General features: G+C 37.7%; 2 protein-coding genes across 3 annotated transcripts; one reads left to right on the plus strand and one right to left on the minus strand.

Moving 5' to 3' along the window:
* The first annotated feature begins 20684 nt into the window (after positions 1–20684).
* Positions 20685–32327, plus strand: CTSO (cathepsin O). Of its 2 annotated transcripts, XM_053460376.1 has the most exons (8): positions 20685–21035; positions 22679–22793; positions 22954–23093; positions 23788–23955; positions 26435–26556; positions 29716–29879; positions 31471–31563; positions 32116–32327. In XM_053460376.1, exons 1-8 carry the CDS (start codon positions 20745–20747, stop codon positions 32148–32150), a joined length of 1128 nt encoding a protein of 375 aa, XP_053316351.1. In that variant the 5' UTR covers positions 20685–20744; the 3' UTR covers positions 32151–32327. The 2 variants fall into 2 exon arrangements, with proteins under 2 accessions (XP_053316351.1, XP_053316357.1); XM_053460382.1 differs by lacking the exons at positions 31471–31563; positions 32116–32327 and adding an exon at positions 30075–30313.
* Positions 32328–36554: 4227 nt separating this feature from the next.
* Positions 36555–45368, minus strand: TDO2 (tryptophan 2,3-dioxygenase). The gene is made up of 12 exons (XM_053460367.1): positions 45258–45368; positions 45008–45113; positions 42955–43045; positions 42209–42279; positions 41127–41254; positions 40561–40747; positions 40218–40325; positions 40013–40124; positions 38902–38959; positions 38071–38150; positions 37228–37318; positions 36555–36988 (listed from the first exon to the last, which is right to left on the minus strand). The coding sequence occupies exons 1-12, from the start codon at positions 45290–45292 to the stop codon at positions 36832–36834; spliced, it is 1224 nt and encodes a 407-aa protein (XP_053316342.1). The 5' UTR covers positions 45293–45368; the 3' UTR covers positions 36555–36831.
* Between the last annotated feature and the right edge of the window lie 6279 nt (positions 45369–51647).

A 51647-nucleotide genomic window follows, 5' to 3' on the forward strand; every position in this document is an offset into this window, starting at 1 on the left:
GCCATCATTCAAAAATGCACAACAGAGGTGAAGGTATTAGGGAAGTAAGACTTAAACAGATGTTGAGCCATTCTTAAAACACATAGAAATCGAAACAAGAGGGTGAATTCACAAAATATTACAATTTAAACCCAGTAAAACAATGTTAAAATGCAGTTACGATAATATTCCTAGCAGCCATGGTTTCAACAAGAATAAGCGAGCTGCAGGCTTTTTCTATCCAGGAGCCTTTCTTGACATTCCATGACGATAAAATGACTCTTTGACTACCTCTGTATTTTTTTATCTAAAGTGGTGTCCTCCTTTCACACAGCTCAAGAGATTATCCTTCCTACCCCTTTTAAATCTCCTGAGAACAATAAAGAAAGCAAACCTCACACTCTTATAATATACTGTACGATGAATTTATATAAACATTAGCTGAAGATGAAGACATACATTTGCTTGCAGCCAAGTATATGTTAATTTAGTTAGATGCAGAAGATGGCAATACAAAACTGTTCTTTACCTCCCCTTTCTCACTATGATCTAATCCTTTTTTTCACAATCTCTTATCTTTCTCCCTATGCTTTTTTCCTTTTTAAATCCTGTGGAGCGGAAGGTCTGTTCCTTCAGACCTCAGCTTCAGTGGTGTCCCCTCGCTATGTGCAAGGCTTCCTTGCTGAGTGCCAGGATATGATGGCATGTCCTGGTACATACCATTAATTGCCGGCACAGTGTTAGAGAGTGCTGCACCTGACAACTGCAGCTGACGATTTCCTGCGACACTGAATGTACCAGGACAAGCCCCCAAATCACGGGAGACAGTTGGCAGCTATGAGACTGATGATGGTCATTAAATTCAACTTATAGCAAACTCTAGTATAATTTTTGACAAGTGCACCAGTCCCCAACATTTGGGTTTAGGTGATCTTTTGGAGGTCAATGATCATAACCCTTAATATGGTTATGATAGCATTTATATGCTTTTAGTTTCGAAGATCACTAAAAGTTAAAAAAGTGTTAGAATGATTAACTACTAATGCAGGAATGCCATGCCAACATTTTGTAGTGTCAGTATTAGCATTTTGGGCATAATGAGAACCCAAAGTCTCTAGGGCACAATGCCTTGATCCTGGTCTTGTATCCATGGCTGGATTAACATTTTAGATGCGCTATACACAAATGACACTGATCACTCCTCAAAAATAATTTAAACATTACATACCTTCCTGGGAGAGAGAGATGATAGAGCTATTAAACTGCTATAGAAATAATTATATGTAAACACATGATGGAGCCAAGTAAATCAGAGCAACTAAATTATCTTGTTAAACATGATCAATGTGATTAATAATGTTATGGGAATTGAATACAGCAGGATAAATTCAACTGCAGCAGGATGAACTTATTAGTGCACGGATAAAGGCAATGCAAGTTTCCATGGAAACCAAATGATTTGTCAGCAAGTTCATATTATATAATGTTTACAGAAATATTCGATTTTGGGCAAATCTGCTTACTACTGCAAATGTGCTAAATATATTACTATATCATCTATTCTACCAAATGCTTAAAACATAGTATAGAGCTTCAGAATGTTGTTCTAGAAATATGCTTCTCTTGGGACTGTCACCTTACAGTTGTCATTAATGATGCTACTGTATAAGTTTACTAGGTGCCTATAACATATGGTACCCCATCACTAGAAGGAGGGGAGAAGCCATCGCTGGATTATAAGCCACACTCAGTGGTGTAATTACCTTTTGGGCTGCACGACCGAGGCCAGCGCTCCCAGTCCCCTCCCCCTCCACGGTCAGTGTCTCCAGCTCAATAAAGGAATAGAGCAACAGGAAATGATGTCATATCCAAGCACTCTGTATCTTATAGCTGCGCAGATTCTTTTAATAAAGTACATGGAGGCTGTACTAAGCCAGCCAAATGTCCATAGTGTAAAAGAGGCCTTGTATCCAGCCCATTGTGTGACAGAACACTGAGGGGCTTGATCGCCTGAGAGGGTGATCTGTAACCCACTTTTGTATTATGGGGACTGCCGCTTCCCTGGACCTGCCGCCCTAGACCTGGGCCCAGTTGGCCTAGGACGGGTTACATGCCTGGTCATCATCAAAAAAATGTGCCGTTCTTATTATGTCTACTTCTCACCAAGTTCACCTGATTACTTATCTATGTAAAAACCTTTCTGACATTACATTCCCCGGCTTTCCTGAAGTGTGAGATCACCACTGGAAGTGACAGTCAAGTCAAATTGGTAACTTCCTGCACCAGTTTACCAAAATACCAAACATAAAGAACAGTAGTCATATTAATATATGGCTAGCACCTAAATGATAAATAAATACCATCTGTATGACAAGCTTGCCTATTGCATGAGTAAATATGAAATTAAACATGTTAAAATGATTCTGTTTGTATTCATGGCGTAACCAAGCACATACAAATATTAAGGTGCTGCCCCACATGGTTTGCAGAACTTAGCTGAAAATAATGTTTTGTTTATGTTGAGCAGCACCTTTAAATGTAAGTCTGATTTCAGGGAAATTGATTATGCTTCACCCATATTTATTCATTTTTTGGTATATTAGCCAAACAACAACACTGCAGTTCATGCAAATTTCCCTAAGCTTGTATGCAAACTCAGATCATGATTCTTCTGTAAGCTGTACGTTTTATTATTTATATTTCCTTTACTAACTTAATGAAATTTGGACAAATGAAAGGATAAAGCAATAATATTTAACACGGCTCTTCATAATCACCAACAATTATTATGGGAGGAGAAAAAACTCACTCAGCATAACATTTGTAATTGCAGGTTCATTGCCTGCTTTAATTACTCTCATTTAGGGATTGTAATTTTCAGCACAAATTTTTATGATTTTATTTGGTTACATAATTCTGTTAGTTAATCTAACATATTCATAGTGTAGATATTGTATGTCACACTATGCAAATATTTGTGCAGTGTTCTAGCATGATCAAATGGCAGGTAGCTTTGCGAACTCCATCCATCCAACACTGAAGACAAGCGACTGTGGATCATAGAACATGAGATGGAGTGTTGTCCAAAAGAATCATCAGAATGGTGTTATAAAGCCAAGTCTTAAGTCTAATTAAGGATTAACTGAACTGATGTGACTCGACATAAGTCACATGCATTTGCCTGCTACAACATGCAAAGATACTTGTAAAATAATATGCCATTGATATGAGTGCCTGCAATTTATTTTTTAAATTACAATTTGTATGCTCTTGAAAGCAACATAAACAAACAATAAAAAATGTTTCACATAAAAATAAGGAATGCCCACAATAACGATGGCCCACAGGATCCTCTGTTAACTAAGCAGGGGTGTTGAGTGTTCCCCTCTTCCTCCACCACATGTGCAGGAGGGCTTAATGATTTAGCTTCAAATACCATACAACCTATCTTGGCCCCTATTCTGTGTCCTGAAGGATAGGAGGTGTAACGGGTTTTTGGGTAGACCCACCAATATCTCTGTGGTCATTTATCCCAGTTACCTCTTTGTGCTCTGCAGGCCAATCCTGAGCCTCCGCTACCTGGGAGTTGGGATACATAACTGTGGCAGTGCCTCCACCCAACGGAGCATCCAGGGTATGGATATGAGCTCCCGCTGGGAACATAGCCGAGTGATTAATAAAACTGACACAGGGCTAACTTAAAATTAACTTTGTATTGCACAGCAAAACACTATGCATAAATGCAACAGAAAAACATGAAATATATTAGAATAAAATATACAGAAATGAAATATACAATACAAGGTTCACCCACCCACAACAATCACTGCGGCCCACCCTAATCTTCGCCCTAGTGGCCGCTGGGTACCTTTAGTTGGTGCACATAACACAGTTGGGGCCCATGAGTAACTTACTCCACAGTATGGGTTGAATTGTGTTGGAGACTTCAGTATGTCAGTGGGACTGGAGATCAAAAGCTTTATTGGTGTGTGGCTGAATTCAGGGTGCCCTGTTGTGGAGACAGGGGGAGAGGTTTTAGGCTTACCACTCTACCACCTGCAATCAGGGCAGTTCAGCCTTTAACTTCTTCACTGCCAACTCTGCTGCAAACAGCTCTGTATGTCTGTCTGCTGGAAGATTCTGTCAGGGTGCTGCAACTCTCCTCTGAGCATGGATTTCAAGCAGGCCTCTGGTCCTAGGCCTCTCTCACTCTCCTTCTCTCTCAGCAAGGGTCCTTCACCTCTGGCATCCAACTCTCAACTCCCTTCTCCATGTGCTTTGCAGTTCGCCATCTGCTGGTCACTCCATAAGAACTGCAGGTGAGTCAGTGACACAGCAGCAGTCACTAAAATCCCTTGAGGGGTTACAGAGGGTTAGAGATAAAAAAAAATACTTACAAAGTTTTGTGGTGTCCACACCATGCCTCACCCATCATCTAGACTGTGGAACGGAGGGTGCAGGTGCAAATTAAAATGAAATGGTTAAATAATCCCTGCCTACCCCTGCCCCGAACAGCTCTAAACTCTGGACAAGGGCCATCCAAAGTACTGTTGGGTCTCAGGATGGTGGGCAATAAAAATCCACTTTGTGAGATTAAGATGTTTGCAGCCCTGGATCACATGTACAAAAGGGGTTCTTCTTTTTCTGCAGCCAACTATTTTTCACATCAACACAAATAAAACAAAAAAAGTTTATTGCAGATTCCTCTACATTCCTTCGTGACGCCACACTCTGTTCTTATTTATATAATATTAATAATGTTTTAATATAATGTAGGAGACAATGTAATATTACCATATCACACAGGGATGGGGAAAATTGGCAGCTAAGCTCCGAAACTGACCTAGAGTTGCTATCAGTCATCGAGCCCTGCAACTCTTCTCGCCAATGAGTAGATGGACACTGGGAGAAAGGAGCTGGCTCTGCAGTGGATTAGTCGAGTATTACTTTGTTGTAGAGGTGGCGCCTCTCTGCTAGTGTACCTGACAGTCCCTCATATTAATCCAAAACGTAAAGGCAGCACAGCAATTACTCCATGTGCCCCTTGGCCAGTCCCTGTAAATCTGTCATTAATTAAAAATATGGCTTCCAAGTCCGAGAGGACACCAACGATGATGACAGGAGCTCAATTCTAACATAAGTTTAGTCATATAAAATATAATGCATACTATGGTCCAAACGTGTGATACAAAAGAGTGAATAGAATGATTAAAACCTCGATAAAATATCTTAATAAGACTGGTCAGAACTGTAAAAAAGTAGAAATTTTTTTATTTAAGAATCTCATCACAGTGTATGCCAGACAAAATGAACTCTCTAACTTTCTTGATCACTTTTCATTTGGACTATAAATCTCAACCACAATATGTCATGCGTTATTTGTCAACAATATAGAAAAAGATTGATAGAATGCCTCTCTTCTTGTTATCATGCATGAAACCAATTTAAATTACTATAAATACAGCAAACAGGTGCAGAGGTAAAAATAAGACTGAGGTCATTGTGCCAACTGTTAGAAACAACACCATTATTTATTCATTCCTTCCATTGGCCACAAAACAAGCTCATATAGACTGCCATTTTTAAAGTTTGATGCTTTCATTGCAGAAGAATATTGCTTACTATTCTTCATCTACATATTATAAAATAATTAAAACGCCAAGCCTGTTTTGGTTTTAAAGTTGCTTTTCCACTTATTATGCTGAATTTAACAAATTTGGAAAAAAAAAAATTCAGTTAACAAATGCAGCAGCACTTCTATATTAAAGTTCTTGTTCAACGCCCTTCCCAGACTTTTAAATATGTAAAATTACAGAATACAGATCTTCAATTAATGGTTTTTTTTCAACAAAATCGGCATATCCCTGCTCACCTTTTATTCAAGTATATTTCTTTATTCACAATATCTCCTGTAAGTAAATACCAGAAGGGAAGATATAAATGAGAGAATGTATCCGTTCCTGAAATAGTGACTGAAAATTAATTCATATACAGACTATATATAGACTATACACACACATACTAATATATATATATATATATAGTGATACAGGAACCCCATACTAAAGAACCCTTGGAAGCATTATGACTGTGTGCGGGAGCCTGAGACTGTTTATGTAACCCTAATGTAGGTTTATTACTATGATTATGAATTATTTATAAATGAAATTAACAGTATTGCCATCTAAATGTATGATCTGGCACACGACCCGTGAACTATGTCTAAACTGTTTTGTACTAATAACCCTGAAATTTATTCATGAGGTTTTATTGATTTATGTTTTTCAGACTTATGAATTACTCATGAAGAAAACCTAGGAGTAATGAGATTCCTCTGAAGCACTTTCTCACCAACTTTGTATAAAAAAAATGTTCCTGATGCATTTCATCACAGTGTTTGTGATTAAAAAAATTAATCAGTCATAAAATGTAAACCAGTGAACCACATTAGTTGTATTATACTATAAAATGTGCATTAATTATCAGAGGAAAATAACTTTTGGTAAACCAAATACAATTGCAAAACTATTCTCACCTACTCTGTGTAGTCAAGTGTAGAACTTATAAATGAATGCTGAAACAAATTTTGAAAATGAACTTGCAGTGAAAGTTACCCAATAGGAGCCCACCAGGTGCAATGGTTCATTGCCAGGCATGAATGTTATAGCTCATTTTTCCAGGTAGAGAGAAGCTGATTTTTCTCTTTTTTTTGCATAGCCCATAAACTTGTCCTGTATCATGAATAGAGGGACTATGAGGAAATAGATCATGCAAATTTTCCAGGTATGCAAATAAGAGTCCAACAGCAGCGCTACACCAGTATATGCACACATCTAGCAGCATGCTATGGGACTGAATTTCTCAAGAAATTGTACCGTTTTGATGAATTTATCCCACGGAGTAAAAAGCTGATAAAGCAGCAGCACCATCAGTAGTAGGGCAGTGGGTAGCCCTGGCGGATAGACACATCTGCCCACTAGGTACAGGACTGAACTTCCCCCAAAATTAGAAAAAAAGCCAACAAGAACTGACCACCCCAGTGTAAGAAGGGAGATAGAGAAGCAGAAACAGCAGCAGTAGTAAGGCATGTGATGTGGGCAGGCACTTGCAGATAGGCACATGCAGCACCTTTGGTGCACGACTGAATTTCCCCAATACTAGAAAAAAGAAAAAGAATCGATACCCTGGAGTAAGCCAGAAAATCGAGCAGCAGAAGCAACAGAGGCTGTGCACAGGGCAGGCACGGGCAGACAGATATATCCAGCTACTTAGTACAAGATGGATTATCCCCAATAATCAGCTCACTTACTTGTGACACAATTTTTTTCAGTGTGCCAACCTCCTACCCTTATGGCACACTTTACTATTTCACTGTATACCAGGCGAGGTGGTACTAGTGTTTTTTCATGAGCGTATTAGTGGTGGTGGAAGTGGTAACGCCATTTCATATAGGGAAACCATTGTCATAGCTACGCTGATTCTGCAGCGTGAAAGGAACAATATATTTAACAGAAGATGTATTTCTTGACTCTTCCTCTAGCTCATAATCTAAATCCGGGTCATCGTCAGCAACATTGTCGATGACTTGTCCTTTTCCAAGCTGGTCCAGTTAAAGGCATAACCAACATCCAAACAATCCAGGGATCAAGTTATGCAATAGAAGCACAATAGATTTTAACCTAAAACACCTATAACATATTTACAGTGAACCATTCACTGTGGGATCTGTAAATAAATCCCAAGGAAAATGTATTTTTTGGAGATTTACCATCTGTACAAATGGTATGAATTCTGGATACGTTTTTAATTATTTTAAATATCATCTTTTATTTTTAGTCAGCATAAATAGCTTACAAACTAACACTACATATTTTAAAAAAAAAATAGCCCGCTTCACATCTTTAGGTTTCCATAACAACAGAATCCTTTTATACGTTTCAGTAGCGGTACAGCTGAATTTGGATAATTTAAAAAGTGAGTTCTCAGGAGAACACAATTCAGAATAACAAATGTAATGATTTTCAGTGGGAACTGAGATAATATTGCACACAAATTGAAATAAAATGTATGAAAACCATGAAATGCATATTTTCATATGCTTGTCTACAGGGTCTGTCCAAGACATTGTGCTGCCTGGGTCCAAGCATGAATTGCTGCCCCCAGGGGAGGGCTGGCATCCTAAGGCCTGGGGGGGCAAGTCAAGTCAAGTGGCCCATTGTGCCACCGAATCAGCCCATCTTTTCCTTATTTTCTAACGCATATTGATTATAAAACTACAAATATGATTCAAATGTGGTTTAACATAAGTAAATTTAATAGCAACAAAGGATGGTAAAAAAAGCAAAACCTAATGTCCCCCTGATGCTCAGCCAGTTAAATGCCCCCCAGGATACTGGCTGAGAATTATGGGACGTATAGTACACAGCAGCAGGGAAAGTGTTTTTAAGGCTAATATGAGTACCCTACCAGGATCAAGTGGGCCCATACACTCTCAAATATTAATTCCCTGGAAGAGCTGATTGGGGACAGAGCTGACACTGGGGAGCTGAATGTGGACAGTAATGACATGGGGGGCTGAAAGGGGACAGAGGTGACACTGGGAGGGGCTGATTGGGGACAGAGGTGACACTGGGGAGCTGAATGGGGACAGCAATGACATGGGGGGCTTAAAGGGGACAGAGGAGGCACTGGAGAGCTGAATGGGGACAGTAATGACATGGGGGCTGAATGGGGACAGAGGTGACAGTGGGGAGCTGAATGGGGATAGTAATGACACTGGGAGGGGCTGATTGTGGACAGAGGTGACACCAGGAGGGTATGATTGGGGACACAGGTAACACTGGGGAGCTGAATGTGGACAGCAATGGCATGGGGGGGCTGAAAGGGGACAGAGGTGACACTGGAAGGGTCTGATTGGGGACAGAGGTGACACTGGGAGGGGCTGATTGGGGACAGAGATGACATGGGGGGGCTGAAAGGGGACAGAGGTGACACTGGGAGGGGCTGACTGGGGACAGAGGTGACACTGGAGAGCTGAATGGGGACAGTAATGACATGGGGGGGCTGATTGGGGACAGAGGTGACACTGGTTGGGGCTGATGGGGGACAGCAATGACATGGGGAGCTGAAAGGGGACAGAGGTGACACTGGGAGGGGCTGATTGGGGACGGAGGTGACACTACCGTTTTTTTTTGTTTAGTTTTTTTTAACGAATACAAAAAAATAATATATAATTTGTACAAAAATAGATTGGTTTAATAACCTTGTACTTCTTCCACTTCAGAAGTACAGACCTCCGTCCCCTGGTAGCTGCAGACCGCCGTTTTCTACGTCGTGTCACTGACATCCGGTGCTCCAGCAGTCTGAGTGCAAGGGGGCGGAGCTTTCACCCCTGACGCTGCTCCCATCACTATGCGGCCAATCTAATCTAAACGGCCGATGTGTGCTGCTAATGCCGCCGGCCGGAGCTTCTTTAATACTTTTTTTTTTTTAAATTTATTATGGCAAGCCAATCCGTTTAGATTAGATTGGCCGCATAGTGACAGGAGCAGCGTGAGGGGTGAAAGCTCCGTGCGAGGGGGCGGAGCTTTCAACCCTCACGCTGGCATTGCTCCCATCACTAGGCGGCCATCGCACACGGCCGCTGGGTGCTGATGCTGCTGGCCGGCGCTGCTTTAATACCTTTTTTGAAATTTAATATGGAAAATATGATTCAAATGTGGTTTAACATAAGTAAATTTAATAGCAACAAAGGATGGTAAAAAAAAGCAAAACCTAATGTCCCCCTGATGCTCAGCCAGTTAAATGCCCCCCAGGATACTGGCTGAGAATTATGGGACGTATAGTACACAGCAGCAGGGAAAGTGTTTTTAAGGCTAATATGAGTACCCTACCAGGATCAAGTGGGCCCATACACTCTCAAATATTAATTCCCTGGAAGAGCTGATTGGGGACAGAGCTGACACTGGGGAGCTGAATGTGGACAGTAATGACATGGGGGGCTGAAAGGGGACAGAGGTGACACTGGGAGGGGCTGATTGGGGACAGAGGTGACACTGGGGAGCTGAATGGGGACAGCAATGACATGGGGGGCTTAAAGGGGACAGAGGAGGCACCGGATCGGCTTGCCATAGTAAGTAAAAGAAAAAAAAAAAGGTTTATAGTAGCATCGGCCAGCGGACGTTTAGATTAGATTTTGGGCGGCCTGGGGGCAATTGCCCCCCTGCCCCCCAGCCCAGCCCGCCCCTGGCTGCCCCCCACATATACCAGAACCATATTAATGCTCTCTTACACTCACATGATCCAAGCACATGACAGCTTGTGGGTCCTGCTGGTATAATTTCAAACATTATAATGCTTAACCATAAAATAAATAATAACGGATTGGATTTGTAAAAGGCCACAGCTTTATTTAAGAACAAAGCACTGTGACGCGTAAAATCTTCATTAAAACTTCACACGTACAATAAACTTCAAACATACAAAAAAGTGAAACTCTGTAACCTCCATGACTTAGGGTCCCTCCACCCCGATTATCATACTTCACCCCATGGAGGCTACAACCACACCCTTTTACAACAAACTGATTTACCAACAGTTCCACCTCCCTCCGGGAACTGAACCAAACTTTTGCCGCGTACCCCTACCACGAGCCGTAATCTGCACTAGAAGGTGGCATAAGCACGACGACCTCATCTTTCCTTTGGGACCGTGCCTGTGGGAGAAGGCCCACACAATTTCCCACAAACCTTGGTTCTCATACCTCAGATGATAAACCACCAAAACTTCAACCAAGTACCAGGAATAAATATCCTAAAACACCGAACTGGAACCTCAGTTCCCCGCAAAACAAATCTCCAGGAACATTATCCGTGTCAGAACGCCAAACATCACAAAACATAGGGAGGGTGGGAGGGAATAGAAAAGAAAGGCCACGACCCCTAGCCTTCCTTATAAAGCCCCCTAGACTCCACACCCCTAAAATTACCTAACTCCCTACCATAGGTCAGGCATGACCCTTACATGATCAAGGCTAGATCCTGCGGCCCCTCCTATTATTTTTTGTATACGGGGCCTACTTTCTCACTCACTCAATGTCTTCCTACCTTCACTGTGTTTTCTCAGTGTCCCTGTCTACTTTTCCACAGCTCCAGTTCTTCTCTTAGACAAACATAGACAAACAAAAAACAACAGACTTACCCAAACAAAGACGTGCTCTCACACTTAAATACTTTACAAACACACTAATGTACCCAGAGACACATGTTCCATATGAACATACCCAGACACACATAAACAAAAATACCAATGAGACATGTTCACACACTAATATACCCAGACACACACACACTTTTAGTAAAATATCCTGAAACAAACTTTTACTAACATGCCCAGACACAATCACATTTCCAGACACACACACGCTAAGATACCCTGACACATGTTCACAGACTTAATTACCCAGACACGCACTAATACACCCTAAAACACATGTTCACAAACTGACATACCCACACACTTTTACTTACATACCAAGACACAAACGCTAACATGCACAGACACACACCTTCACTAAAATACCCACAGACGCACTAACATACCCAAAGACACATCTTCCTACAGTGACATACCCAAACACACCTTCACTAACATACCCAGACACCCACACTAACATACTCCCCACGAAAATATTCCCATAATAACTGTCACATCCCCGGGTCCCACTACTGTCAGCTGGCCAGCTGCCAGCCGGCGTGGGGTCCCAAAGAGATCTGTACTTACCCATCTTCCGTGGACTGTAGGATCCCTCAGGACAATCACCGGGGGAGTGGCTCTGTCGCGTGGCTGGAGGCGTGGTTCTGATGGGTGCCTGGAGGTGAGGCTGTGACGTTTGCCTGGAGCGGGGCTTGGGCATGAGCCGGATTTAAAAATCCAGAAATGATCTCTGCTGGCACCATGTTGTGGTCCTTTGTTGTGAGCTGCATTCAGCATAATGCTTGCCTGACCATCCCTTTTCCTAGCGAATTTGTGCTTCTACCTGTCCTCCACATGTACCAGTTTGGCTTGTCTGACTACCCAACCTGTGTGCTATCCCTTGGCGTGTACGACTGCCTGCTACATGTAACCACCCGCTATTCTGACCTACCAGAACTTCCGCGGTCAGTGCCTCTGGTGTGGCCGGACGTAACACTCACACAGCCAGACACACAGACTAACATGCCCAAAGACACAGATTCACTAAAATACCTGCACACGCTAACATACCCACACACAAACATACTCAAAGATACATGTTCACACACTGACATACCCAGACACACACATTAAGTTACCCAGACTCAAGCTTACACACACACTGGCATACACAGACACACAAACTAACATTCCTTAACAGACACGCATACCCAGACACTAACATAAACATTTTTTTTATTTATATGCAAGATACATAGTTGTAGGCCCCAGGAGTTAAGCTATACACCACATAATAATATATGAAAATACAACCAATGCTTTATTTATGTACGTTTATCAAGAGAAAATTCTCAAAAACTACATTTTGCTTTCCATATTGTTCTCTTAGGTAAATAGAGGTTATGACATAAAAGTCTTCTTATTTTTGATCAAGCTCAAGGAGAAATACGTTGATAGAAGATAAGTAGGTTGAAAAGTTTTGAAAACCATGTTAAAATGATAGGTATGATTTTTTAACACCATTAACATCATCAATTCAACCCGAAACCTTCATAATCTCTTATTCTGTTGGATTATATCCTAACATTTCTGTGAATAAAGTTATTTGTTCTGCGGATTCAATATCCTAATTAGCATTCCAAGATGAATAAAGTAATTATCTCAAGAAACAATGTTACCAGCACTTAGACGTTCTCTGGACATTAATGTGTGCCTGCCAATTATCCATGTTGTACTAGAATAATACATTGTGATGTTCTTTGAGCAGTTTTTAAATTTCAGTAATACTTCCATGGAATTAATATTTCTAGACAATTATGGTTGGTTTGTGGTATCTACGGATAATGCAATTTGTTTCCTCAATGCTAAAGTCAGATGTTCTGCCAACTGCTAAATCATTAAAAATCTACCTATGGCTGTCAGTAAACAAATTTCACAAAAAACATTAAATGCATAATATAATTTGATATGATAATGCAATATATTTGATGTTACTTCTTACCATTTAATCACTATGGAGCTGTTTTATCCTTAATGTATATCTCTCACATTCTCAAATTCTATATTTTCTTGTTCATTATATAATATTTTTTATATCTGTGTAGTGGCTTTCATAAATTAAATAAACACTGGAAAATGTGATGACTATTCTTTATCATTGACTAAAGGCAGATTAACAATATGGAAAAAGGTTCAGAAGTTGTTTCTCACATCCTGTCACATGACAGGATCAGCCAGTAAGAACTAAGAAGTGTTTTCACATGTTACAGTCAGTAAGAAAGAAAGGATTTCTGCTTATAAGGATAAGGGCAAATTTGATAAAGATGATATCTTTATTGGCTGTCCGCAAATTTCGGACACAGAGAGAAAGGAAGGTATAGGAATCCAAACGCATGACAAACTTTGACACCCTTAATTCAGGTCTAAATCGTGATAAAGAATTTATGTCACACTATCGCCATATTCAATCTTACACAGAGACCCATAGTCTGTGGCTGTGTACAACGCCAAAAGAGACTGCTGGGGACAAATGCTTTATATCACACCAACATACAAACAGTACATTCCCATTTCCTTTTAACATCACAGGAATATAATCTCGATTCCCAATATCTACACCTTACTGTGACTGTCTGCATGTTTCTGTATAAATGTATGAGTGTATAAATGTATGAGCAGAAGCTTACACTCTATTATATGTCAACTCTACTAACTTTGCTTTCTCTCTTTATATGGCTAACACGATGCAACTAGGGCTGTAATAGCTAATCGATAAAATCGATAATCAATAATGAAAATCGTTGCCAACGATTTGTTTAAAATATAAGATGAGGGTTTTTTCAGAGCAAATGCCCTTCATTTTATAATCTGACCTCAAATAGAGGTTGGATAATAACACTAAGATCCAGATCCCTGCAGCGCTGCAAGGGACCCGTGATCCTCCTCTCTGACAGATGGTGGGCGTCTGTGCGAAGCAGAGTGTCATATTTGGGGGAGGCATAAGGCATATCAGGAGGGCAGAGTGGCATATAGGGCCTATAAGGCATATCAAGGGGGCACAGTCGCATATAGGGGGTATAAGGCATATTTGGGGGCACAGTGGCATATCAGGGGGTATAAATCATATCTGGGAGGGCAGAGTGGCATATCTGGAGGTATATATATATATATATATATATTGTAGGGGACAGCTCACGCATGGGGCGGCAATGACAGTTTCACACAGGTTTCAAACGTAAAAGCGCGTTTATTTAGATGTTGTAGTCACAGAGCACCTTGTAAACAAAACAAACTATAAGCCTGTCCGGCTCTAACTAAACAGCAGGATACCTCTCTAGCAGCCTAAGGTCTGACGCAAAGCAAAGTAAAGTAAAGTAACCAGTTTTGTATGGGGGTAAAGCTTCATACCTGGTGGGCTGCAGCGCTGGCTGTAGCTGCTCCTTCATTCAGGTTCTCCCTACCCCTGCAAACCTAACAGCCCTCTCTTTTAAGGCTTCCTCCCCAGTAACGAGCTTAGGAAGCCTCACCTGAGAGCACCTGGGTTTGCTACCATGCCTGGCTGAGGTAACCAGGTGAGATATATATCCCATCAACCACTCTCCCATACACTTTACCACAATATATATATATATATATATATATATATATATATATATATATATATATATATATATATATATATATATATATATATAAACCTACTATTCTACCGTACAATTTAAACACACATATAAAAACTTATTACACGGACCAAAAAAAACAGAGTTTTAATCAACACATTAAATAATGCTAAGATGTTTTAACACTTTATGAGCTAAACCCTAATTATAAAAAAAAATGAGTTGGTTGTCACTTTAATCTTTGCAGAATAATATTAACAGTTAAAGTAATAGGCTCTTGCTACTTCTTTAGTAGTTGCAAACACTTATTAGAAAAGGGTTCATGGTACAGAATGTAGAACAGATGCACTGCATTCTGTAGGCACACGGCACAGGCCAGTGTGATTTATAGCTGTAGCAACCTAGCCCACATAAATTAATACAACACTTCATTTTAAGTTACCTTTTAGTTTCGACTTTTCCTTTTAGAATGCAAGTGGCTAGGGCCCACCACAAGTACTACCTCTGCGTTACATATTATTTAAACAATGATAGAATGTTTGGTTCTTAATATATTAAATATATTATTAAATATTATTAAAGAATATGTAACAGTGATGATTTAGCTTCATGAATAACATTTATTTCCATTACTAAAACATACTGACATTTTATCGTTCTCTTACATTATGTATACACAACTAATTTAAAGAAAGGGAAAACCAAATATAAATTCTAGAATAACAAAGCCACCAAAGAATTATTACAATTTAACCATTAACAGTTCATAAATAAAATAAGACCTTTGGCCAATCGGGAGGATTCTACAGGATCAATAAAACAATTCTCTATGTAATAGTAAAGCACTACATTTTAGAGCAAACTAATGGACTCAAAGAAATGAAACTAACTGTAATAATTTAAATAATAATTTAAAGCAATGTGTGGAGTTACCGCTATTACTGAACCTTATTCGTATCCACACACTGTCTTCAATGTACCGCCTGGCACACCTGTCACATTTGTCTCATTGTAATGAATAACAGTAAAAGTTATATTTTAGTTTTGTTTTGATACATTTTCTGTAAGTGTCTAGCTAGACCCACTTTGTAAGACGGCATTCGTGTTATCTGGCAAATATCAAGACTTTTATGGGTTCCAAAAATAAAATGCTTGTTATCCATGACATCTTGGTGGTGCCAGCAACTATTTGATAACTTTTTTTAAAATAGCATAAAAAGCTTTGTAGCTGCTGTTTCATAATAAGAATTGTTGGTTTGATCACTGTTGAGTCAAACTCCGCACTATTAAAGACTCCATTATCATATTTTCTGTGTGTGTGTCTAATACTAAACATGCCATGTACAGCTCATTTCTAATGTTTATTGCTCAACTACCTATAAGCATATTTCTATGTTATGGCATCATGAGCAATAAACTTTCCTTATAATTAATCTAGTTAAATTAATCCCTTGTATTATATTATTACCTCGATGTCTTTAAATGTAATCCATCACTTACTCCACTAAACATTTATATTCAAAATATATAGTATGTGCCCAAACAGAATACAAATAAAGTATGTAGGTGTAATTTTTGATGTATATATAAATATGTCAGTATAGAAAAATATAAAGTGACTTAGGTGCCTGCTCCCAACAAAAAAAGAAATGCAAACACTAGGTATACCACCAGAAAAACCCATTTACTAGAGCCACCGCAATACGGGCTCTAGTATATGAAAGTGTTGTAGATCTCAGCCCTAGTACATTTACATACATTTTTGTTACATGTCTTATTTTGCGGTCTTCAGTATTTTTGAAAACATCATTTGATAAGTATATTCCCTAATTGTATTTATTTCTACTGCACAACACATTATTATACTGCATAAATATGTCCGTAATCAATAATCACATGAAGAATAGCAGTTGTTCTGATATGGAAGTGTATAAGGGGACATTGCTATTAAGTTTACATGCAGTGATGTAATCAGTAATGTTATTCATGATACCAATGATTAGGGTAACCAGATGGCTCGTTTTACCAGGGACAAGTAAAAAAAATCACCATGAAAAGCTCCACTGATATTGACGCAGCCACATAGGCTATATTTTTCACATGTATAAGAAGAAAATGGGTGTCCCTATAATACAGAAAAATCATAGCCAAGATATAGGAGCCATTACACAGGGCCGGCCCGACAATTGAGCCGAGTGGGGCAACCGCTCCAGACGACACTTTTGAAGGGGTGGCACTTTGCCGCCCCAAGCCCTTTTTTTTTTTTTTTTTTTAAAGCCGAGAAGAGAGAGAGAGAGAGTGGTTTTATCTTACCAAGTTGTCAGTACCCGCTCGGCGCCCCCTCTCTCTCCTCTGCGAGCCCTCTAGCTCGGTCTCGGTGCCGGCTTGTAATGTTGAGCGCCGGAAGATGACGTCATTTGCAGCGCTCAGCATTACAAGCCGGCACCGAGACCGAGCAGGGAGACTCACCGCAGGACATCTGAAAGGTAAGTAAGGAGGGGAGGGTAGATAATAGGGGGGGCGGCAGGGAGAGGAAGGGTAGATAATAGGGGGGGGGTAGATAATGGGGGGGCGGCAGGGAGAGGAAGGGTAGATAATGGGGGGGCGGCAGGGAGAGGAAGGGTAGATAATGGGGGGGCAGCAGGGAGAGGAAGGGTAGATAATGGGGGGGGCGCATTTTAAACTTCGCCCCAGGCGGCATTTTGTCTTGGGCCGGCCCTGCCAATACATGTACTTAATAAACTCTTGTAACTTTTCTATAACTCGTCAGAGGTTAAGTTATAATATAAGGACATTTTATCTTTACAGAGTGGGTGGTTGATATGTGGAACAGCCTCTCAGCAGAGTTTGTAGAGGTGAATACAGCTAGGAAAATAAAGAAAGAATGGTTGAGACATATGGCTATCCCTAATCTAAGACAACACCAGAGACTTATTAAGGTTTGAGTCTCTACATCAAGAAACAATGGGCAGACTTTGTGTGCCGAACGGTTTTTCTGTGTTGGATAGATGGATTTACTGACATGATGCCATATTTAATTTGATGTACTGTACATAACCAAGAACAGTTCTACTTAAACAGTGTGTGGATTTATTCACAGCTGTTCGCTCATTATGCTAAGCCTTTCTTTGAAATAATTTAACAATTGCACAATGTTTGAAATCAACTTATAATGTTATGAATATATTCATAAAGCTATTCCATGTGATAAACAGATCAAGGTGTTCAATGTATTTGTTTTTAAAATGAATTACTGTTTAATTATTCTTTGTAATTGAAACACTAAAACACATAATTAAGATGGCAGTTTTACAGTCACAGTTGAAGCACATATATATTTGTTGCTTATTTACACTAAACACACCAGATCAAATAAAGTATTTAAAATGGCAATATTTTATCTCCCTTTGATCCAATATACTTCCTTTATCTTTAAACCTAGAGGCTGCCATTATTGTCAGTTGTGTGATATTTTGGGTGGCTTTCCCTGCTTGAACATGACACTGAGCTTATTATGTACTGACTTGTAGTGCTTATGAAGACTGTTCCGCCATAGACTTTCATTTGTCAGACTGTCTGGCTTGGTGAGACTGGGCCAATCAATTGTTTACCCCAGTTAACCAGAAGGCAAGATAACTCAGCTAGAACACATACTATTATGGAGGATATATTATGGAGAACATAAATACAATGAAGAGTTTGAACAAACATAATTTAAATGATGATAGTTTGTGTAGGCCTGATAACCACAGAAGCTTTTAGCAGCAGATGCCATAGTGCCAGCCAGCTTCATGGATGGAGCCAACGTGTGCACCAAAATGTCTTGGAAGTCCTCTATAACTTGGCATGCGTTACTACTCTGTAATAGTTAAAGCTGGTGAAGTAGAGTCAGCCAAAAAGGAGTAAGAGACAATCCAAATCCTAGCTCCTGCAGTTATTGTGTTGGGCAAGTTTTATTTTTCTAAGACACAGACTCCATGTGCTTGCCAAAAACTGATAGCAAGTGTCTGAAAAAGGTTTGTCAAAGGGGTGTCACATTTGGCTGCCCTTAATGTTTGTTTATTGTAATGATATGACAAGTTTATATACTTTAAAAATGTAAATACATGGTGTATGGATGAACATTTACAGGAAATTGCTGCCCAACTTTGATATAGGATGTTTTGTTTCAAAGAATGATTTCTCTTTTACTTAAATAAAATGGTGCGAAACACGCTGTTCTTGTTTACTGTTCAGCACATTCATTGTTACAGTTTGTATTATATTAATTTGGTGTTTTATATTGTAATCATGTATTTCTTGTGTCATATAAAAAAAACACTGTTTTAATACAGACTTAAAATGCCCATCCATGCTCCCAATATCATGATACGCAGTCCTTTGCTGCCATCATATGGATATTTGTTCACTAAATGAAATTTTTTCCCGGATCATTTTTGGTCCATTTGCACGAGTCTTAAAATCACTCAGTTTTTCCCCACAACAATCAAAGTAGCATCAAAGTTGCATAAGACAAAATTAACCCAGATAATTCTGCATGATATTGATATCCATACCTAGTGGACATCGAAATCCAAGTATTTAAACTATTTAAATATAGCTGTGGCATTTATCACCTATTCAAGGTATACTACTCAGTCCACGCATTTTTCATCTCCCAGTGGTTTATAGCTTCTTACTGACATGGAGGGTTAGTGTCGCTATATCAGAAAATGCTTTAAGAACAGAAATGAGACCATTTTACCCTCTGCTTTCAGATACTGTGCAGGTTAGGTCAAGGTGTGTGTGTGTGGGGGGGGGGGTGTTAAATACAGCCCAAATAAAACATTGCTCAAGACAGGTAGTGGAATATAATATAAATTATATAAACCATTTAATGAATAGTTGTTGGACATAAAGCCATCTAATAGCTTCTCGCAAGGCATGCCTTGTTAGTTGAACCTCATTATAACTTTACAATACTGTCAGGGCTGATTTACTACACACAAACACTTACATATATATTTTCACTTTATATTTGTAGCTGCCAACTGTTCCCACATAACCTGTTCTGCTAGTGCCACTAACTTGCTTCAAGGAAGAAAACAGCATGACCACTTTCACCCTCCAAGCCATTTTTTATTGCCTTTTTTTCTATTATTGTTTTTTGTTTTTTTTTTTTACCTTTTTCTCAATTGTTGGGAATAGAAGTGTTTCCCCAGCTTGTTTCAGGAGATGGGTCAGAACTGTTAGATACTTGCCTGGTTGTAGAGGGTGTCTCAAGGCATTGTCTCCATAAATGTCAGTTTCAGTGTACAAGATGTAGTTACTAGTAGGATATCTCAGGGATTGGTAATATTGTTCAGACCATGGGGTGATTTATGAAACCAGAAAGAAAATGATTCTGGCTATAAAAATGTTACTAAAATATATAAAGTATGTTATAAAAGGAGAGAAACATTTGGGCAGGATGTATTGCATTTTATGATTCACACTTGGAGACAATGTATCACTAGTTATGCCAGACACTTTTCATACAAAATTATTTATTCATAAATATTATATTTATATAAAATATAAATAGCAATAATTTTTCAATTAAGAAAAAAATCTAGTAGGATGTAGCCCAAATCAATAAAATAAAAAAAAAAATCGGCAAAAATAATATTTACTTGTTACAATAATATTGAATAGTCACAATATTGTAATTAAGCATTCAGTGTTTTCTTGATGATATTAGAGGCACCTGAATCATTGAGCTTTCCTTCTGTACAATAATCTGACAGTATGGTGTAATAATAATATTATACCTGACAGTATATTCCCACGAGACATGAAAGTGAAACCCGAATGCCCGAATCCCCGAATCTCGCGGTATCTCCAGCTGTCATCCCCATCCACTTCCTCATATGCCGTTTCCCTGTGTGTGCTGCAGGAGCAGGTTAACCATGTACTCACCACGAAGCTGCTAACATGCCAGCTTTCTGTTGCATGGTTTGGTGCTTTCCACTACTGTGTTTTCCTATAGCGATAGCCGACCCTGTGCCTGATGAGCAGTCCCGTCTCAGTCCGTGCAGTGGCAGCTCCAGTAGTTCTTGCAGGCACCGTGCACTCCATGCAAGTAGCACAGATGGACAGCTACTCCACTATGCCAACAACACCCACATAGAAGAGGACAACAACTTCTTCTGGTTCATCAAGAAATACCACAGGAAATACCAACCTGGGAGCCAGATATTTCAGGAGAAATACCAACTATACTTGGTAGCTGACCTAAAGTTTTTACAACATTCTTGTCTTGATGTTTTCTGGCGATCTCTGGTTTTCTTTTGGTTGTTTGAGAATTACAACACAAAAACAAGTGTTTGGAATGGAAATGAGTACTAATCTTAATTTATCGCATAACCTATACATAGTAATTGTTCCAGTTAAATGCAGCTAGGATAAAAGTATCAATGGGACTCTCCAGTGAGGAAGCCACATGTTGTTTACTTGGCTTCTGGAACCATGTTATAGTATGTTATAGCTTTTTGCAGTTAGTGAAGTAACCACACGGGGGCGATATATAACTATCCATCATTGTTAAACTCGTGTATGAGTTCTGACTGAACGTGTTACACATGAATGACCCATTAGGGGAAATTATTTATTTATTTATTTATTTAGATTTACTTTATAGACTTAAAGTTGAAAGTTATGCTGTCTGAAGCCTGACGTGTTAAGGTTTTATCATTTAAATCCACAACACTGACATGTGTGATGGGATCAATAAGGATTTGACTATTGTATATATTGAATATGAGTACAACTATACTGTACCCTCCTTACACATGTTCAGTAAAAACGGATTTGATCTACCAAGAGAAGAACATAAGTTGCTGAAATATATATAAAATTGATTGGAGAATCCTTGGAATTATTTTCAAAACAAGCAGTTTATTAAAGAAATCATTACATTCATCAGAAAGCAAGAATGCACAGCAACAAGCTTACAAAGAGCTTTTGCCAAATTATAGACATCTTCTCATTTACTTATTCATAGGACAATTGAATATGCTTGCCACAATTAGACTTACAAATCATAAGAATGGTTGTAAGGGAAAACCAAAAAGTAAAAAAAAAAAACTAGTAGTATAGCATAATCAAATTATCAAACTCACCGAAATTGTTCAACAATCCACTGGTGAACATGGGTGGTGGGAACTACACCAGAGCAAAAGTGGTAATTCATATTTATATAATGATGATGCTTTTTTCATCATCACTTGCAAATAAGCTTAAAGATTGTCCTTGGTTGTGGTGGTAATCATTCGTTTTTTTAACTTGGTTCTGGAACTACTCTATCAAAATAATCTCCAATGTGAGTTGCATCCAATAACTAACTGTAGTGTCACAGGTTACATACCCTAAAATAGAACCAATCCCTGTTTCCATTTTAATTATGAGCATTTCATTCAAGTTTTGACATAAAACAGATCTTCCACATTTGCTAAATCCTACATTATACTGCTCTTTACTGAGTAAACCTTTGCAATGCTGATTAAAAAAAGCCATAAATATTTATTGAAAGCTGATCTTATATGTATATCATGAAAGCGGCCGTGTTTTCCTAATTCACATTTGGCTTAATCAGAAATGACTAGATCACACTAGCTTTGCCACAAAGAGATCCCAGCTCCCATGAGGTTAACCAAAAAGCACAATTTAATGTGTTTACTTGTGCAAAATGCTGTGTCAGCAACAGTTCCGCTTAAAATAAAATTAACCTTCGCCAGCAAATTCTGTTCTAAATATATCTATCAAATATAAGTGAAAATAGCAGCTTTTATATTTCATTATAAAACAAATGTGTGCTTCACTAAACATATGTATGTGCCTAAAATCATTTTTGCTCCTTTTTCTTTCAGAAAAGCTTAGAAAGACACAAGTATCTGAACAGTTTTGCTTACTCTTCAAGTACGTCCATGGACGCACATTATGGAATTAATCAGTTTTCGGACTTACCAGTTGACGAGTTCATTAGTAAGTTATATAATAAAATATCCTTTGTATGCAGGTATATTTGCTTATTATTTATTGTCTGGCTGTTACGTTTCCCAATAACTATTAGTATTAATTGTTATTAAATAGTACTGGCATTAATTCTAGGTTAAGTAGGAAACTTTTTTATCTTTCTATTTAGGTACTTATTTGAAAAGCTACCCAAGGAGGTATCAGACTTACGTTAAGACTATTAAGTCTTCTACATCAGAAGGTTCCTTACCATTGAGGTTTGACTGGAGAGACAAAAATGTTGTTATGAGAGTGAAGAATCAAATGAATGTAAGTTTCATAAGTAATACAACTTTTACAAAAAATAATGCTTTACAGCTTTGAAGTACCTGCAATTTCATATAATAGTATTTGATCAGCCTCAAGATAATTGTTTGATATATGTTCTTCAGTTAATATTTTATGCTGGATGAGAGAAACACTGAAACGCATAGCAAGTATGAGAGAGCAGGACCATGGTGGCCAGATAAAATCATGGTAGTATAAAATCTGTCTGATATAAATGTATTAATACTATTGTATTATAGAAAAATAGGTAAGAAATGTGTGTAGTTTGTGACACAAAAACTACACAGCACTTAGTCAATCCAATGGTCAGAATGCTGGCAATTATATAATTAGCAAAACATAGAAACAAATGTAATACATTTTAAGTATGATGTGATATATTTATATATTTATCCAAGACCATCAAATAAAATCTGAAATGTTAGAAACAAGAGTTGTACAGCAGGTGACAGCAGAGAATCAGAGACCTAAACTCATGCTGTAACACATTCTTCTGTTTAAAGGCAAACTGCTACTTTTTATCAGTTGATTTTTCTGAGCCTTATCTGTTAACGTAGACTTTATCTTAAAGAAGATCTCAAGCATTTTGGTTTATGTATGCTTAGATGACAAAACTATGCCGAAATCCATCCCGTCGGATGACTGTAGTTTATTTTTGTATTGGTTTTTGTTTCAGTGTGGCGCCTGTTGGGCCTTTAGTGTAGTCGGGGCAGTGGAATCTGCTTATGCAATCAAAGGACATCAACCTTTGGAACTCAGTGTACAGCAGGTCATTGACTGTTCCTATATGGACGGAGGCTGCAACGGTGGATCTACTGTCAGTGCTTTAAAATGGTTAAACCAGGTTGTGTTTCTTTTGCTATTTCATTCGTATAAATGTATACATACACATGCATATATTGTATATATACAAGATCGAATGTATGTATATTTGTAGAAGCTAGAAAACTAGACAAAGGAATTTAACAAAGTACAGGTTACTGGCATTTTCCTTTGAAAGGACATTCCCTGAATTTTGAGGAAGAGGTTCAGGCAGAGGTGATGATCATCAATATAATAAAGAATTCCAAGAATCTTTATCCTAAGAGTATATACAGTATATATACAGTAAGGCTTGTGTTCTTCACATTCAGCAAGTTCTGTGTTGGTATACCAATTGTAATTGTGCATACTCATATACATACAAATGGCATATAAACAATTGGTAATTGTGTAACATCATTACCACAAACTTCTAAAAATAAAGGATGTATATCTGGCTGTCTTATAGATTTTCAGAACAATTTCACACTGTTAACATAATATCTTTGGCCTTAAATTTAACATCATTTGCTGCAAGAGATTCACAATTTCATAAATGGATGGTCAATTGACATAAGGACTTCGAATAAATACCAGAATCTTAAACCTTTATATAAACACGTTAGGCTTGCTTTTCAACTTGATTTGAAATATACAGTATGTGTGTAAAAATATACAAACAAATCATCATCATTGACACGCAAACCATAGCATAATGAGGTCAAACATCTTAAATGGTAGCTTGTCATGACAAAATCTAAACATCTGCAATTATAATTATTATTATTATCATTAATAATCTTTCATCATTGGAAGGCAATATACAGTCATGTGAAAAAGAAAGTATACCGTCTATAGTTTTACATATCAGTACAATCATTTGTTCCTTAGTAGGTCTAAAAATTAGGTTAATACAACCTCAGATGAACAACACATGGAATATTACACTGTGTCATGATTTATTCAACAAAAGTAAAGCCAAAATGGAGAAGCCATGTATGGAAAAATGAAGTACACATTATGATTCAACAGTTTGTAGAATCACCTTTAGCGGCAATAACTTGAAGTAATTGTTTTCCGTATGACTCGCACGTTCATAGATGTTTGTCGGCATTTGTTAATGCCTAGCTTTCTTAAGGTTCTGTCATAGCATTTCAGTCGGGTTGTGGTCTGGACTTGGACTGGACCATTGCAACACTTTTTTTCCCACCCATTCTGTTGTAGATTTGATGGTGTGCTTTGGGTCATTGTCCTGGTGAATGACCCAGTTTTGTCCAAGCTTTAGCTCTAGAATATATTGGTATACAGAAGAGTTCATGGTTGACTCAATGTTTGCAAGGTTTCCAGGTCCTGTGGCTGCCAAACAAACCCAAGTCATCGCCCCTCCACCACGGTGCTTGACAGTTGGTATGAGGTGTGTGTGCTGATATGCTGTGTTTGGTTTTTGCCAAGCGTGGCACTGTGTATTATGGCCAAGAATCTCCACTTTGGTCTTGTCTGTCCAAAGGACATTGTTCCAGAAGTCTTGTGGTTTGTTCAAATGCATTTTTGCAAACCTAAGCCGTGATGCCATATTCTTTTTAGAGCGGCAACCCTTCCAAAAAAACATATTTGTTCAGTCTTTTGTAAACTGTACTGTCATGAACTGTAACATTTAACATGCTAACTGAGGCCTGTAGAGTCTGAGATGTAACTCTTGTTTTTTTTGTAATTTCTCTGAGCATTGCATGGTCTCACCTTGGGGTGAATTTGCTGAGACATCCACTCATGTTTTCCACTTTTGAATAATCTTTCTCACTGTAGAATGATGGCTTTAAAATTGTTTGGAAATGGCCTTATAACCCTTCCCAGAATGATGGGCAGCAAACATTGTTTCTCTAAGATCATTGATGTCTTTCCTCCTTGGAATTGTGTTAACATACACCTGAATGCTCCAGACAACCAAACTGCAAAAATTTCAGCTTTTATAGAGGTTGTCACACTTGCTGATGATCAATATATCAAGGGGGTTTGATTAGCAGCACCTGTCCGCTACTTAGCATCTTAATTCCTATGGAAGCAGTAAGGGTGTACTTAGTTTTTTCACACATGGCTTCTTCATTTTGGCTTTATGTTTGTTGAATAAATCATGACATGTCATGTGTTGCTGTTCATCTGAGGTTGTATTTACCACATTTTTAGACCTGCTAAGGAACAGATGATATGTTATGTCATTATATGTAAAAGCATAGAATTCAAAGAAGCCCTATATTTTTTATGATTACATATTGGTATAGAGTTTACTGCTACCTGGTAAGTGGGTTTATTACATGAAAGTCAGAGATGATGTACAAAAATAGATGTAAAAATTCAGGAGAAATAGTTAGGTCCTCAGGAGATATGAACCCCAAAGTAATGATCGGGCTACAGAAAGTTTTTTTATTTTTTTTATTTTTTTATTATTGCAAGCTTCAAATAGAAGATGCACTAAACTCCTGATTCCAAAAACCAAAACATTTGTTGCTTGTTCTGTGTTACCTTAGACCCAGACAAAACTAGTGCACGCATCAGAATATGCGTTCAAGGCAAAAGATGGATTCTGTCATTATTTTCCCTGCACTGAATTTGGAGTTTCAATAAAAGGATATGAAGCATATGACTTCAGGTAAATATTTTGATATATTATATGCACTATATTAATGTAAATGTGTGGTTAGGGATATGGTTATTCTATTTTATTCTGTGGACTATAGTGTAGAAAATTAATAGTAAACTGTACTTTATAGGCTTTTTTGTAAATGCTATAAAATGACTACATTTTTGTTTGCACACAAGTGTAAAATTGTACATTAAATGTATTTTATGAAATTGGTTGCAAAGCTTTTACAGCGAATTAGTTTATGTCTTATAAAAATTACTACAAATATACCAGTTTGAAATGAGAGGATTAGTTTAAAATTGGTCTTATCGTCATAACAACAAATAGAATGCCCTTGATGACTGTACCATTCCATTTATTGCTGTGTTGATAACCACACTTTCTAAACTTAACACCAGAATCCCTCTTTTTTACACATGACCCTAGTGGTGTTTCTAGAGTTAAATTATACCCCTGGCATTCACCAGTGCTCTGAGCAACTTTTAACAAACTATTATATGTTTTTCCCTTATTTGTTATTTTTAACTCATTTACAGTTGTATTGAGATTGTGCCACCAAAAGCCCAGAACATCCCGAAACTAGTGCCGGATATGATTTAGGGTTTGGGAATTGAAACTGGCCTTGGCACCTCAAGGGCTTCACAGGAGAGTGGCTGCCTGCTGAATACATGCAGAGATGCAAACTTCAGCTGCCTACAGTTTTATATTGTGCAGCCGCATATATCCAGCAGGTGGAGGCACACTAAAGGATTTATCTGACACCTGAAAGGAGTAAATGGTGATTGTAATGTGCAATTGAACACTGGCCTACTGAAAATTTCCTTGGTTTAACCAATCGCCTTATGTGATTCAATATTTTTTTTTCAGACACAATCACGGAGACGCTCATTTCATAACCTGTACCCAAGACAATCATACAATACTAAATCACTTCAACTCACGCGCAAAATAATCACTAATGGCTCCTCTCCTTGTATAACAACAACAGTGCCACTCATAGTACAGGCTCGTGTGACCTCATGTTACGTCACCCTGCAGGGTTATATAGTGTAAAAGTGCATGACCTCATTGCAATATGAAAAGCACCTTACGGCTAGATTTCCACTTGGTTTTTTTTTTGCTAAAAACGCCCATAAAAACGCCAATAGCGCCACCTGGCGTTTTTTTAGTGAAAAACGGCTGCAGCCAGATATTAGCTGTTCTTCAATAGGAAATCGCAAAATGCCATTTCCACTTGGCGTTTTTCTGTTTGGCGTTTTTTCAGTCCTCTTTGGCGTTTTTCTGCTTTTTTGGGCTCTGTGGCAGTTTTTCAAAATCGCAGCATGTTGACACTCTGGCGTTTTTTGCAAGAAATCTTGGCGTTTTTCTCCAATAGAAGTCTATGGGAGAGAAAAAACGCCATGAGGCTAGGTTTCCACTTGGGTTTTTTTAGCTAAAAACGCCTATAAAAACGCCAATAGCGCCACCTGGCGTTTTTTTGTGAAAAACGCATGCAGCCAGATGTTAGCTGTAATTCAATAGGAAATCGCAAAATGCCATTTCCACTTGGCGTTTTTCTGTTTGGCGTTTTTTTAGTCCTCTTTGGCGTTTTTCTGCTTTTTTGGGCTCTGTGGCAGTTTTTCAAAACTGCAGCATGTTGACACTCTGGCGTTTTTTGCAAGAAATCTTGGCTTTTTTTCTCCAATAGAAGTCTATGGGAGAGAAAAAACGCCATGAAAAAGCCATGTGGGTTTATTGCCTTGGCGTTTTTTATGGCGTTTTTTCCACAGTTACAATGCAGAGGATGGACCCAGTATCTGTGTGTCCTACGAGAAATAGGCTGAAAACAAACAGTTTCACACAAAACAAAGTCCTGGACTGGTTCATATTGAATTTTACACCATTTGGAACAAACATGCCATTACAAACAAACATACGCGACCGGATCCTGCGTGCCAAAAGCAACAGCAAACAATTTGCACCATCATTTGGGGCCAATCTTCCCAGAGGAGCAGACATTCGGAATAAAGCATGCCTTACAAACCACAGAAAAGAGACAAAAGGGTCTACCAAGTAAATGACATCAGGAGAGGGCAGATACTTGCCATTTATCCTAATCCCTTTTAGCTGGGTGAAACTTCTAACTTGTAAAGGCTGGAAAAACTGCCTAAGGTCAAAAAAAGCAATTTCCACAGAAAGGCTAAAACGCCAGAAAAAACTGCAGAAAAAACGCCAAAACGCAGGTAAATGCAGCGGCAGTTTTCTTGGCAGTTTTCCTGGCGTTTTTCATCAAGAAAAAAACGCCGGACAAAAACCCAAGTGGAAACCTAGCCTGAAAAAGCCATGTGGGTTTATTGCCTTGGCGTTTTTTATGGCGTTTTTTCCACAGTTACAATGCAGAGGATGGACCCAGTATCTGTGTGTCCTACGAGAAATAGGCTGAAAACAAACAGTTTCACACAAAACAAAGTCCTAGACTGGTTCATATTGAATTTTACACCATTTGGAACAAACATGCCATTACAAACAAACATACCCAACGCATCAACTGGATCCTGCGTGCCAAAAGCAACAGCAAACAATTTGCACCATCATTTGGGGCCAATCTTCCCAGAGGAGCAGACATTCGGAATAAAGCATGCCTTACAAACCACAGAAAAGAGACAAAAGGGTCTACCAAGTAAATGACATCAGTAGAGGGCAGATACTTGCCATTTATCCTAATCCCTTTTAGCTGGGTGAAACTTCTAACTTGTAAAGGCTGGAAAAACTGCCTAAGGTCAAAAAAAGCAATTTCCACAGAAAGGCTAAAACGCCAGAAAAAACTCCAGAAAAAAACGCCAAAACGCAGGTAAATGCAGTGGCAGTTTTCTTGGCGTTTTTCTTGGCGTTTTTCATCAAGAAAAAAACGCAGGACAAAAACCCAAGTGGAAACCTAGCCTACTTGTAGTGTAAAAAGCTACCCTTTTTACCTGTGGTGTAAAAAAAAGAAGTGGTTTAAAAAAACAAGTTTATTATCTTAAACTAGATAATAATTCATGATACTAGCCTACAAGATATAACATTTAATGACTCTATTTTATTTATAATGTTAAATTACTTATATAGTGCAATTTTCCATCTCAAACAAAAGTGGTTAATTCATTTCTGCATTTTTTAAACTAATAAATCTCTCTCTTTGTTCAGTTATTGTGAAGAGGAAATGATGAAGAACCTCATTAATTTTGGGCCTTTGGCTGTAATAGTCGATGCAGTCAGTTGGCAGGATTACCTTGGCGGTGTAATACAGCACCACTGTTCCAGTGGACATCCAAATCATGCAGTACTCGTGATTGGTTATGATAAAACAGGTAAATAAGAAGTACATTACCTGTGTATAAAAATGGGCCATAGGGGCCTCAAATTTGTTTTCAAGGAGCAATGAAGCATGCTTTTTTGCCTCACTGGCCCTCTCCCTGTTTCTACCCAGTATTTAAATGATTTTAGTTTTACACTAACATGCAGACAGAACTATATTATATGTTTCTTGTTACGTTATTGTTCAGGAGTGCTGGGTGCCTCGTAGAGTTGAGTTCAGAAGTAGACAGAGTGCCACTCATTCCATGCTCTGGTGCTTGCTAGACAGGCTAGGGTAAGTAGTGGATTTAGAGGGACGAGCTGGGAGAACGTCATCACATTATAACAGAATTATTGGCAGATATGTTTTTCCGTCATTGGTATAGAAACTCCCCAAATTTGGGCGGACAGCATTCAGGGTTGGTTTTGGGGTGCCAGATATCCACTGCGTGTACTAGTAACTATCAATTTCAATGCAGCGAGGACATCACCGTATGCAGCTTCTGTAGGTATTCCTTTATGTATATTTGTGTGTAATGGTATGTCTGCATGTGTGGGAACGCATGTGTCATGATTCCACCCTTCATGTCTGTTTTATATCATGTGTTTTATCCCTTGCAACCTCTAGAGGCCAACCTTCTGAGTGTAGAACCTGGGACTAAGTACTATGGCAGCTAAACCTGATTACCTGGGTGTAGCCATGCCCTTAAATACCTGCTGTGCCTTCCAGTTGAGGTCTTTGCATTGTGGTGTGTGCCGCTCTGTTCTCACTCTGTGTTTGGGTCCCGCATCCTGTTCGCATCAAATGTGTTGTGACCCAGCTGGGTTCGACTCTGCACTTTGGGTCCTGATTTGGCCTGCTGTTTGAGATCTTTTGTTACTGACCTGGCTTGCTTGACTATGTCTTCTTGTGCCCTGCCAGAGGGCTTCCTGCTGTGTGCCCTGGGTCCTGTCCATGGACTTTCCAAGCCATGGGTCTATTATCTGAAGTCTGTATCCAGTCTGTTACGAGGTCTCCTGTTTGAAGTCCTTATTCAGTTTGTGACAAGGTCGCCTATTTGAAGTCTGTATTGTCTGTTACAAGGTCCACTATCTGAAGTCTGTATCATGCTGTGGTGCATTTGGCGTTATGCTTTTATCACACTTGTAAACCAGTCCTGTGATACCTGTTCTGTCAGCACCCTCCAATACATACTGCTTGTCTGTACCTACCTATCCATTGTTATGCATCGTGGGTTACAAACAGATATAATATATATATAACATATATATATATAACAAATATACTATGTTTTAGGATGGATGGCATATATTTGTGTGTGACGGAGTGCATAGTATGTACTGTATGTGTGTAAATGCTTGTCTCTGTAATTGGATGCCTACCCCTTTCCCAGTTGTATTATGTTTCCTTCCTTTTCTCTAACCAAATATACTTATTTATACATTTATTTTTTTATATCCCTACTTACTTGCTTTGGGCAAAGGGGGGCATCTGGCACTCTATTAGGGAGGAAAAGTACATTATTGCATCACTAAATATGGCACAAGCAACATAATTGCAAACATTTATTTTGGTTGATTTATTGGCTTATTTCATTTTTACAGGTGACATTCCTTACTGGATAGTGCAAAACTCTTGGGGTACATTATGGGGAGCTGAGGGATATGTGTTTATTAAAATGGGTGAAAATATATGTGGTAAGTTTCACACATCTTTTACTATCCCATTTAATTATAAGACCAATCAGCATCTTTATAAAATTGTAAATTGCTAATCTGGCTCAGAATTTTGATAAAAGTAGTAATGAATTTAGGTTCCCCACACAGGCTTCTGCGGTACATCTCTTTGCTCCCACATTGAAAAACCTGGAGGTGCAAAGCCACCTACTTCATGACCAGGCTGCAGCCCCATTCACCTCTACTTCTACCATATTTAGGTGTATTTACTAAAGCAGGAGTTGATAGGATAATTGTGGTGTGAATCCACTGAATTCATTATGCATCATGAAGGGCCATCCCTGGCAAATTTCTTCTATAACAAGAGCTGATCTGGCCCTGCATAAAGCATAGTTCAGTTACTAAGATGCCACTTAAAAAGTTGCTGATTTAATAACAAATTATGTAGGGCCAATCCATTCTTCTAGCAAAAGTAGATCACCGGGGTTGGTCCTACATAATGTATGGTGAATTTGATGATTTGAACCCCCAACTCCTCTACAAACTCTCCTGCTGGCATTCTTTTGTTCACAGGGATCGCCGATTTTGTGTCCTTTCCGCTGATGTAATGACATTATGAACTAACCATCATACAAGATTCAGCTTGAGTACCCAAGAGGAAGAATCATCAGACATTTTCATCTGACATTGTGTTTATTGCAAAAGTTAATGAGGTTTGAGTGATTCTCTAAAATCCAAATTTTTTTATATTTTTTATATATCAGTTTATTATTTGTTTTATATATATATATATATATATATATATATATATATATATATATATATATATATATATAAAATTTGATTGGGAAGAAAGAGGCTTGACTGCTAATTCTAAATGTTATTTAAATTTTCTTGTACCACTATCCAGTAGACTAATTGTTTCAAGGAGACAAAGTATGAATGTTAAATAAATTAGTATTTCAAATATCAGCTAATATATATTATTATAGTAATTTGACCTGAAAACACAATTGTTTAGATATTGTTCAGCTATACGTTGTAAATAAAACACTTTGTAATATGTTTTCCATGGCATGGTGGTGTATTGGTTGGTTGTAGCTTGTCCGTTCTGGTTTTGTCATTTCCCTTGAACATATCTGTTGTAAGAAGCGCTGTGTAAATTGTTGGCGCTATATAAATAAAAGATTAATAATAACAAACTTGATCTGGTGCTGGAACTGGGCTCTACCAGCACCCCAAAATATCACAATTAAAGTCGCTCAGCACTCCAGTAGTTTAGTGAGGTGTGTTTAATTCAACAAGGGCAATGTTTCGACATTATGGTCTCGATGAAGACCTTAAGGTCGAAATGTTGCCCTTGTTGTTGACACCTCACTAAACACACCTCACTAAACTACTGGAGTGCTGAGCGACCTTATTTGTGATAAGATATTTTAAGAAAAAATCAAATGATTAATATGCAGCAACCTTAAAACATTATATTATGCAAAAAAATAGTTTAAAATACGGTTTAAAAGTGACATGACCCTACAGGTGTTGCACTTAGGGCAATTTTTGGTGTGTTCTTATGTTTCCTTTTTCTTTTAGTTTTTGTTTTCTCTTAATGGTTTACTACGTCATTTCCCTACCCATGCTGGTACTTTTGGCAAATAAGGTGTCAGATTTTTACTTACACCTGAGAAAGCAACTGCCCATCAATCTGCAATCAAATAAAGAACATTAGAATAAAATTAATAAAGAACACATTTAAGCAAATATTGTTTTACATTCCAATCTAGAAATATATGGGAGTCATCCACAGACCCTGCTATTGTGTTATAAAACACGGAGAATTGTGATGTCCAAACCTCCTGTTGTGCAACAAAATCCTTCGGTTCTAAGACGCAAAAGTAATCAAAGTTGCTTAACTCTTTGAGCCCTTCTGTCTCAGTGAATTGTATGGAAGCCTTTCTTATTAACATATTGACGTATCTAGTTGAGCCATGGGACTGCAAATTCCTCAAATGTTTAGCAACTAAACCAGGGGCAAAGGATCTGTTTCTAACAACTGTATCGAAAGGGAGCTGAAAATTAAGTTCTGGTAATTTAGAGTGCGGTTCCGCTAGATGGATAGGTAGGGCTTTGGATTCGGTGATGTTTATTTTAAAGTAATTTCCTATAATTTTGAAAAGGTTGGGGAGGGAGGTTGGAGGAGACAACAATGCCAGCACATGCCGCCACCTCATCCAGCACTATCCCCCACCAACGATGTTGACAGCTACTTCAGTACCGCTACGGAAATCATAATTTTTTAATGGTTTCTGTAACACTTTAAACTGGTAGTTTAAGCCTTCAGCAAAACTTCCTGAAATATAACCAATAACGCTCCAAGAAGTACACAGTACTAGATTATTAAATTTGCTTCTCACAGGAAATTTAAATCCACATGGGTAGGATTTGTAGGGGACATATTGATATCTGAGGTTATGTTCAAATATAAAGGTTGAAGTTGAACAGTAACGTAGAGGTCCTTTCATCCTTTTATGTCCATAAGTTGCCAACTCTGGCTTCATCCATGCCATCATCATAAAATCCCACAATACAGGCTGGGTGGGAGTACAGGGAAGGGGTTGGAGCACCAACAATATTCATGGTGTTTCTAAAGAAAATAAATTAAATAAGACATAATTTAAAGCAGTGTTTCTCAACTGGATATTTCAAGAGACCCACAGGTGAAAAACATGTAATGGTGGGCATGACATGTGCTGAAAAGCAGAAAAGTAAAGAGTACTATCCTGCAAATTCTGTCTTGTGGACACCAGGAAAATCCATGAGTTACTGGTGTAAAGTTTTATTTGTTAAATAAGTAACTGCAGGTAAGAAACTGTGACCTTTTATCATGCAAATAGATTATTAAGGGATTTCTTGGAAAACTTAAGCTGTACGCAAACAATATTGGACGTGTGTACGTGGATTGTTTGAAGCAGCTGAAAAATGATATGGAAGGTGATTCCAGGACCTGGATATGGATATTCCAACCTGGATATGGGGCCATGGGGTGAATACTGCATCTCCTTGTTGATACAGTTTATGTAAAAACTGGGTTCATTTGTTGTAAGGGTTCCATCCCTTGTCTTAATAAAGTATTATTTTGAATTCCATTATATCCCTTTGTTATGTGTTGTCATGTCCACAAACGGGACCCTAACTTACCTCTTCAGGGCCCCCGACAGGCACAGGGTTTGGGCAGGCACATTCTAGTGATGGTGGGGTCCTATACATCAGGTCCACAAATGGGATCCTCTAGTTTGCCGGAGCTCCCCTCTTCCTCTGCTGAGGCCCCCCGCATCTTTAGGGGCGGGCAGAGAGGTTTTGGGGCCAACTCTACATTTTCAGGATCGTATGCTTGCCCACACCATAATGGCAGTGTACATCCCTAATGTTAGTAGGACCCAGTTGTGGGGGGAGTCTGCTACCATAGGCAGCACAGTAGTGAAGGAGGGCTTAATGGGCTGTCTTGCCATCCCTCCATCCTCTCCAGGTCAATGCCAAAGGGGAGGAGTCACCTCGTTTTGACCTCAGCAGCACTATAAAGATAGAAAATATCTTCAAGTCAGCGCTCAGTAGTTCTGTTTCCTCTGCTACAGTGAGCTTCTTATGCTTTGTTATGGTTATATTCCTTGTTGCTTTGATTTTGTCCTTTACCTGATTAACCGTGTAAGAACCTTGCTGCCTGTCTACTGACCTCTGCCTAGTTTGCCATGTAGGAACCTTGCTGCCTGCCGTGGATTTCATCTATCCTCTTAGCCCTCGTGCTTCTGCTGCTTCTCACAAGTCTCTTCATCCTACCAGTATCTATGGTCAGTGGTGTTCTATTAGTGGTGCCTCCGGTCTACCATCTTCTATATCTACAGAACTCTTTCTGTCTTTTAAATAGCAAATTACAAAGCTTACTTCATGTATGTGTATATATACCGATCAGCCATAACATTATGACCACTGACAGCTGAAGTGAATAACACTTAACACACTCGCTGACTTGGAGAACACATGGCACCAGGATGCATTCATCTCGCAACTTACAGGACATACCACAGCACACCTTCAGAGGTCTAGTGGAGTCCATGACTCGACAGGCTCTGGTGGCAAAAGGGAGACCTACACATTGTCATGGCTGATCGGTGTAAATTCAAGGGGTATGACAAGACTAAAACTGACAGACTAAGACAAACTGATACATTAGGTAGAGAGGGCCCTGCTCACATGCTTACAGTTTTACTTGGTTTCCACAAATGTCAAGCAAATGAAAAACAGCACACAATACACTGAAACTACATATTTTTAATAAGGTAAAATTTACAAGACAGTTTATTACACAAATAATAATATAACATTTCAGTTAAAATGTTTAAATAATGGAATAAGTTGTTAATTGTAATTATTTTGTATTTTTTGTATACAGTAAGAATTTAAGTTACAGCAGATATATATATATCATTTTATATTTCTTATTTGTATAGTCAAGTTTATATACATACAACCCTGCATATTTTATGTGTCATGAAAACATTTATAAATATACATGCATTTATCTAAACAATAAACAATAAACAGTAAACAATACCTGCGTAGAAAATTTGAGGTACAAGTGTCCTCTTCAACAACTCTATCTATGTACCAAGGAATACTGAAAAATGAAAACCAAACAATCTGTGTAATAGTAAGCCAATTTTGATTAATGTGACAGGTTTTCAAAAAGTCGCCAAACCCACTTTCAATGTTGATAGTGGTGTATTCTAGCCTTGGTCAACTAAGGGAAGAAGTTACGTGGAGGGGAGCAGGTTATAGAGTTTCCTGGTATGCCATTGTTCAATGGACTGGCCTCTCATAACCAGCCCATTTACTACTTAGTATCCAACCCTCTGCACTTCCTTCTGGAGCACTGACATATGACATATCATATCAGGCATAGATCCTCCAAGACGGATCCTCCTACAACTTCCAAAAACTCAACGGAATGTTGACATGTATCAAGAGAAATACTACACAGTTGTTTATTAGCTTGTCTAATGTGGCCACTTATTGTACAACAATAGAATTTGACACTATGCTTTCTGAACAGAGCAAATGAAGCTTTGGAGGCCACACATCTTTGTCAAACATATAGCCAACCAAGGGTTTGTTGTCAGATTGCAGTCAAGATGCCACTTAGTAGTATTGTACACCAAAACATTCCAGCGCATTCCTAAGTATTCCTCACAAAAACATAATATGACATGGTATTATTCCTGTATAGTCTGATCCTGATCATTCATCAGAGTCGTCACTGCTAAAATAGGAACTGTCACAACACTCTGCAGTATAAAGAAATTTATGGACGTTTGGGTTCAGACGGGGTATCCAGTGTCTCGGCACTAGGAATGTTGAGAGGTTGAACAAATCTACGAAAACTTTGTACCTGTCGCTGTTGAAAACAGAAATAAACATGATTTTCTTATAACAGTATGTTAAGTTAAATAATATTCAAAATACACTACACATATGCATCAAGAAAGGAGGACAGAGAGGGTGTTATAGTAATATATTGACCATGTGGGAAGTTTTGCACAACTAAAGACAGTAGTTGGCACAACACAAGTGGATTTCAGATTTTGGAACTTTTTGTCCAAAACAAGTAGGTATTATGAATATGTTCTAACTTACCTGACGGTTGAACGTAAATAGTGATATCCGGATGAGCCTCCTGTGCCCGCTTTACTGCCTATCATTCTATGCACCATGCATACATGATTATCTAGCAAAACAAAAGAGGCAATGAGAAATATTAGATTTCCTCTAGGTATTGAAGCTTGCGTATACTCATTTATGCAATCCTACTCTTTCTGTTTACAGTCAAAGGACATATATGAATCTAATTATTATAATAATAATTATAACAGTCTAATTATATATAATGTATGGCTGCATTTAAAGCAGTATTAGATACATCTTAGATACTTCTATACTATATTTTTCTTATTTAGAAACAGTTACAGTGATTACAAAATAATGGGTTTTACAGCTTCACAAATATTGTAGACATCTGTAGTTAAAGCAGATAATCATGAAAAGTATTTCATATTTTTCACTTTAAAATGTGTCCATTTAATCGATTTTTTTAGTTAACTTTACTGCAAATTGTCTATATACCATTTTTAACAGAACAACATTCTTGTCTCCCCATGACGTTACAATTTGACGAATTGAAAATGATTTGAAGAAAAACACTAATTATCTCTTTATAAAGTTTATAAGCCGTGGCTTTAAAAATACTTTATGTAAAATTGGTTTTACATTTTGATGCTTGCTCATTGTATAATACATTCCCTGATGTTCTGCAAGAAAGGGCCATCAAAGAAAGACTCCCACACAACTGAAGATGATAATAACCAGAAACTCCCATATATACTGATGAACACAGAGCATACCATCCACAGATGGTTTAGGTATTTACCGTAATAATATGCAAGATTAACTCCAATAGGTACTATGAGTATTTTAACTTACATCTCCATTTGGTCATCAGTGTATCAATATCCATCAGAGAAGTCAGCAGCTGAAAAGGAACCTGAAACCTTGGCTCCTCCCTTACAAAACAAAAAATGATTAAGATTGTGGTTATACTGTGTTCTATTAACATTCATTAACTAAAACGTTGAATCAGAGTGATGTACTTTACTGTTTTGTTGGCTGATGAAAGACTACAAACACATTTGAGTGATTTCTCAAAGGACTTAATCTGAGATTACTTTGGATCCTGGGTTCTACTGTTTCAAAAGATGTTAATTAAGCACATTGGTAAAAGTGAGGATTGCATATGTTCTGCTTCTCAAGTAAACTTTAATCGGACAAAGTTTCCTGGTAACATTTCATTATATGCTTTTCACGAACAATGGCATCATTTCTGGGTCACCATATACAAGGCAAACCCTAGAACATTATTAGTTCCATATTGGATCTCTGGGGTTTTATGAAAATATCAAGGTTTTAATGCAAAATTATACATTCACACATCCTGTGTCTATTCTGGTTTCCTGATATCTTAGTATTTCAATTGCTGCATTTCTCAGTTATAGTTGAATAAAAGTACCTTAATTCAGAGTGTAGTTCTAAAAACTACCTGGTTGTTATAATTTACGAGTCACTATTATGCCACTATTACGTATCTATTGGCTATTAAAGGTCAAATATTCAAAACGTCTCAAGGTCAGGTTAATTAGAAAGTCAAGTGTATGGACATAACATACTGTGCTGAATAAAATTCCCTTTAATGTGGCTTTTTAATACAGCCAGTTCACAGCTGCATAAGTTATAAAAGGGTCAGGCCTGTCCAGTTACCTGTAAAAGTAGATCATCAAAGCCCCTTTGAGTGCTTTATACGAGAGTCTCCTTTCACCTGTAAAACATATGAAGTCGTTATTATAAGTGTAGCACTCTATATAGCATTATATATATGTATATTAACTCAAGGCATGCACAATATACAGTGCCATAAGACAGCATAAGAGCCTTCTGGGCCCCTAGACATTCACAAATATGTACATATTGCATTACTTGACCCCATACTGCTAGTGCGGCAACTGCTTGAAATATCACATACTGGATACACTATAGAGCCTGGTATTAAAGCACCCAAGCAACACAAGATATGCCCTCCGTCTCCGGCACTTAATAAATAAAAAGGTAATAATAAAATAATGTTGTTATTGTCACATCGGCAATATATGTTTCATGCAAGCTAATTACACAGATGAGCAAGAAAATGTTGCTAGAAACTGACATGTCTAATATTTGTTGATTCATGCGTACCGGCTTAAATTCAGCTATTGTTTAAAAGTGTAGCCAGTGATCCCCCCGAGCTCTGTTCTTGGACGCTATTTGTTGGGGACTAGTTGAATTAAATTGTATAGGGCTTTGTTGGTAAAAAAACAAATGGTGTTTTTTGTTTGTGGAATGTGAACTGATATCTTAAGTCGATTTTCTTTCCAAATTATGGTAAAAATGGATTGGTGGGTTTTCACAGTTTTTAGTCAAAGCTGATAACCTTGATAACCTCACATGTTTTGCTTAATTGGACCAATAAAAGCTATCAACTTCAGCCAAAGACCGCTTTCTCTTGGGATGATACAGCTATATCATTGTCAGTGTTTTTTTTGTGACAAGCTGGATTTGTTAATAAAGTTTTAATTAAAAAAAAGAAGATAGCTGTGTTTCAGTGTTATTTAAACATCTAGAAGTAAAATAAGCAGATACTGATAGGTTATTGCCACAGAACCCGAAAAGACATCTTTAAAGAATTGTTGTTTTATGTAATTTAACCTTATAAGTAAATAATAAAATAATACATAATTCAATTACAGATCTGCTCATGTGTATTTGCTTAACGCGCTGGAGAATGCAAAGTGCAAAAAAACTTGTATAAATATCTGAAATGCCTGGAATTTATTACCTTTACTGAGAAGATGCTGGTGTCTTTTCTCGTCAAATAATGCAGTGAAAACCTCCCTTTGCTTCAGAAGTTCAGCAATCTGCTCCTCTTTTTCTTCTGAATCTGGTTTTGCCTTTATAAATTAGAAGAATGATGTTATGTAGACTAACACGAAGATGTTAATTATCAAGAAATGAGTGAAATATATAACATGTGCTGAGCATACCTTTACCGACTTTATATATTCTTCTAATCCTTGATATATGTTAAATTGCAGCTTTCCCCAGAAATTAAAACCTTCTTCTTCCAGTCCAGGAGTTCTTTCTAGCCATGCCTTAAATCGGAGAGATGTATTTGCAGGTTATTAATCATGATGGTGATACAGTATGTGTGTGTGTGTATAGATATGTAAATGTTCCACCGTTGCATTTTGAATGCCTAAATCATGTGACACAAAAACGGCCACTGGCGGGTTGTTAGAAATTAAATTTTGGAATATATCTTACTTGGCCTTTCTTGATTATATTTTTAAACTTATAATGCACATATCTCTTGATCATCCCATTTACCTCCACTAGGCCCAAGAGTGTTGGTTCTTCCTCAGATTTAAGAAGCACCTCGTTTTCCTTTCCTTTGAAATTGTCACGGTAGTGTCTCCTGTTATATGGAACTCTCAAAATTTCTGGAACGCCAATCTTATTTTCCAACAGTCGAAACTGTAAACTCTGGAAACCCGAGGCAGGAGACAAGTAGTCCCTTTTAAAAAAAGAAACAAGAAAAGAGATAAAGCTTTTTCAATTGCTATGTAATGCACATTACCTAATTAAACATCCACACGGCTGCTTTAAATGTTCTATACTTTCTGGAATGTTACCTAAACTACATATGAGATATAGTACATGCATGTGCAAGGGAACTGTTTAATAAAACAAAACATACAATTGCTGGCCTGTGTATGTTTGAGATAGATGGATGGATGGATGGATGGATGGATGGATGGATAGATAGATAGATAGATAGATAGATAGATAGATAGATAGATAGATAGATAGATAGATAGATAGATAGATAGATTGATGGATAGATATTGTTCACCTCGTGTCACATGGCTAACAGCATTTTCCCAGATACCAACCTGAAATCAAAGAAATCTAAAGCTGTCATAGTTTCCAGAACTGAGAATTGTTCCACCAGTAACCTAAGAATCATGGAAATACGATGAATCCGTGTGACAACCTTAAGCATGTTTCTTTCATCTCTCACCTACAATAGTGATAATTGATACAAGAAATACATTAAACTACAATTTAAAATGTGTTCAGCTTAATATTTATCCAGACACAGAAAGTGCTTATGGAATTGGATGATGTTACAACACCACACTTGGCCTTGTCCTCATGGTTAATGCGACGTTTCATATGAAATTTCAGGTGAAATATTTTACAACTTTATCTGCACACAGATAAGGAAATAGCATATGTAAATAAGATATGTTTCTCTTTTCTGCATCGTTCACGAGGAGGCATGTCCATTTCATTTTAATTTATCTATAGTTTTATCATAACAAGGCAACAAAATAGCAGTGATAGCTGATCCTTGTCTTGGTCTTCAAACAGTCTATAAAGAATTGATAATGTATATGTGTATAGACAATGATTCAGGTCTTGACTGTCCATGGGGCACACAGGGCAAAACGTAACACTTTTGTGCCTGATTGCAGAAAGATCATTCTTAATACTGTTGAACCGATGTACAAACATCTACTAGAAAAAAGCTTCAATTATGCAAAAAAGCTTATTTAGAGTTCCTTATTGTTTTTTAAAATGATTTGTCCTTAAAAATACCAACAGCAGCTTTAACTGATTTGATCGTGTTGCAATATGTACATTTTTCTAAACAATTTGTGTGCCTAACGTACATTTCTTCCATGTTATCATATGACCTACAGCCTGCTGTTTGCTAACTGTTATTCATTGTACATCTCTCATGTGGATTCACAGTTACCGCCACACAGAGGTATGTTTGATAGGGCACACAATGTCAGAGGTATATAGTTGCATACAAATGTTAACAGATAAACATAGACTACAAAAATATCTAACACAAAACATCAAATACCTTTCAATGTCATGAAAGGCTGTTAAGCTATATTGGAATCCAAACATAATTAATGATACTATATATCTGCAATGGTATTTTGGATATCTTTATACTTACACGTCCGTTTTGGAAGATTTCTCGAACAGAATCTAATTCCCACAAAATCTGCTTAAACCACAGTTCATATGCTACAATGAAACCAAACATAATAAAATGTTGAATTTTTTGCTCATCATAAAAAAACACACAGCAAGACCTAATTTAAAAGATGTATTAAAGATGGACAGCTATAGGAAGAATTTACTTCCTCTTATATAACATATTATTTCATCGTTGAGAAGTTACAAGCAACAGATCGTCTATGATAGGCCCCTTTCAAACAGTTTAGTTTGGGGTTCAAGTATGAATGAATGCCCTTCCCTCAAGAAAGAGGAAAGCTGTGTCTGCTTCATTCAGCTAAGTCTCCATGGCACTACACTACTGGATTTCATTTATATTATATACTATGATATTTTGAGCAACACACCTCTTTTTTTGTAAACTGAGCCATATGGATACGTTTATTCCATAGTAACTAGCTGTTCGTATGATTGCATATGCTTGTGTGGAACTATCATACAGTATAACAAGCTTCCTCACAATGTACTCATGGATAAATCTGATTATGCTAAATGTTTTTTTCATACACTTCTGAAAATAATGAACAATTTCCTTCTTGGCATAGCAGACAACAAACCCTAAAGCTAGATGCGTACATTATAATAATGCTGGATGCACAATCATTTAATCCGTTCGCTGGTTAGGGAGCTAATCTATGATTCCCTTCTACAGTTTTGAAAAAACATTGAATATTAGTAGCTTACCTTGATGAGTGACAATGAAAAGATGTTCATCGTGGATTTTATTTCCCTTCTTTTCACTCTGTAGTTCTTGCGCATTTAACACCTTATCAAGCTGTAATACAAGACAGGATTACAGAAATATTATTAACCCAGGTATTTCTTGGAGAGCTTATTAGCGCATGAGTCTACGTCTTACTTTGTACATGTTTCAAAATAGCAAAAAAATGGATTTGGGTTCATGGTTCATAATGAAAATATTATTGCTATTATAATTGTATTATAATTGTAAATAGCAATATTATTATTACTAAAGGGAGGATGATCACTTATGGTCATGGAAGATGAGTCTCCATGGATCTCTGATACATAGGGGTCCTTATAAAATTGTGCATATTTGTGTAACACATAGTGGAAGACAGTTTCTATAGCACAAAAATAAGCAGAATGTAGATAATATGAGCAGGGCTTCTCTTTGGCTTGGCTGTCTCTACAATATAGGCGATGTAAGAGGTTGAACTAGGACACTGATCTTAGTGAATGGCACAAGTTCTCTTCTATGTGTGCTAGTGAATGAATAAAGAAGAGAGACCTCAGGTATACAGCTTACATGCTCTTTAAAAATTGTTTGTCTTTTTGGAAAGTCAGAAAGCACAAAGTCCTGCTCTGCCACATCAGCTGCTTGCGATTAATGCCAGAAACAAACTGTTTTATTCCACGTGGAACAGAATTGGCAGTCTACAGTATTTCTAAGCTGTTGTCTCCCTGCTGAGTTGTTCATATACCACTGGTCATTAGGTCATCAGGTTATTAATACAACTCCCCATTAGTATGTTGTGTAGCTCTCATTGTGCTCGAGCCCTTATTATGAAGGTTCTTTCATCAAGAGTGGTTTCCAGCTGGATTACAACTAGATCTAGCCTCTTAGCTTTTCCCACCTTGCACCTCATCTTTGTAACTTTTGTATTTGGATTTGTTTTTTGGGGGTTTTTTAGCCAGTGGTAAATTGAGCCTTGGGGGTAGACCAACTGAGAGGGGAAGGGAAAGTGTTACTGGAGAAGAAGACGCTGAAGATATGATCAGAAAAGTAGGATGTGAGGAGTGTCACAGAGACCAAGATCTTAAAAAGGTTTGATGGAAAAGAGGGTGCTTCACGGTCAGAAATAGAAGAAAGGTCCAGTAGGATTAGCATAAAGCATAATGTAGTGGTCCTTGGATTTAGCAGTGTGTATGTAATTAGTAACTTTAGTAAGGGTGGTCTCAGTAGAATGTTTAGAGCAGAATCAAAATGGAAGAGGGTCAAGTAAAGAGTTGCAGTCAAGAAACTTAGTTAATTGGGTGTATTCAATTTCAATGAAGGAGGATGTGACAGATCCAGTAGAGAGGGAGAAATGGAAGATATGAGCTGATGTAGGGACAAGAGTAGATGAGAGAGACTGTATAAGATGAGGTAGGAGTAGAAAATAGCAGAAGATAGTTTTAAAATATCCTTGCAGTAGTACTGATTATAAAAAACATGATTAAGATCACATAAAAGGTCTGAGAGTTTTATATTAATTTTACCAGCTCTCTGTTTATATCTTAAAGTGAACCTAAAAAAAAGTTATTTTAAAATTCCAAGTTTGAATACAAAAGTATTCAATGAAAGCAATTCCACGCGTTGCCTATATATACACCTTTTTTGGATAGCAAACTCAAATGAAATAATACAATAAACTAATTTAGTACAGTTTTATGGTCAAAACCATTATATCATTAGCAATAACTTTCAAATGGTTTAATACTTTTCAACATTGTTCTACATATATATATTTCAGTCACATGCTTCAATAGAAGTCTGGAGCTGATGTGCGCATCATGTTGCTTTTGGGTATTTTAAATATACATTACTAGATGATTAATATTGCGTCACATGAAAAAAGTTACCTACAAGGTGTTGGATGATAAACAGATATAACGGGTTCAACAGTATGGCTCTTTGAAAATTGTACATACAAGCATAATAATATTTGCCTATTCATGGACAGGAAAGTGGTCAATATTTTCAGGTCACAGAGTGTCACTTGTTATCACTTACGTGCAGATAGTCGCCATATATCAAGCCACCTTTACTGGCTTTGTTCATTCCCTCCTGTGAATTTTCTCCATTTTTGTCTTCCAGAGATAGTTCATTAAAAGTGAAACTAACAGAAACAGAAGGTGTGATTGTTTAAGCGTTTAACGTTCGGTAACTATACAATAATACAAAAAATTTCCACGCGCTGGAACATTAATGCGTATCAGGTACGTTTATCTCTAAGAAATCATGACATTCATGGTATACTTACTTGTACTTTTTCCCCATAAAAGGACAGCCACTCATGTTTATCGATATGTAGTCCACTCGAATGTACAGTAAATGAAAACTGGACTCACGTTGTCTTTTCTATTGCTTTTTATAACACATACCCTTTTTTATGCAAGCCAATCAGATTACAGCTCTATTTTTCTGCCCATATAATCTTTATAATTATTAAGCAAAGACAGATTCTTATCTCATTGTCTCTGTTTACTGACCATGGTTTCAAAGCTAAACCAACTAAAAAAGTGTAAGTAAAAGTATTGACACTTGTGAATTATCTACTGAAATATGCATATTGAATTTGTATTATCTTTTTTATCCAGCGATATATAATAATAATTGATTCTTGGAGTTTTAGTTAATAACAAGAGAATCGGCAGATATGTATACAAACCAGGAGGGTTGGTTTGTATTGGCTGATAATTGCCGTTTCAATTATTGCTGGTTTAACTTTCTCACATAGCCATATTTATTTATATATATGTATATTCATAGTTACAAAAGGCTAAAAGATATAGTTTACACTTTACAGTTTACAGCATAATAAAGGAGAGGCACAATAAATGCAGATGTGTAAAACGTACGGTAGTCATACAAATGTTATGATCAGGGGACAAAAGGAATACAATTCATTACAATGAAACAATTCACTGGACCACATCAAATATAAGGTAACTGGAATTAACCCCTTAAGGACAACGGGCGGTCCCTAAACCCATTGAAAACAATGCATTTTGAGCCCGTACATGTACAGGCTTTGTCATTAAGGGGTTAATGACGGAGCTCTACTCCACTGGCTAAGCGACAGAATGTAGAGGAGCTCCACGTGTCTGCTGGATACAATGTATCGCAACTGAACAGTGTATTGACTAAAGAGTCTGTCCTATTTGAATAAACAGTTCACTGAAAGGTGCTTACCAAAGAATGGTCATAAACACAGGTCATAATTCACAGAACTTGTGAAAAAACCAAGGTAGGAATTTTAACGGCAATCATAACACCAATCGGTTTCGGCGTTCATACGCCATCATCAAGGTAATGCATTGTTAAATTGAGATAGATTGTATCCAGCCGACACGTGGAACTCCTCTACACTCTGCTCTCATATTGCTGACGGCTATTTTGTGGCTACAAATGGAATACATAGATTAGAAAAGGCCAGTGCCCATAGAGCTTACTATCTAAATAATAGAACAACAATTGACAGTTTCCCTTTGAGTAATGCAGGTTCTGCATAATAGTAACATAATTGATTTATTTTATACGTATTTACTTATCACTGTGTTTATTTCTGTATTACTTATGAATAAAGCAACAGCAGGAAATTGATATTAGGACAATGCCATCAGAAAACAACCTTCGTAGCATTTAAAAGAATTATCTTTTATATTCAGGACATACCTCTGGTGAGAAGTCGAACAAGAGAAAAAAGGAATGGAGGAAACAGGTATAAGGATGTAGCTGAAAGCATATTGTGAATTGGGAAGGGTCATAAGAAGAGAGTCACTTAGTTGGAAAACAACCATCAAGAAGCCTTGGTCCCATTCATTGGCTTGTTAACCAATTGGTCATTATATACTGAAGACCTGCACAGAATCAAAATCTGAGACATTCATTTATTTAAAGGTTAAAACCTGGCTGGTTTATTGTTATTAAAAGAAGACTTCAGGTATTATATGTGTTTTTAACTTTTTCTCAGTGCAAAGGCTTGTAGGGATCCATCAGAGTGTCCTTCTATGCACTTGCAGGTACACTCACTGCTACCCGTCTCCGGCACTGGCTCCTGCGGGAGTCTAATGAAACCCCCATGTGTGAATGCACAGAAAGCACTCCCATTGATTTCAGTGCTTCAAGCAGAAAAAACTAGGGTGGCGGGTGTAACAGCATTGACACGGGTGCTCCATTGCGCTGAAGCTGCAACATTTTAGAAAGGTAAGTTATTTATTTTGCTGTATTTATAGAATACAAATTAAATTGTGTACAAAGTGACCTAATATGAATTATTCAGTGTTGGAGTATGGGTCATGACACTGTTCCTTCAAGTCAATCAGTATTTAGAAAAAAGACTTGCTTAGTGCTATACAATTCCAAACAACTAAAGTGATACCATGACCAAAGGGAATGATATTTATCCATTACTGTAATTTAACAATACTGTAAAAGCATATATATTGACCTAAGTCCTATCCCTAATATTTATTTGCTTAAAGTTAGTAGGCAAGGATACAACCAATGAAGCACAGGAAAGTTTCATGGCTGTGCACAATGTGCACAACAGGTCATACGGCCTAATATCCTAATGCTGAACTTCATAATGGAAGGCAACAATGGTTAAGGATAGTATGGAGACTGCACCAACTAGACATATATGTGACAGGGCTGGGCTAGCTGGCTCATATGGGGAAAGGAAAAAGTGTTGGTGCGCTAAGCTAGTCTCAGGCTCAAATAATACAAATGTGTAATACGAGGCCTACCAAACAGTGTGAGCATGCTGCAAGAAACAGTGTATTGGCTGTACAATGTATACAAAAAACAAAAACTGCCTGTGCTTCTCACCCTAATAAAGTTGGCAACAAATATATAAACATAATATAAATGAGAGGTTTTGGTTATATGAATTGGCCAAAGCATAATTAAGCTCACCCGCCACGTCAAGGCACACTCTCAACAGGGTAAGAACCTACTCTCACCTCCTACATAGTGGGCACACAAAGCAGTTTATACTGCTACCAAAACCTTATTAATGTGTTGGGGGAGGTGCAAGTAAACCTCCTCCCTATTAACCCCTGGACAGCAAGCTGCAACCAGACTGATGAGGAGCCAACAACCTCAAATATGTGCAAACAGGGAAAAGAAAAAGTGTCGGTGCGCTAAGCTAGTCTCAGGCTCAAATAATACAAATGTGTAATACGAGGCCTACCATATGTTCGTATGAAGTTTAGCCGGGTAATGGAGTACTTTTGTGCCCAGTTTCTGATACTGTAACCCGGTAATATTTTATAAAGTGTTTTATTTTATAACCGACCCCAGAGACTGAATGTGGCTGCAGCTCCAGCCTTCAAAGAGACAATCAAGTGACCTGGCTGGAGCTCTTAATCAGCCAGTCCAGCCCTGTTTGCACAGACGGCACCCGCACTACAGGGGGGATAACACAAGCAGGGGAACCCATTGTATTCCATAATCCACTCACCTGATACATTGCCTGTATATTGATGGAATTTATGATGGGATGTGGGTGATGGTATTGGGGGTTGGGTTCGGTGCACATTGAATTGAGGTTATATATAAGTTCTGTGTGTTTAAAAAAAAAGAGTTCTTGTTTTACTACGATAGGTGGTCTGACTGATCCGTGGATAGCAGGGGCAATCCGTATGAGGGACTGACTGGTGATTCCTCAGCCCTCAAACAGGGGTACCCAGCCTTGGGTATGGTGACCCTGTAATAATATACTCTCATAGTTTAATCAGATCAGTACCAGTTTCAGATCACACCAACCAGTCCATAGAGCATTGGCACACCAGAGAACCTAATCACCCATCAGGGCAATCAACAAACATTATTTGTTTTAAACTATGGTCTGTACGTGGTAAATGAACTGGAGCAGTTGATGGGTAAAAACCTGTTGATGTATCTAAAGTCCAGGAAAGCAAAACCCTGTAAATCCGTTTTAGATTTGTCTTTGCTTATACTTGAGGTCAATTGTATGACACAATACCATACTGGTCATGTTAGTATTTTCTAGTAAGTACTTTGTGCTTGACTTCAACCCTCCAGCATTTCAAGTTGATCTCTTTTTGTTGCATCTGGGCATATGGGTTGCCCTTTCCAATTGCAATGCTCATTTCTCTTCTAAGTATTATGGTAGGTAAATCATTCATAAATGTACAAGGTCAGTAAGTCAACCATAACACCCCCACAAGATGCAAGAAAGCAGTAAGACAATATCAGATGGCAAAGTCCATATAGTGTAACAGATGCTAGACCTCTGGTTTAAGAACATTAATGGGACTGCAACTTGCAATGTGACTTTATAAGCCATTCCAAATTCCATTAAAGTGTAGTATCTTCGCCCTCCATAATACAACTGCCTGCTGTAATCTTGAGGAGAGGCTATGCTGGGGATTCTCAACTCAGCCTTTGCAGCATCTCTATGACTTGCTCTGTTGGTCTTGGATGAGAGGTGGTTTTCTGTTATTTGCAGGTCTGAGCTAGAAAATTTACTGGGGAATTTCTCTGCAGGAGTTTTTTTACTTGGAAAATCGATACGGCTACCCACCTATAGCTGCCACATACTAAGTGAAAGCAGGAAACGATGGTCAGGAACCGTATAACGTGAACCAGGTTGACCTTTGTTGCTTGCTTCCTCTTAGTATGCGGCAGTTACACTGGTACCAGGTTAATCTCATAACACAGACAATGACAAATACACAAAAGTAAGGAAGTAACACATTGACTTAACAGGGAGACATTCTTAAACTATATACAAATGGTCACAAAATGGGGAACACTAAAAGATAAATGTACTTCAACTAGTATCTAATTTTCGATTCCAAGTGTAATCCTTGGATCCTTTCATACAAAAGTACATTTTTTGCACCAAACTATAGATCTGGGAGCCTAATAGGGTAGAGGACTAACTCAAGACAACTCATTTGCAGGATCTTGCAACTCATTAGCCTTGAGATATTTTCCTGGAGGTTTTATATAAAAAAGTCAGATTACCTTTGACCATGCAGCTAATGTCATTGACCCATATAATAAGGAACTCACCATGGGTAAAACAGTTTAGGGATATTGTATTAGATCACAGTGTATATTAAGTAAATATTATATGCTTTAGTTCTTGGTTTTAAATGGTAAATTTCAGATTATAAATACTGAAATGGGTAGGGAACAAGGGGACTAGTGATATGTGAAAGACAGACAATTCCAGAGGGGTTGTAGCATAATTGGTGGTATAATTACCATGATCATAATGGGGGATTGGTTTATCAACAATCTCAGGGCACTGGAAGAGTAGATGATGGGATATATCTAACAATTTTCCTCGGATCCTAGCAACTGATACCACTCTGTAAGGGAGTTATTATATTAGGTTCACCCAAAGTTTTTTTTTTGGGGGGGGCTTACTGCCGTTTCTACTCAACACTGCCATAACATTAATAATAGAACATTTATCCCCATTACCATTCGGCTGTATTACCAAAAGACTCTTTTAAATATATAGAATGCATTATTTGAGTCTTTTTTTAACAGAAATGCCTTTTGTTCTCTGAAACCTACTTAATTTTGCACTGTAATACAATAATATATTATACAATTATCATATTGTTGACCCTTCTTCTCTTTCTCTTACATCTAGTCTTCTTATTATTACCTTCTAATAATATAATTTGCAACTGTAGTACTTGTGCAGGGCATTTCATCACTCAGTTATGACCACTATGCTATGACCACTATGCTACCACTATAACTCACTATGCTCATTGCTATGTCTCACAAACAAGACCATTCCAAGAGCCTTGTAGTACTTTGAAAACCATTTGCATTTAGGATTTAGCCAGATGAGCATAGCTGAATAAATCCATTAAATCCATACTTCTCTCTCAGACCTTAATTCAATAAACATAAAAAATCCAACCTGCTGCCCTACTGAGGATTGAGTGCTTTGCCTCCGCCTAATAGAAGTATTGGGCACTTCTTTTTGGGAAGGTTACTCCATACCTGTTCCAACATATTTAATGTGCACTTCCAACTACCTAATTAAACCCTACTACACTAGCAAAAGAACATATCCAATAATCCAATAATACACTCATAAGGATTCAGAAATTAAAGAAAACATTTGATATTACTGATAGTCTCGGATAGAAACCATAAAATATAAGAGATGTCACTTTAGCTGGATATATACAGAATTACAAACTTTTCTGATATTTTGAATGAAAGAAAACCTTTGACGTTTCATCATCTTCAAGGTTTTGACTACCTTCCAGACATTTTTTTTAATATATTTAAGAATAAAATATTTTTGGGCAACAAAAACTATTTTAGACTGCCACACTATAGCAGGTCCCTAGGGTGGTTAAATTATTAAATCCGTTACATTCATTGGACAAAGTATCTTCCCTAAATTTTAAATATATATTAAAAAATACTCTTCTCTAGAAAACTGACTTCAATGAATAACATTGGTTAAGCAAAATATACATTGTATAGCCTTGCTGGAATGATGCTATAAAATTATATATTGATGGTATCTGGTTCCTTCAAGGTTAAAAAAATTGGATTCCAATTAAGATCTATGTTGATGTTGTTTAACAGGTAGCTGCCTTTTTTTCCTACATTTCGTGGGAATGTCATAAACTGAAAAATC

This window comes from Spea bombifrons, chromosome 1, assembly GCF_027358695.1.
Source record: "Spea bombifrons isolate aSpeBom1 chromosome 1, aSpeBom1.2.pri, whole genome shotgun sequence".
Taxonomy (NCBI): Eukaryota; Metazoa; Chordata; class Amphibia; order Anura; family Pelobatidae; genus Spea; species Spea bombifrons.

What these genes read in the sequence shown, in the direction of transcription:
- CTSO (XM_053460376.1), top strand. Translation starts at nt 20,745, where the DNA reads ATGCCAGCTTTCTGTTGCATGGTTTGGTGCTTTCCACTACTGTGTTTT. An exon ending in AGAAATACCAACTATACTTG is followed by an intron (nt 21,036 to 22,678) that starts GTAGCTGACCTA and finishes TTTTTCTTTCAG; the next exon opens with AAAAGCTTAGAAAGACACAA. An exon ending in CTTTAAAATGGTTAAACCAG is followed by an intron (nt 23,956 to 26,434) that starts GTTGTGTTTCTT and finishes GTGTTACCTTAG; the next exon opens with ACCCAGACAAAACTAGTGCA.
- TDO2 (XM_053460367.1), bottom strand. Translation starts at nt 45,292, where the DNA reads ATGAGTGGCTGTCCTTTTATGGGGAAAAAGTACAA. An exon ending in TTTCATTGTCACTCATCAAG is followed by an intron (nt 42,280 to 42,954) that starts GTAAGCTACTAA and finishes GTTTCATTGTAG; the next exon opens with CATATGAACTGTGGTTTAAG. An exon ending in ACTGATGACCAAATGGAGAT is followed by an intron (nt 37,319 to 38,070) that starts GTAAGTTAAAAT and finishes TTGTTTTGCTAG; the next exon opens with ATAATCATGTATGCATGGTG.